We start from the raw sequence: 72,089 nt of genomic DNA on the forward strand, positions 1-72,089 counted from the left end.
CCAATCACTAAAACCCAAACAACATAATCAAAACTAAACCAATCAAATGGAATAGTTAGATCACTGTAACCAGTGCATAGAACATAACTCAGAATGTTGCATCAACACATAGAATCAACTACAACCCTGATCATTCACTTGCCAAACTATATACTCTACTTCACTTAAGGCAACCCACATGCATATGCTCTTTTTAGGAGAGAAACCCGCATATAGATCTTAAGATATTGAAAACTGAAAACTTGACTACTGCAATTCTGAAAGGAATACTGAGTCATACTAAGCTCTAATTCAACACTCTGAACCAATCACAAAACTGAACCTGATCTTCAATCATAATCAACAAGTAATATTGACACTATTTATAACCACATTCAACTTCATCATTCTATTATATCCTCTTGATAAATTATCATTTAACCCAGATCAAACATGAGGACATCATTGATAGACATCAGAGAACCAACAACACTGATCAAATTGATCAGTCATTTATGAACATAAAACTCCTTATTTTATATACGTGACTTTGCAGAAGTGAACTTGCATGTATACGCGCTTTTCCCAAAACCAATGCGTGTATAGATCTGCAAATTTTGACCTAAAATTGCGTAGCTCTTCAGAAATTTAGAAAGACCCAGATCATAATAATCAAAGATAAAAACATGCGTTAGTACTTAGATCTAGTCAATCCTTGAATAGATCATATAATGAATAGTCATTTTAGGTCTCATGATCCCGATCCATCATTGTATCCATCGGTGCATAATTATTTCAGATCAACGTGATAATTATGGCCCTTACAATGCAAATATACTTTAGATTGAATTATTCATCAAAAAATTCTTTCTCTTGCACTCTTAGCCCTTTGATATTCACTTCTTTATATAGTTTATCCTTCATCCAATACCACGGTTAAAAACAACATTAGTGCCGGTGGTAATCTTTGACAGGATCAATATTTGTTATCACACTCATTACTATGGGCCAATACCATGATAAGGACCCCTAGTATTTAGAATACCATGGTAAAATAACCATACGCTACTTTTCTTCATTGAACTCGTGTGCATATGCGATTTGGCTTAAAAAACCTGTGTATAGTTCTTGAACTTCCAACTTTCCCATTCTTCTGAACTGATTCCTTTGAATTGTCATGCATTTTCATTCATTTTTTCACCTTTGAACTGATTTGTGAATTCTGTTATAAATGAGTTTCCATCAAGGACAACACATGTATCATAATGCCAACAATCTCCCCCTTTGGACTTGATGGCAACCATTTGGTGTTTGGTCACCACAACTTGTAAATAACATTGAGTCAAGCATCAATCTACTCTCCAAACATCAAGCTACTCTCCCCCTTTGACATCAAGGGAAAAGGGCTGACCAATGTTGAATGAAGAATTCCATATCTGAACTGTTGAATATGTTGAAATACTAAATTTCTCCCCGTGAGCACATGTTGAATTCTCTGATGGATTGAAAATGACTCTATGACTATGACCTTCCTATCACCAAGGACCCATGCTTACATCAATCACCTAACCAAGTGGGATTACATTTTGGACATGATATCAAAAGTCTATACATGAATGAATATGACAATTGTTGGCATTAAGGTCTTTTGGTTTTTAAATATCATGTATATCATTTAATGTAAAGGTCATGTAAAAGACCCTTTTAATTCAGCAACTAGAATGCAAACAATGCATTATATTCTGTAAGATTACTGCTCCCCCTGAACTTATGCTACCTGATCATATTCAATAACTCATTCATCAAATCATCTTCATCATTCAGAGAATATTAATGAGAAAAACATAACTCAATACCATATCAGCAAACTGTACCCATCATCATTAGACTAAGAGAAATCAAATCATAGTTGTCAAAAGCATGTTAGAGGTTGATCTTGAGTCTGTCCCACTGTTTTTTTGTCAGAGAAAAAGATACGCGACTTTTTGTAAAGAAAAGCGCGTATATGCGCGACCATACCTCATGAAACTTGTGTATAGCTAGAAACCTTCTGAATTTTCACATGTAGACTGAGAAAAACTGAGTTAACAACAAAGTGAGATAGAGACAACTCCCAGTTTCTGTCTGAGATATTCAAATTCTTCTCTAGGAAGGGGTTTATTAAATATATTAGCAAATTTCTTTGGAGGGAAAATACTCCAATTTAACCTTTTCTCAAGCACTTGTTCTCGTAGATAGTGATACTTAATAGGAATATGATTGGTCTTGGAGTGCATAATAGGATTTTTCAAAATACTAATAGCAGTTGTATTATCACATAGGATGGAGATGTGTGGAGAACATTTGATTTGTATATCCTATAATGTTTGCATCATCCAAAGAAGTTCTGTGCAACAAGATGTAGTAGCTACATATTCTGCTTCTGCTATAGATAAGGAAATGGAACTTTGTTTCTTGTTGAACCAAGATACCAATCGAGGCCCCATGTAAAATGCACCTCCACTAGTGCTTTTCTTGTCATCAACATTTCCAACCCAATCTGCATCTGTGTATGAATGGAGGGTAAGATATGCATCTTTAGGATACCATAGACCAAATTCTTGGGTTCCCTGGAGATATTTGAATATTCTCTTTACTGCTGAAGATGTGATTCTTTTGGATTGGCTTGGAAACATCCAACAATCCCAACAACATGCATGATGTCTTGTCTAGTACTTTTTAGATAAAGTAGACTACTAATCATAGATATGTACTCTAGTTGGTTTACTGCAGGAGAATATTGATTAGAATTGAGGCTACATACTGTCATCATGGGAGTACATACAAGTTTGCATTCTTCCATCCCATACTTCTTTAGGATTTTCTTGAGATATTTTGTTTGTGAGAGAAAGATGCCATCTTTTCCTTGTTGTACTTGAAGACCAAGAAAATAGGTTAGTTCCCCAAGCATAGACATTTCAAATTCTTGCTGCATAACAGAAGCAAATTTTTGACTCATATATTCTTCATTGCTACCAAAAATGATATCATCAACATAAACCACAATAATTAGCAGTTTATCACCCTCAATTTTTGTGTACAAGTTTCTATATGTGGATCCTTTTGTGAAACCTTGTTGTTGAAAATATTTTTCAAGACGATAATGCAATGCCCGTGGAGCTTGTTTTAGCCCATATAAAGCGTTTTTAAGGTCACACACAAGGTTTTCATCATTCCCCAAAATGAATCCTTCTCGTTGTTTAATATATACTTCTTCTTCTAGATCTCCATTAAGGACGACATATTTTACATCCATTTGATAAACTTTGAAATTATGAAAACTTGAAAATGCAAGAAACATTCTTATGGTTTCAAATTTGGTTATAGGTGAAAATTTTTCTTCAAAGTATATACCTTCTTGTTGAGAAGAACCTTTACAAACAAGTCTAGCTTTGTACCTAATAACTTCTCCATTTTATGTATTTTTGAATATTCATTTTGTACCTATAATATTTTTATCATGAGGCCTTGGAACCAATTCCCAAGTATCATTCTTTTCAATTTGATCAAGTTCTTCATTCATGGCCTTAACCTAACATTCATCTTTACTAGCATGATTCACATTTTGTGGTTCAATGGTCGATAATAAAGCTAGATAAATAGAAGATCCTACAAGAGTTCTTCTTGTTTGTACCCCAGATTCATTTTCTCCTAGAATATGAGTTTCTAGATGATTCTTTTGAACATACATGGATGGAGCCTTTTATTTGTCTGATGTATCTTCTTTTGTTGCTTCATTGGTTTCTTATTCTATATCATTTCTACTTGTTGTGGGAAAACATTCATCATCATCATCCTCTTTTGTTGGTGTTACCTGTTTGGGCCCTATGCATGTTTCATCAAACACAACATCAATGCATTCAAAAAATTTCCGAAGTCTCTTATTGTAACATTTATATCCTTTACTTCTAGATGAGTAACCAAGAAGTATTCCTTCATCTGCTCTAACTTTGAACTTACCAGGTTTTTCATCATTATTTTTTATGAAACATTTTCTTCCAAAGACTCTAAAATGTTTTACAGTGGGAGGCTTACCATACCAAAGTTCATATGGAGTTTTATCACTATTCACACAAACATGAGCCTTGTTGAGAATATTTACTGTAGTATGTGCAACTTCACCGCAGAAGGTGTCAAGAGTTCTAGACTTATCAAGAATAGCACGAGCCATTTATTGAAAAATTCTACTCATTCTTTCTACCACACCATTTTTTTGAGGAATTTTAGCTACAAAAAATTGTCTTTTTATGCCGTGTTATTCACAGAAGTCAAAGAACTCATCTGATATGCACTCTCCTCGATCAAATCTGAGACATTTTATTTTTATATCTACTTCATTTTCAACTAATTCCATGAAGACATTAAATTTATCAAATGCTTCATCTTTTTGTTTCAAAATACCGATCCAACACATTATAGAAAAGTCATCAATGAATAATATATAGTATTTTTATCCACAAGGTGACTTTTTCTTTACTGGTCCACACAAATAAGTATGTATAAGTTCACGAGGCTTACTTGGTGATCCTTCTTTGGCATTGAATTGAACTCTGATTTTCTTATCGAATTGGCATGACTTGCATATGGTACTTTCTGGTACGGTGATGTAGGGTAGATCATGAACAACTTTGAGTTTGATTGATTTGCTTATTTGAGAAAAGCTTAGACATCCCAATCTTCTGTGCCATAACCAATTTTCTTCTGCCTTGCCTAGGTAACATTGTTCTTGGCCACCTTTCAATATATACAGACTGCTTGGGGTTCTTGTTCATTTTATTATGGTATTTCCTGTATCAAGTTCACGAACCACACATTCTTTTGATCAGAATACCACCTCATTTCCTTGATCACACATTTTGCTACTCAACAAGTTATGATTTAATCCATCAACATACATTACATTACCAAATTTAACTTTTTTATTATTATAGAAAAACAGAACCTTTATCCTTAATGACAATAGGTGAGTCATTTCCAAAAGTAACATTCTTTTCTTTCTCTAAAGAATTGTATTAAATAAGTTTATCTTTATAACCTTTCATGTGTTTTGAGCATTTCCTATCAATGTACCATTGATTTTCTTGTCCTTATGCAAACAATGCTATGCTACAACTTTCATATTTTACCTCCTTCCTTTTCCATACATCGGAATTTTTTGGTAGTTCTTCCTTTTGAGATGTTGGCTTTAATTTTCTCCTGCATTCAGATTATTAATGACCAAATTTATTGCAAACTAAGCATTCGATTTCATCTATAAGAGGTGAGAAGATATTATAGGGGTTCTTATTGACTCCTGTCTCATTCCTTTGTTTTCTTACTTCTCTAGTCATGATAGTTTTGCATGCAACACATTGAGAAACCTTATGACCAAAATTATGACATGAGAAACATTGTCCATTAAAGAAGAAACTTTTGTGACCATAGAATCTTCTGGTGTTGTTTACCTTTTGACTGGAGCTTCTGTTGTTATTCATCCTTGGATTGGAGTGAGCATGATTTACCTATGGAATGCTTTTAATCTTTTGCTGAGGATTGTAGTTTTGTTGGCTAGGTTTTGCTGCATTACTGAAGCTTTGTTGGCTGATTTTTGTTGTATTACCAAATCTTTGTTGACTAGTTTTTGTTACATTTAGATTTTTGTTGGGCGTGTGATCCCCCAAGGGAAGTTTTGGGGCTTAGAGCCCAGATTTTGGTCCAAGTTTTGTAAATCCAATGTAAAGACTCCACATTTTGTGGGCGCGGAGGACGTAGTTGTAAAAGAATCATAGGGTTGTCTTCCCTAATTTTGATAATGTAATGTCAGATGTAGAAGATATACCCATGGCATGTGGACCATAGAATTGTATAAATAGAGTGAAGCTCTAAGTAGTTAAGACATCACTAAATGTATAAGGAATGATGATGAATGTGAGCTAGTTTTGAAGTGTAAAGTCTAGTTTTGGGTCGTAGCATAGGAAGAGGCTCTGTAGCTGAGTGCACAAAGGCCTAGTAGTCCACAAATGAGTGTGCAAACCCCTGTGGCTGAGTGCGCAAGGTGAGTCGAGTCTGTAAGAATCTGGAAGTATTAATAAAGAGAAGTTTCTATCAATTCCGCGTCTTTATTTCTTGTTTTGTGCACTGTTATATTGGGTATGAATTTCACTTCTAATGCTTGTATGATGCGCAAATGTGTATAACTGTATTGATTAAGTGAACATAAGTAGGAAGACATGTTTACGTGAAGATAACTAAGATTTGATAATAAGGTAGGTAAGATATTCAGTCTAGGTTGGGAAATAGCGTAGCTCGTTGCCTTAGCAACGTGAAAGGACTTCAGCCCCTAGTTAGGGCTGTGCGAAAGCCGATGATAACAGATCGCGAAGGTACTAAAGGCTAGAACAGAGCGCAAAGCAACCTGCGCAAAGGCATGATATAGTTGGACTAAACCGACATCACATCCACCTTAAGGGTGCGAAAACTTGGTTCCAACATCTCCCCATATTGCTTCAGATGAGACTTCAGTCCGCGCCCCGTGGGTTGATGCTGAAAGGGCCAGTAGTGTAGGGATTTGTTTAGCTAAATAACTCTGAACCTGGGTCAGGCCCCCATAAGCCAACAAATGGTTCTGTTGCCGAGACTAGAATCTACATGAGAGATGTGTGATGTTGTATCATTGGAATCCAACTAAGAAAGAAATTGAAGGCTGGTTGGACAGAAGAATTCACGAGTTCACAGCGCAGGAGAACAGAAACCCGTGACTGTCAAAAGAAGAGTGGCTAGACAACTACCTATATACAGAGATCCATGAAATATTTTTTGCGTCCTTCCCTACTGAGCTATATGAGTGGATCGTGAAGCTAGTATATAACCAAGGAAGGTGGAAATCTGATGGTCCTATTATGTGGACCCTAGAGCTAGTGCGAAGGTTGCAAGCATCAGAGGATAAGACCGAATGCATTGTCGATCATTGGCTTGATCGCATTATAGGAGGATTTGTTATTGAGTTCGCGGTCGACACCTTAGTAAGCTACAACGAGGCAGAGCGATGATTTCTCAAAGGACCACAAGGTAATTATGTAAAGTCTTTGAATACTTGGATTAAAATGTTGATATGCGAAAAGAAGATTATGCAGTTACCTTGATGTTCAAAGCTACGTGAAGCGAAAAGGTTTACAGGAATGAGGGAAATAAGGGTCAATAAAATAGCCCCTTGATTTCACCTTCGCAAGGGGACGAGGAAGAGCTCGCGAAGGTCTCTCCGCGAAGTGCTATTCAACTGATAAGAAAAAGAATTCTGCGAATGCCACCTCCACCCACACCACCATTGGCTTCACTGACATCACCTCCATCTTCACCCATACCAACTCCATGACCACTGCGATTCAGCATGGAAAACACAATGAAGTTTCCTGTGTTCAAAGGTTTGGGGAATGAGGATCCGGACCAATTCTAGTTCATTGTAAGGGTTGTATGGGAAGCGCAAGGTGTTACAGATGACCATATAAAGAAAGTGACATTGGTTAGCATCGTACAAGATTGCGCGCTGACCTAGTATATTAAGTACTCCAAGGATAACCCAAATGCGAGGGTCGCGGATATCTAAACAACACTAAATATAGAATTTAGCAAGCTTAAGTATGAAGCACGGACGATTGTGGGATTTATAGAGATCACGATGCTACTAGGCGAGACTCCTTGGGATCTAGATCAGAGGCTGAAATATATGATTCGTGAAGCCAATATGAATATGACAGATGGACAACATCGCGAGTGGTTTGCAGCTTCGCTACTACCACATTTAAGGAGTGCTATCACAACAAAAGATAACAACTCAGGCAGAAGCTTTTGAGATTTCCATGAGGCTACATGAGACCCCAATGCAGGATCCTAACCTAGGACTTCAGCAGATCCACGTACAATTGAAGAATCTATGCCTTGATATGCAGAGTTTGAAATAGGACAGGATGGTTCGACCATAAGTGCGCGAAGAAGTATGGTGTGTAAAATGCAAGAGTAAGGGCCATGACAAGACCACTCCCCATTTTTTTTATGAATTATCTCGCAGGAGGTGGACCAATGCCTTTAAGGTTGGAATCTCAAGCAGGACCTAGCACGACACTTGTTTTGTGGTGCACTATCTTTTAAATAGCCGGAAAACATGCCACAGACAATTGTCACTTGTTACAAAAGTATACACAAACTTCACAACAGTTGTTCTGCAATTTTTGTAGGTTGGTGGGACATGATGAGCGTACTTGCAAAAGCTACGAGTTGATGATGGATATAACTCCCACCTATAGAGTTTAGGCCAAAACGTGTCCCCTTGACCAGAATGTAGGGATGGTGTGGAGAGGATTTCAGGGGCGCAGATAAGTCTGAGGCGGAGGAGGACCTGGTAGAGGACACAGACAATTGATTTGCTACAATTTCGGAGGGCCAGGATACTATGCCCACGATTGCACTAATCCAATGCACCCATCGTGCAAGTATTGCACACTGTTTGATCATGAGATAGAAGATTTTCCTACGTTAATAGCTAGGATACATGCCAAAGGAGCGCTACTACCTACCTCGACTTAGAATCTACAAATGATGAGGTTTGAGCCGCACGAGGAAGACCTGAATGTAAACATTGTGCTCTGAAGTGGAATCACGACGAAATATGACAAAGGAAAACAACCAGAAGAGAGTCCTTGGGTTTGCAAAGCTCCGACGAAAGAAGCACAGTTTGATTTGGAGCACGCTCAGGAAACTTTCATGGAAGCTAAGAAGAGCTTCACTGATGCCTCCACTTCAGGAAGCAAAGATAAACAGAAGCCGGAATTGGACCCATCTATGCTCACAACATTCCTGGAAACCTATATGAAGTTACTGTGCGACAGTAAGGTTGTGAGAGGGTTACAGGAGCTCATCAACATATGCACTGGGACCACGCCAAGAGAACCACGTGTAGTCCACAAGATTGGAAAGCATAAGACAAGGACAGGCCTTGAGATGAGACTAACCACATAGATCAGAGAATATGAAATGGATCAAGTCATTCTAGATTTGGGATCAGATGCGAATATTCTACTGAAACAGACATGGGAGTGAATGGGAAGACCTATGCTACAATGGTCTCCAATTCAGCGAAGGATGGCGAACCAACAGAAAATAATACCCATGGGGCGATTGTAGGGAATAACTGTGGATATTGAGGGAGCGAGCGCGTTGGCAGATTTCGAAGTGATAGAGATTGTTGATATTGTTGGCATTATGATACAGGTGTTGTCCTTGATGGAAACTCACCTAGATGAAAGATCACAGTGCAACAGGTCAACAACAAAGAATTACAGATCAGACTGCAAAGAATGAAGAAAGAGAGGTATACACAAGTTCACCTTGTCCAAGTTGTGTATACACGCAGGTTTAATGAACAAAAGGAGCGTATACATACACATGCATGTTCACAGAAGGAAAAGCGTGTATATCTTGGAAAAGCAAAAGTTTTTTGATCCAAGGTATTTCTTGGTCCAGGGTATTTGATCCAAGGTAATTGGTCCGAGGTATTTGGTCCAAGGTATTGGTCCTAAGTAGTTTTGGTCCATGGTATTGAGAAAGGCCTAAAACTATATAAGGAGAAGAAGATCATTAGACCAGAAGTGTGCAAGGATTTGAATATCTTATGAAGCATTGGATCATATATAAATGCAGCTTAATGAGCTTTTGATGGTTTTCTTGATCTGATCTAAGGATGCACCTATATGGCTGATGAAGGTTGATGGACCAGGATCATAAAGGCTTAAAAGTATTATCATTATGTGGTTTGATCTTGAACAATCTAGATCTAAATACTGACGCATGTTTTATTCTATAAATGTGATGATATGGGTATGACTGAAGTCTGGAATAGTTGTGATGTTTTAAGTTAGCATTTACAGATCTGTACGTAGGTTCACTTTAGTAAAAGAGCATATACACACTAGTTCAGCATATCAAAGTAGCGTATACATCATAAATTTGAATTGCAGATATGTACGCTAGTTCCTTTTGGTAAAAGTGTGTATACACACTGGTTCGACACATGGAAGTAGCGTATACCTTATGAAGTATGATGTTTAAAGTTTCAGTTGTTTCTGTTTGCTGTTGTGGAGTTTTGGTTTCTGCTTTGGGTTCTAGTAACTATATTCTGGTGACAATGTTATGAATGATCATATTTCTTGATTGTGATTTGCTTCAGTGATGATGGATTTTCAAGTGATTGATTGATTTAGTTGTGGTTGATTCAAAAAGTGATGATTGAGTTTCAGTAATTGGTTGATGCCGATGTATTTGATGGTTGTATTGCAGTTATGATTTTCTAAGTTTCAATGTTGTTGATGGGTCCAGTATGAAAATTGGATGAAACGTGGCCTTCGGATTGTGGTGTTGTGTTCCAGGAGTATCCAGTCTAAAAATTCATGAAACATGGTCCCTAGTGGAAGAGTGGAGTTTTCTGTAGGCTGAAACCTACGTACTAATAAACATATTGGCTAGTACAAGAGCTAGGGGGTTTGTAGCTCCCTTCCAGTAGTAGCTGGAGAACAAGAGAAGGTTGTAGCTTTCTGCAGGTGGTGCTTGCATACTAGTATGATTCTGCACTAGTACAAGATTGTAAACAAATTTTGTTATTATTAAAAGAAGACAAAGACAATAGCAGCAGGTGGTTTTTACCCACATTGGGTTTCCTCCTTATATCTTGGTGTTCATGTGTGATGCTTATGTGTGATACTTTATTCTGCTTTTACTGCACTGTCTAATAAATCTTTGATATACTGGTTTAAGCTCAATACATGATAAATTGTCTAAATCGAAAGTTCTATGTATATACGCTGGTTTCTTTAAGTACATTCGCATGTACACGCTAGTTCACTTCACTGAAGTAGCGTATATAAATCTATTTGGGAAATAAAATCATAAAACTAATAAAACTGATTCACCTCCTTCTCAGTATTATTTCCAACAATTGGTATCAGAGTAAGTCCTTCAAAAGAAGCTTGATTGCTTGAAGGGAAATCCATCATCATGAATAATGAAGAAAGTGTGGGATCCATCAGACCACTAATCTTTTATGGGAGCAACTTTGTTTATTGGAAAATAAGAACCACACCCTATCTACAATCACTTGGAATGGATGTCTGGGAAATTGTAGAGGGAGGATATACATTTCCAACAATAATTCCTACAGATACGGTAGGTAAAAAGCAATATGAAACCAATGCCAGAGCTGTCAATACTTTTTTGGTAAGTCTGTCACAATCAGGGTTTATCAAAGTCATGCAGCTCAAATCAGCCAAAGAAATATGGGACAAAATCTTTCTGAGCTATGAATGAGACTCTCAGGTAAAACATGCTAAGCTTCAAACTCTCAGAATTCAGTATGAAACTCTTAAGATGCATAGTGATGAAAGTATAGCTATTTACTTCTTACGTATAGATGAGGTTGTTAATTGTATGAAGAATCTAGGTGAAGAAATAAAGGAAGTTACCTTAGTTGAGAAACTTTTGAGATCCTTGTCTGCTAAATTTGAATCAAAAGTGTCTGCCATAGAAGAAAAATAGGATCTGCATACTATCACTATGACACAACTTCATGGAATCTTAATTGCCTTTGAGATGAGAAAAGGAGGACGATCAGATATGAGAGAAGACACATTTAAAGCTTCAACAAAAGGAAAGGAAGAACACAATGAAACATGACATATTTAAGAAGAAGAAGATGAGGTAAACTTTGTCAAGAAGTTTCAACGGGGTTCCAGAAGATTTAGAGGTAAGCCACCCTTCAAATGCTTTGCCTGTGGCAGAGTCGGTCATTATGCTGCCAAATGTCCTCATAAAGATAAATATGAAAAAGGAAAGGAATATGAAAAATGGAATAGAAAACAAGTTGTAAATAAAAGGAGTTACTATGCTCATGAAGATAGTGATGGTTTATCAAATAGTGATGAAGATGAAAATAGTAATGACTATAGAATACTAATGGCTTATGACGATGATAATTTTTGGGATGCTTTAGAAGAGGATGACCTTCATGAAGAAATCTCTAAACTCAAAATCTGTTTAGAAGAAAATAATATGATTATAGATACCTTGACATACCAACTTGCTAAAAAAGAAAAACACAATGAAAAACTAGAATGTGAAATTGTGGGTCTAAGAAAGGATCTTGAGAAAACGAAATCTCTCAATCTTAGATTTGCTAAAGGATCAGAAACTTTAAATGAAATTATCAAAGTGCAGCGTTCTCCTCTGATAAACACAGGTCTTGGATATACTAAAGAAGCATCTCAATCACAGAAGCCAACAACCTCCACTAAAAGCTATCTTAATGTAGTGAGGACCAATGAACAATACGACAATCATCAAAAAAGGCATAAAGTTGATCATCAGGTAAATCATGCTCACTTTACTCAAGGATGAATAGAAGCCACAACTAACTGCAGGAAAATCATACTCAATTTTCTTCAAAGATAAATATCAATCACCAGGTTAATAGATTTGATAGTCGCAGGAACTTCTTTAATGGGCAATGTTTTTCATGTCATAATTTTGGGCACAAAGATGCTCAATGCATTGCTTACAAAACCATCATGACTAGAGAAGCATGAAATCACAGGAATGTAACAGGGATCAAGGGAAGTTCCTATAATAACTTTTCTCCTCTTGAAAATGTAATAGAATGCTCAATCTGTAACAACTTTGGTCATGAAGAATCTGAATGCAGGAGAAAAATACGACAAACATCTCAAAAGAAGCAAATGCCATTAAATCCCGAGATATGGAGAAGGAAAGAATCTAAAACAAAATGATGTGGTATAGCCTTGTATGCAGAAGGACAAGAAAATCAGTGGTACATCGGTAGTGGATGCTCCAAACACATGACAGGTGACAAAGAAAAACTTCACTCATATAATGCCTTAGAAAAGGAAAAGAATGTATCATTTGGAAATGACACTCCTTCTATCATAAAAGGTAAAGGTTCTGTTTTCTTGAAAGAAAAGGTTAAAGTTGGAAATGTTATGTATGTAGACGGTTTAAAGCATAACTTGTTGAGTGTCAGTCAAATGTGTGATCAAGGAAATGAAATGGTGTTTCGATCAAACGGATGTGTTGTTTGTGAACTTGATACAGGAGAGACCATGATGAAAGGTACAAGAACTCCAAACAATTTATACATACTCAAGGGACGACAACGACAATGCTATCTAAGCAAAAATGATGAAAACTGGTTGTGGCATAGAAGATTGGGACATCTAAGTTTTTTCTCAAATAAGAAAAGAATGTAGATTCAGGGTTGTTCATGATCTTCTAGATATCAGCATCCTTGAAAATACAATATGCAAACCATGTCCAATCAGTAAGAAAACCAGAGCTCACTTCATGGAAAAAGAAGGGTCAGCTAGAGAGCCTCTTGAACTTGTCCATACTGATTTATGTGGACCATCAAGTAAAAAGTCACCTTGTGGAGAAGAATACTTTATTTTTTTCATTGATGATTTTTCCAGAATGTGTTGGATAGGTCTTCTAAAGCATAAAGATGAAGCATTTGAAAAGTTCCAAGCCTTCAAAGCTTTGGTTGAAAATGAATCAGATTGAAAAATCAAATTCCTCAGATCTAATCGAGGAGGGGAATTTACCTCGGATGAATTCTTTGACTTTTGTGAACAGGATGGAATAAAAAGGCAATTCTACACTGCAAGGACTCCTTAGAAAAATGGAGTTGTAGAAAGAATGAACAAAACTGTTCAACAAATGGCTTGAGCTATGCTAGATGAGTCTAGAACTCCTGCAACCTTTTGGGGTGAAGCTGCATTCGCTGTTGTAACTATTCTCAACCAAGAAAATGTTCAGGTAAATAGTACTCAAACTCCACATGAACTTTGGTATGGTAAGACTCCTACTGTAAAATACTTTAAAGTTTTTGGAAGCAAATGTTATATCAAAAGGACTGATGAAAAACTTGGTAAGTTTGAGCCCAGAGCAGATGAAGGTATTCTTCTTGGTTACTCTTCCCAAAGTAAAGGATATAAATGTTATAATAAAAGACTTGGGAAAATTGTTGAAAGGGTTGATGTTGTAGTTGATGAAGCATGCAAAAATCCAAAATAGATAAAAACAGAAGATTATAACAATGAAGAATATGGGGATTATTTTCCCATATCAAATCACAATGATATTGAAGAAGAAACCAATGAAGCACCAAAAGAAGAGATAACGATAGAAGAAAAGACTTTGTCCAGGTATGTTAAGAAAAATCATCCAAAAACTCAAATTTTATTGGAAAAAGAGGCAGGTGTGTAGACAAGAAGAACTATTATAGAAGCTTCAAGCTATCTAGCATTGCTTTCCTCCACCGAACCTCAAAATGTAAATGAATCATGCAAAGATGAATGTTGGGTCAAGGCCATGAATGAAGAACTTGAGAAAATTGAAAAGAATGATACTTGGGAATTAGTTCCTAGACCTCATGATAAAAATATTATAGGAACTAAATGGATATTCAAAAAAAGTTCAATGAAAATGGAGAAGTCATTAGAAACAACGCCATACTTGTTTGTAAAGGGTATGCTAAAAAAGAAGGCATAGATTTTGAAGAAACTTTTGCACCTGTTTGTAGACTTGAAGCCATAAGGATGTTTCTTTCTCTTTCTAGCTTTCAGAAATTCAAAGTATACCAAATGGATGTAAAATCTTCTTTCCTTAATGGAGATTTAGAAGAAGTATATATTGAACAACTAGAATGATTCATTCTTGGAAATGATGCAAAACTTGTATGTAGACTCAAAAAGGCTCTCTATGGTCTGAAACAGGCTATAAGGGCCTAGTATTACCACCTTGAAAAATATCTACGCCAACAAGGTTTTCCAAAAGGTTCAGTAGATAACAATCTATATACAAATATTGAAACTGATAAATTTATAATTATTATTGTTTATGTTGATGATATCATTTTTGGTAGCAATGAAGAATCCATGAGTCAGAATTTTGCTTCAGTAATGCAGCAAGAATTTGAAATGTCCTTACTTGGTGAACTTACCTATTTTCTTGGTCTACAAGTTCAACAAAATAAAGATGGTATTTTTCTTTCACAAACCAAATATCTCAAACATATCTTGAAAAGGTATGGCATGGAAGATTCTAAACCTGTATGTACCCCAATGGTATCAGGATGCAGTCTCATCTCAAATGATGAATCAACAACAGTACATCAACCAACTTACAGATCCATGATTGGTAGTCAGTTTTATCTAACAGGTACCCAACCTAACATCATGCATGCAATAGGAATAGTTGGAAGATTCCAAGAAAATCCAAAGGAATCACACCTTCAGCCAGTCAAAATAATTTTCAAATATCTTCAAGGAACTTAGAACTTTGGTTTATGGTATCCTAGAGATACATATCTCACTCTTCATGCATATACAGATGTTGCAAATTGGGCAGGAAGTGTTGATGACAGAAAAAGCACTAGTGGGGGTGCATTCTATATGGGTTCCAGGTTAGTGTATTGGTTCAGCAAGAAACAAAGTTCAATTGCGTTATCTACAGCTGAAGCAGAATATGTGTCTGCTGCATCTTGTTGCACACAACTACTTTGGATGATGCAAACCTTGCAAGACATTCAGATCACATGTACTCCACCCATCTCCATTCTATGTGATAATACAAGTGCCATCAGTATTTCAAAGAATCCAGTCATGCACTCCAAGACCAAGCACATACCCATCAAATACCATTTTCTACATGAACAAGTGCTTGAAAAAAAGATCAAATTGGAGTATGTTCCCTCCAAAGAACAGGTTGCTGATATATTCACTAAACCACTGCCCAGAGAGAAATTTGAATATATCAGACAAAGGCTAGGAGTAGTTGTTGCATCATCCTATTGTTAAATCCATTTTTCAGAGAAAGGTTATTATATGCATGTTTAATGAAGTATAGTCATGTACACATGCGGGTTCCTGTGGGTCAAGGAGCGTATATGTTTTTCATACAAGAAAATCATTGGGGCAATCTCTGATATGGGTGCTTTGACTGATATTGATGATTAATGTCTATCGATATGCTTTGCTTATTAATTTTTATCTGACTGACAAAGATGCCTTGATCATTGACATGTTAACAATGCACAGGTAGCACAGGTTCAGGAGGAGCATTAGCCTTCACGTACATTCAACATTGTTAGCATTATGGTTGATGAGTCCAACTATGGCTTCAGATATTTATACCATTTGTTGCTTAAGTCATGTAAAAGTCTAGGGTGTGATATGTCTTCTCATATAGTTGAATGAGTCCTCTTGGACAAATGATGTAATTTGTATCCCCACTTTACGTGGGATGGATGATGTAATATTTATTGTTTCTGTCATGTATAAACAATTGGTATATCCCCACTTGATTGGGTGGATGGGTCAAATTTGGTATATCCCCACTTGGTTGGGAGATGGATGTATGTATGAGTCATTGGTTATAGGAAGGTCATCCTCACATAGTTGAGTTATAGAGTCATGTTATTATTTTAGAAAATGTTTTTGCAGACTTTGCTTGTGCTCAAGGGGAGCATTGATGGTTTTAGTACATCTCAGCATGTACAAAAGGGAAGCTCAATCAGAGAATTCAGCATGTACTCAGGGGGAGCATGAACAACATAATGTATTTCAAAGGGAGAAAATATCTTGTTCCACCCTTTGCCCTTGATGTCAAAGGGGGAGAGTGACTTGGTGTTGTTGTTGCCATCAAGTCCAAAGGGGTAGATGGTTGGCATTATGATATAGGTGTTGTCCTTGATGGCAACTCACTCAAATGAATGATCACAGTGCAGCAGGTCAACAACAAATAATTACAGACCAGACTGCAAAGAATGAACAAAGAGAGGTAAACACAGGTTCACCTTGTCCAAGCTGCGTATACATGGAGGTTTACTGAACAAAAGGAGCGTATACGTACACACACACGTTCACAGAAGGAAAAGCGCGTATATATTGGAAAACCAAAAGTTTTTTGGTCCAAGGTATTTCTTGGTCCATGGTATTTGACCCAAGGTAATTGGTCGAAGGTGTTGGTACTAAGTAGTTTTGGTCCATGGTATTGAGAAAGGCCTAATACTATATAAGGAGGAGAAGATCACTAGGCTAGAAGTGTGCAAGGATTTGAATATCTTATGAAGCGTTGGATCATATATGCAAGTTAATGAGCTTCTGGTGGTTTTCTTGATCTGATCTAAGGATGCACTTATATGGCTGATGAAGGTTGATGGACTGGGATCATACAGGCTTAGAAGTATTATCATTATGTGGTTTGATCTTTAACAATCTAGATCTAAATATTGACACATGTTTTATCCTGTAAATGTGATGATCTAGGTATGACTAAAGTCTGGAATAGTAGTGATGTTTTAAGTTATCATTTATAGATATGTACGTAGGTTCACTTTAGTAAAAGAGTGTATACACGCTGGTTCAACATATCAAAGTAGCGTATACATCATAAATTTGAATTTGCAGATCTGTACGCTAGTTCCTTTTGGTAAAAGTGCATATACACGTTGGTTCAACACATGGAAGTAGCGTATACCTTATGAAGTATGATGTTTAAAGTTTCAGTTGTTTCTGTTTGCTGTTGCAGAGTTCTGGGTTCTACTTTGGGTTCTGGTGACTGTATTTTGGTGACAGTGTTTTAAATGATCAGATTGATTGATTGTGATTTGCTTCAGTGATGATGGGTTGTCAAGTGATTGATTGATTTAGTTGTGGTTGATTCATAAAGTGATGATTGAGTTTCAGTAATTAGTTGATGCAGATGTATTTGATGGTTGTATTGCAATTATGATTTTCCGAGTTTCAATGTTTTTGATGGGTCTAGTATGAAAATTGGATGAAACGTGGCTTTTAGATTGTGGTGTTGTGTTCCAGGAGTATCCAGTCTGAAAATTCATGAAATGTGGTCCCTGGTGGAAGAGTGGAGTTTTCTGTAGGCTGGCACCTACGCACTAGTAAACATATTGGCTAGTACAAGAGCTAGGGGGTTGTAGCTCCCTTCTAGTAGTAGGTTGAGAACGAGAGAAGGTTGTAGCCTTCTGCAAGTGGGTGCCTACGTATTGGTATGAGTCTGCACCAGTACAAGATTATAAACAAATTTTGTTATTATTAAAAAAAGACAGAGACGACAACAGGTTTTTACCCACATTGGGTTTCCACTTTATATCTTGGTGTTCATGTGTGATGCTTTATTCTACTTTTATTGCACTGTCTAATAAATATCTGATATACTGGTTTAAGCTCAATACATGATAAATTATCTAAATCAAAATTTCTCTACATATACATTGGTTGCTTTAAGTATAGTCGCGTGTACATGCTAGTTCACTTCACTGAAGTAGCCTATATAAATCTGTTTGGGAAATAAAATTATAAATATGATAATACTGATTCACCCCCTTCTCAGTATTATTTCCAACACATGACAACAATCCCTACCCTGCGCTCCTGGGAATTGACTCGGCCACTGATATGAACGGGGTAATTAATCTGAAGAAGCAAAAAATGATTTTTGAGAAAAAATCATTGCACGTAATAGTACCCATGGACCCTGCTGAAGGATCGCGCTATACGGAGCCGGTCCGTGACTATGAGAGCAATGATGATCTGGACTGTATCTATAAGATAACAACATGTTGTGGCCAGCAACAACCCCCCTTCTTATTGAGTGTTATTCCTAATACTAAATAAGTGGGAACCCTTAGTTAAAAATCTAAAAAATCAAAGTAGTGTTTAAATTTCCTTTTCTGAATAAACTTACCATCATAAGCTTAGGAAACCTCCCTTTGAAAACCTAAAAAAATCCAAGTTTTATGACAAGGTAAGATAAAATCTTTCCTTAAGAAAATCGCATCGCAAAAGGATAGCGGGATGCCTCCTTACAAGCCGAAGTTCAAATATTGCGAGATCCCGATACGCAATAGTATCGCATCGCACCCAGCAAATACAACTTACATGAAACACTTTAAAATTTGCCAATATGTGATGACGTAGATCGCAAGATCGCATTTCGCAGAAAATAGGTTAACAAAGATTGGCATACATAACATTCCTGCGATCTGCGATATTGCGATTTCGCGATACAGCGATACAACGATAATGCGATGTCACGAGTGATCAATTTTGCAATGTTATGATTTTGCGATTTTGCGATGTTGCGAAGCAAATCGCAAAATCGCTTCATCGCAGATCTTTCGGGCACGTTATTCAAGAAAAGTATTTTCCCTAAGCAGACACCTGGTTATGCACTTTAATGCTAATAAATGAGGTAGTTGCCAGTTATAATGGGATATGGGTTTGTGCTTATCGAAAGAATCATTTCACGTAAGGTGGTATACTTGATGTGTCTGCGACATTTAAAACTTTCCATCACCCTTCCTTGTCATTCATTTTCGCTTCACTTGTGAATTGCAGGTACGGAGAACAGAAGCCAATACAAAGCAATACGCAGGATAAAATGGGAAAGAAAAGCAAAGCCCCGAGCTTAGAAGAAAAGGAAATGGTGCCCTTATATACAGACACGGCTTGTAACAGAGACGCGGGAACAGCTACGTGGGAAGGCATGTATAATCTGCTTGAAGAGGAGAATCCCAGAGTAATGGAAGTTACTGCTACTGCGGGCTCAAATGGTTCTTCAAAAGCATCCCTTATAGAGTTAGCTTGCTCATTCTTACACCGGATAGTAGCAAGACCCAAAATTCTCCTATACACCGACATGGTCAAGTGGGTACTGGACAGTGTTGATATCAGAAACAGGCAGTTTAAAATTCAGGGTCAAGAGCTTTCACAAGTATTATTTTTACAAATTTTGAAATTTATATCTGCTAAAAAGAAAAGGCACAAAAGGCGAAAAATGCATCAAGGAAACCCGGATCAAGGAACGGAGGCAGTTTCCGATGCGCGATTAGCGCCTAGCACTAATCGCGCATTGCTGAGAAAAATTTCTCGAAAAGGCAAGCTGCTAATTGCCCAGTCACCTGTAAGCCCCGAAAATTGCAAGAAAGCAACTAGAGACAGATTGGAAGCAGAGAGCCCAAGAGAAGGCAAAAGCAATCCAAGGGTTAACCAAGTTGAACTGGGATTATTACTGGGCATCTTGGTAAAGCCACATAGCCAGTGGATGACTGTTAAGTGTATCATCAATTCGGCCGAAAAAATAGCGCCAACTCTTGTCGATTCTATTTTCTCAGCTCAGCTAAAAGCGGAAGTCAACCAGCTGACTCTTCTCAAACAGATGCTGCATGCGTGCGATTTCAAGGACCAAATACAGAAGTAGTTTAATGTTAGATTTAATTTTAGCTTTAATTTTGTTTTATTTTCCTGAAAAGAGGACAGTCATTTAAACCACATCCTACATTTTTGTAATAATTTATTTTTAGATTTAGTTATTAGTATTTAAACCCTTCTCATGCATTTAAAGAAGGGTCCTGAAATTTATCAAAAACTTATCCCCAGAACATGCACTTCTGTACCCTCTAAGGAGGTTTTGATTGATGAATGAATGGAACATGATTTATTGATGTTTGCATTTGATATCTGCTACTGATGTTGCACTTTTGTACTCTTAGTGGATATTTGATCAAGGAGAAATAAACCGTTATCGCTTGAAGCTCATGAGTAGGACTAGTTATAAATGGTATTTCTATCTCTTAACTATTTCTGCCTTGTGTTAGAGTGATTTTCAGTTCAGTTATTTATATATTAATGTATGAATGATTGAGTTATCATTTGGCACTTTTGTACGGTGATAGCTATTTATTTATGCTTAGTGTATGAATAACTCATTATGCGATATGTTTTTCACAACTGTTTCGTCTAAATTTTTATACGAAGTGGTTCATCTTTATTGAATTCTTTTCTCATGGCAGATGAATGATCTTTATTACCAGTTGTTGTTTGAAATCATTTTAGATCGCATAGAGGAAAGGTCACACCCTGGGTTAGTGTAGATTTACATATTTCTGTCTATTAGAATATATTTTCCTTATTATTAGATTAGAATTAGAGTAGAAGTATTCCATTTAGAAACTGTTAGTAACAGAAATATCAATCTTTCTCACACACACTGAAATTGGGAAACTGGTCCCATATCCCCTGTCGGACCCGCTATACCAAACGGAAAAGGAGCTACCAACCAAGGTCCGGACCGGGTGGGTATCCCCCTTGTTGTAGACCCGATTTTCGGGGCTTCAACATATTTGGCGCTAGAAGGAGGGCCTGAACTATGAATGGCAAGCAAATCCAAATCTAAATACCATTCTGAGAGTAAATCGCCCTCACCATCTCCTCTGACTTCTCCATTGCATTCAGAAACTTTAAATCCAAAGTTAGAAGTTGCTGGAGCAACAGCCACTGCTACAAACCCTAAAATTTCAGAACAATCTACTATTGAACCTCCTGAAGTTGAATCTTTGATTCACAAACTTCAACGATTTTCTATATCTCCTTAGAAATCTGATAAATCTCAAGGTAGCGTGACTTCGCAATACAACCCTGCTCATCCTCTCACCAGATTAAAGAGCGAAAAGTTTGGTGTTCAGCCAACCGAATTACCTCTACCTTCTAGGAAGAGAGCAAGGAAGTCTCCTAAAGGATCCGATAGTGAGACTCTTTCATCATCATCATCCATCTCAACCTCTTTGCCGCGAAGTCAACCATCCACTCCTCCACTTCAGATCATCATCCATCAGCCTATTGCAACTTCCTCAACTCCTTCTCAAACATCTGGAGTTATAATATCCTCATCTTCTCAACCGCAGGGATCATCTTCTGCACTTTCTTCTGTTAGTAGTTTAGCAATGGCCCAATCTCCATGGAATAACCCAGGGGCAGTCTTAATTCCTGCACCCTTGAGTCAGATACCGACCCATCCTAAAAAATGGCTGCCTAAGTTTAACCCTGAGGCAGGCATGCTAGCAGAAGAACATATAAATAACTTTATGCTATCCATAAATCTCAATGGAGTTGTTAATGAGGATGTTGTTGTTTGACTTTTCCCTTATATTTTGCAAGGGACAGTCGGATCGTGGTATTTATCGTTATCATCTGGATCTATTACTAGTTGGGACATCTTCCAAGAACAATTCTTGACCAAGTTTGGTGATGACAGGTCTACAACGACACTGATCAATGACTTGTCTAACCTTAGGGCCGAATCAAGAGAACCTATCAAATATTTCAATTTACGTTTCAATAAAATCTTAAACAAAATACCTACTGCTTCTCAGCCTAGTGAAGAAGTGCGAAGTGAATGGTACATTACCGCTTTACCATCAAACTTAGCAATCTTTGTTGATAGGGCTAACAAAACAACCTTAGTTGAAAACATGAAGGAAGCAATAACAATAGAGAAACGTATTACGGTATTAGAAAAGAAAAACGCGATGGAAGAACGAAAATCTAAGAAGGTCTCTTTCAAAGAAGATCCCAAGAAAAAACAACCCAAAGATCCATTCGATTTAGAAGGATTACAAAAAGTTTTAAATACCATGTCTAACGAAATGGTCGACATTAAGAAACAAGTGGTAGAAACTTCTTCTAAAAATTCATACAGGCCTTTTAAAAGAAATCCTTCAATTGATTCCAAGCCCCCTAACGCTATTTCAAATGCTAAATCAAAAGAAGAAGAAGAGGAAAATGCCATTGAAGAGCATACCGATGAAGAAAAAGTTGTAGAATTACAAGGTATGTGGGATTTCATCCTCCCAAATGAAGAAGATCAAGAGGTATTCCCGTTTAGTACTCGTAGCAGAAATCAACTTGATCCTCCTCAGCCTACACCTAAGCCAAAGAGCGCAAGCTCAATGACTAAGGATAAAGTCACAGCCAAGAAAACATCACCTAAAGCGACTCAAACTAGCCCAGTCGAAACAGACACATCTACTCCATCTAAAATGTTAATCGTTTCGGATGAAATGGAGTATAACGTCGTTGAAGACATGAAAAATACTAGGGCCAATATTACTCTTTTTGAATTGAGCAAGTTAAAACACCAGCAGAAAGTACTTTTGAAAGAATTACATGCTGTGCCAGTTGCACCTTTACCAGCTGCTGTAATCTCTCAAGCTTCCCATGATATGGGAAGACCTCCAACTAATATGATAAATAAAGTTGATCCAAACGATATCGCATTAATTGGAGGAAGATTGAGATCGCATACCCCCCCATTTATCCTTACTTATGAAATCTTCAATAAAAATGTGCATAATTTCTTAGTGGATTCTGGAGCTTCATCAAATATTTTGCCAAGATCAATTTGTGCAAAATTGAATGTTCAACCACAGAAATCCGTTGTGCGCATAGTTCAGCTAGATCGATCGCAAGTTGAAGTGATTGGTGAGTTAAATCAGGTTACCATAAGGCTGTCATCCAATCCAAAGGTATGTCAAGTTATCGACATTTTAGTTGCTGATATTCCTGAATTTTATGGCTTAATTCTTAACAGAGATTGGTCAGAAAAACTTCATGGATACTTTGCAACTGATTGGTCACATATGTGGCTGCCTTATAATGGTAAACCAAACCAAATAAAAGTTGAACATGAATGACATCAGAAATACATAGTAACAGAACTCGAGGGAGAAAATGAACCAGTAGCATATAATTCTAACATCATCGGCAACTATTCAGTAGATTCTTTCTTAGGAAATTTTAATGCTCATACATCACCTTACTTAGAACATTCTGTTTTGCCTCAAGTAGAAATTTTTCTCAAACAGATAGTTCTAAATGCATTAATTTTATATATAGTCCTATAAATAAATCTTTGTTTTGGAAACTATTTTTTGATGGTTCTAAGTCTAACGAAGGAGCAGGAGCAGGATGTGTGTTAGTAAGCCCAGAGGGAGATAAAACCATGTTAACTTGCAGACTTGAATTCGAGTGCACCAACAATACCGCAGAATACGAAGCTCTAGTCCAAGGCTTGTACAAGGCAATCAGATTAGGCATCGAATACCTGCAAGTTTTCGGAGATTCTGAAATTATAATTAGATAGGTACGCAATACTATACACTGTTTATCAGGTCATTTAAAGCATTACCAATCTTTAGTTCAAGATCTGACTGAACATTTTAGAGCATTCAATATTTCATCAATTCCCAGACTCTAGAATGCTAGCGCAGACCTGTTAGCCAACATAGCTTCCAAGCTCATTCCTTCAGAAGATTTTAGCCCTAATTGATTTTCAATTGAGTTAATTTTTAGACCATCTATCCTTGATAACATTACCAATTGGAGGATTTTCAATGACGATCCTGATATCGTGATTTTTCTCACGTCTGAAGGATCCTACACCAATCAAATAATTGATGAGGACAAACATAACCAACAATTGCAACAGGATAGTACTAACAATGCTATACCTAAATCAGTAGTCAAATTAGAAGACCTTTATGATTTGAAAGATCGATTTAAAAGATCTACCAATTCAAAACTCCAAAGTTCAACTTTGAATTATGAATTAGTAAATCTAGGAACTGATGCCAAACCGCAAAATATCAACCTAGGCCTTGGCCTAGCCCCTGAAGAGAAATTAGCATATATCCGTCTCTTGAAACAATACAAAAGTGTCTTTACTTGGAATTACGATGAACTCAAAATGTACGACACCTTCATCATCCAGCATACTATCCCAATGATCGATAATGAAAAACCTGTCCAACAAAAGTTGAGAAAGATCCATCCGAATTTAGAAAATCAGATCAAAACTGAACTCAATAAGTTATTGAAAGCCAAAATAATTTTTCCCGTTAGACATTCTAAATGGGTCTCCAATATGGTACCTGTTAGAAAGAAAAACGGAGATATCAAAATCTGCATTGACTTTCGAAACCTTAACAAGGCCTGCCAAAAGGATAATTTTCCTTTACCTCCCATGGAACAAATACTGCAGGCAGTTGCGAGCTTAGAACTAATGTCATTCTTGGATGGATTCTCAGGATACAACCAAGTGCTGGTACATCCTGACGATCAATTGAAAACTACATTCAGAACTAAATGGGGCACATACACATATCAAAAGATGCCATTTGGTTTGATTAACGCGGGCGCCACATTTCAGAGAGCCATGGACATTGCATTCAAAGGGTTAGTTAATAAGTCAGTGGTAATCTATTTGGATGATATTACTGTTTATTCCAAGAAACGAAACAACCATCTCAGGGATTTAAAACAAATCTTCCAACGTTGCTTAAGGTATGGAATTTCGCTTAACCCGAAAAAATCCTTTTTCACATTAAGTGAAGGAAAGCTTCTAGGATTCATAGTGTCAAAATCTGGAATTCACATTGATCCTGACAGAATCAAAGAAATTTCCACAGTTCCCCTACCTCACAATAAGAAAGCCATGCAATCTTTCCTTGGCCAGATCAACTTTGTAAAGAGATTCGTCCCAGATTTTTCAAGAATTGTGTCTCCTTTATAAGATATGATTAAAAAGAACGCAAACTTTAAATGGGGCCAAGATGAGCATGAGGCTTTCAATCTGATCAAACAAGCCATTATCAATGCTCCATCGTTAGCAACTCCAAATTTTTCCGATCCTTTTATTTTGTATACCTTTGCCTCAGATAGATCATATGCTGCGATACTCACTCAAGCAAATCAAGAGAAGGCGGAAGCCCCAATTGCTTTTTTCAGTTCCAATTTACAAGGTGCTGAATTGAATTATTCAGATGTGGAGAAACAAACCTATGTTGTTTTTAAAGCAATTAAATACTTCAGACCTTTCTTACTCAAAACACATACCAAGATTATAGTACCGTTTCCAGCGGTAAGAAGTCTTCTAGTACAGAAGGATGTGGGTGAGAAAAGAGCAAATTGGGTTACTGCCTTACAAGAATATGACGTAGAAATCAAACCAGCAAACATTGTAAAATGTCAAGGCTTTTGCAAACTGCTGGCAGGAGCATCGCTAATGCCCGAAAATCCATCTGAAAAGGTACAAGTGTACGAGGTAAGCCTAAACGATGTTGAGTCCTTATATGCTGATATTATTTATTATTTAAAGAATGGATATGCTCCTCCAAATCTTGATCACACCAAGAAAAGAACCTTAAGGCTAAAAGCCAAACAATATCAACTTGTAAATGACGTTCTTTTCAGAATAAATTATGATTCTGTTCTACTTAGATGTCTTGAGAAAACTAAAGCTGAAAATGTCTTGCAGGAACTCCATGATGGGCCAGCAGGCAGACACTACGCTGGAGATGCAACTGCTCATAAGATCTTACGCGCAGGCTATTACTGGCCCACATTATTCAAGGACGCACATAACTACGTAAGAAAATGCCAAGTCTGTCAAACTGCTGCTGGAAGACAAAAGAAACCATCCTTGCCACTGCAACCAGTTACCATCGAACAACCTTTCAATCAGTGGGGATTAGACATAATAGGTGAGATCGTTCCTCACCCTTCTAAATAGCATAGATACATCCTCACAGTGACAAATTACTTTACTAAATGGGTAGAAGCAGTTCCACTCAAGATGGCTAATGCTGAAAATATCATTGAATTCATAGAACAGTTCATAATCACCAGGTTTGGATTACCTTCCGCTTTTATGTTTGATAATGCATCATACTTTTCTGGTCATACAATGACTGAATTCACACTCAAAAGGGGTTTCAAACTTAAATACTCGGCCAATGATTATCCACAAGGGAATGGGTTAGCTGAATCCACAAATAAGAACTTAATTAGAATCATTAAGTGAACCATTGACCAAAATCATAAAAATTGGCATAAGTCTTTAATATATGCTTTATGGGCAGACCGAATAACACATAAAGCCTCTATCGACACTTCTCCCTTTAATTTAGTTTATGGGAAAGAAGTGGTTCTTCCAACACATCTGGCAATTCCCTCTTTAGCCTTGGTTCAATATATTGATGAAGTACCAACTTCCTCTTTACAACTTAGGCAACTGGAATTAATTAAATTAGAAGAACAACGAAAATGGGCTAAGGTAAATCACGCTCATCATCAAGAATTGGTGAAGGCCTCTTTTGATTCCAATATGATATCTAGAAAATATTTTCAGATGGGAGATTTAGTTTTAAAATGGGACAAGGCTCATGAGGAAAAGGGAAAACATACAAAATTTCAAAGAATATGGCTTGGTCCTTTTCAAATTGTAGAAATCATAGGTCCATCGACCTTCATGTTACAAGATTTAGTAGGGAAAAGAGATTCTCTACCTGTTAATGGTCAAATTCTCAAAAAATATTTTCCATAGAAGAACATTCTTCTATTTTTGTAGGGTAGTTGTTTTTGCTTTTCATAATAAAACCGGTTGTGAATGGTTATAATAGGAATTTACGGATAAGACACCAATTCTTTTTTAAATTTTGATCTTTCGCTTGTATAAATAGCAAATCTTTTGGAAAATTGATCTTTATTATTGAAAGATACAGTTAAAAACTCTAGCCTAGATATGATACTAGTTTCAACTTCATAAAATTTGATGAAAACAACCTTTAGTGAGAAATTGTTTTATATCAGTGCAATGAAAAGTATCAATAAAAAAATAAAGATTCTCTGTAGAGCAGCTATTTCCAAAAACTCTACTATTGTCGTCTAGAGCTATCTTAAGGAAACAATGAGTTCCTTCCTACTAAGGGAATCACAATTTTAGAGGAACAATCCAAGGATACACTTTATCTTAAAGAGTGAGAGGTCTCATCACGAGCCGACTTATCATAATCACAGATATTATAAATTGCTCACTTTGCCAATACTGCATACCACAACAGGGCAAAGACTCAAGATTGTTGCAATCAAAAGGCAAGGGGTCTCATCACGAGCTAGCTTGTTCAGCAAAGTTATAAATCAGTGAATGATTGTGTCATAAATTGGCTATCAAACCAAGACATTGCTCTTTAAGAATAAAAAAAAAATGAAAGTAGAAAGTGTGGATATGGATTCTTCTTTTGGAATTGTGGGTTTCTTTAAGTAGGATACAGGATCATTGCTGGGTAACAGGTAACCTTTTCGAGGCTATAAATGCCTGCTGGCAGCAGAGGCTCTACCTACAACAAATGAGCATATTTAAAACTGGTTTACAGAGAAGACTTTGTTTTATCTTTACAAACCAAGTAATGACTGATCTAAATACAAGGACTAGCTTGAGGCAGCAAATAATCAAAGTTGAAAATAGTTGAAACAAAATGTCATTGACAGGTTAGAATATAATGTACTTTATCTTTCTATAATAAAGTTTAACTTTCTGGAAAATTTTCTGTTTTGGAAGTTTTGAAAATTTAAAAAGCAGCAGAGATAACTGGTTCTTCCAAGTGAATCACCAATTGTTGTGGCCAACAACAACCCCCCTTCTTATTGAGTATTATTCCTAATACTAAATAAGTGGGGACCCTTAGTTAAAAATCTAAAAAATCAAAGTAGTGTTTAAATTTGTTTTTTTGAATAAACTTACCATCATAAGCTTAGGAAACCTCCCTTTGAAAACCTAAAAAAATCCAAGTTTTATGATAAGGTAAGATAAAATATTTCCTTAAGAAAATCGCATCGCAAAAAGATAGCAGGATTCCTCCTTACAAGCCGAACTTCCAATATTGCAATATCGCGATACGCAATAGTATCGCATCGCACCCAGCAAATACAACTTACATGAAACACTTTAAAATTTGCTGATATGCGATGACGTCGATCACAAGATCACATTTTGTAGAAAATAGGTTAACAAAGATTGGCATACATAACATTCCTGCGATCTACGATATTGCGATTGCGCGATACAGCGATAATACGATGTCATGAGTGATCAATTTTGTGATGTTATGATTTTGCAATTTTGCGATGTTGCGAAGCAAATCACAAAATCACTTCATCGCAGATCTTTTCGGCACGTTATTCAAGAAAAGTATTTTCTCTAAGCTGACACCTGGTTATGTGCTTTAATGCTAATAAATGAGGTAGTTGCCAGTTATAATGGGATATGGGTTCGTGCTTATCGAAAGAATCATTTCATGTAAGGTGGTATACTTGATGTGTCTGCGGCATTTAAAACTTTCCCATCACCCTTCCTTGTCATTCATTTTCGCTTCACTTGTGAATTGCAGGAACAGAGAATAGAAGCCGATACAAAGCAATATGCATGATAAAATGGGAAAGAAAAGCAAAGCCCCGAGCTCAGAAGAAAAGGAAATGGCGCCCTTATATACAGACATGACCTGTAACAGAGACGTGGGAATAGCTACGTGGGAAGGCATGTATAATCTGCTCAAAGAGGAGAATCCCAGAGTAATGGAAGTTATTGCTACCGCGAGCTCAAATGGTTCTTTAGAAGCATCCCTTACAGAGTTAGCTTGCTCATTCTTACACCGAATAGTAGCAAGACCCAAAATTCTCCCATACACCGACATGGTCAAGTGGGTACTGGACAACGTTGATATCAGAAACAGGCAGTTTAAAATTCAGGGTCAAGAGCTTTCGCAAGTATTATTTTTACAAATTTTGAACTTTATATATGCTAAAAAGAAAAAGCGCAAAAGGCGAAAAACACATCAAGGAAACCCGGATCAAGGAACGGAGGCAGTTTCCGATGTGCGATTAGCGCCTAGCGCTAATCGCGCATCGCTGAGAAAAATTTCTCGTAAAGGCAAGCTGATAATTGCCCAGTCACCTGTAAGCCTCAAAAATTGCAAGAAAGCAACTAGAGACAAATTGGAAGCAGAGAGCCCAAGAGAAGGCAAAAGAAATCTAAGGGTTAACCAAGTTGAACCGGGATTATTACTGGGCATACTTGGTAAAGCCACATAGCTAGTGGATGACTGCTAAGTGTATCATCAATTTGGCCGAAAAAATGGCGCCAGATCTTGCCGATTTTGTTTTCTCAGCTCAGCTAAAAGCGGAAGTCAGCCAACCGACTCTTCTCAAACAGATGTTGCATGCGTGCGATTTCAAGGACCAAATACAAAATTAGTTTAATGTTAGATATAATTTTAGCTTTAATTTTGTTTTATTTTCCTGAAAAGAGGATAGTCATTTAAACCGCATCCTACATTTTTGTAATAATTTATTTTTGGATTTAGTTATTAGTATTTAAACCCTTCTCATGCATTTAGAGAAGGGTCCTGAAATTTATCAAAAAATTATCCCCAGAACATGCACTTCTGTACCCTCTGAGGAGGTTTTGATGAATGAATGGAACATGATTTATTGATGTTTGCATTTGATATCTGCTACTAATGTTGCACTTTTGTACTCTTAGTGGATATTTGATCAAGGAGGAATAAATCGTTATCACTTGAAGCTCATGAGTAGGACTAGTTATAAATGGTATTTCTATCTCTTAACTATTTCTGCCTTGTGTTAGAGTGATTTTCGGTTCAGTTATTTATATATTAATATATGAATGCCTGAGTTATCATTTGGCACTTTTGTACGGTGATAGCTATTTATTTATGCTTAGTGTATGAATAGCTCATTATGCGATATGTTTTTCACAACTGTTTCGTCTAACTTTTTATACGAAGTGGTTCATCGTTATTGAATTCTTTTCTCATGGCAGCTGAATGATCTTTATTACCAGTTGTTGTTTGAAATCATTTTAGATCGCATAGAGGAAAGGTCACACCCCGGGTTAGTGTAGATTTACATATTTCTGTCTATTAGAATATATTTTCCTTATTATTAGAGTAGAAGTATTCCATTTAGAAACTGTTAGAAACATAAATATCATCTTTCTCACACACACACTAAAATTGGGAAACTGGTCCCATATCCCCAGTTGGACCCGCTATACCAAACGGAAAAGGAGCTGCCAACCAAGGTCCGGACTGGGCGGGTATCCCCCTTGTTGTAGACCCAATTTTTGGGGCTTCAACACAACGTGAGATCAAGACTGGGTAAATCCCACCGTGGAGGGGCAGATTACATGGGAGCGCGAGAGCTCTTGCACTTTGGATTCTGATGAAGAAATAGAATGATTGCATAATCAGTTACACGAAGTAACTACGTTGAATTGCAATATGATGATGGTCTAAATGAGGTAGATACCTTCTTGGATGCTTTTGAAAGGGAGGTGCTAGAAAAGCAATGCTTCCAGGTTGGATTGGGTACTACGCACGATGCCTGTGAGATGGTGGGGTATGCACAAAGGAAGATTTGATGATTGGCGTGAATGTAGGAGAATGATGTGCACATGATTTGGGAAGCCTAAGATATGACTGAAAGACAAGTATGATGGATAGGATGACCCATGTGTGCATCTGGCCAAGTGGACGCACGCATATGGAGAAAAGCCACAACCTGAGTGGGTGCACCTGTTCTTTCATACCCTAGATGTTATACCGATGAACTGGTATATAGAAACAGAGCTCCACCATGGGATAGGTGAATGGGATATCCTACGCGAAGGGTTCATGATGACATTTAGTTTTGAAGATGGGTTTGACGGTATTGAAGAAGTGCTACAAGAAGTAAAAGTAGCCATCTTTAGGATTCCACAGGATCCTTTAGACCTGGCGCAGCCTGAATGGGATACTCAACTGAGTTGCACACTGGAAAGTTATAGTGTAACTGCTGAAGAAGAGGATGAAGATCCATGGAAAATTAACATTCCAGAGACGGAAGGCCACCACGAGGTTCAGGACCATAGATTCAGAACCCTGACATAACCACATCGGTGAAGACTAAGCAGGTGAATATTGGTACAGAGGTGGAGCCCAAATTCACTAAGATCAGAGACTAATGGGACGATGCGACGATGGATAAGGTCACTAAATTACTCTGAGAATATAAGGACTTATTCCCAACCAAATTTACAGATTTGGAAGGAATAATTAGAGATTTAGGGTAATGAAGATCACGTTAAAGCCCGACGCAAAGCCAATTAAGCAAAGGCTGTACCGTTTAAATCCGAAATACAAGGAGAAGGTTTGCATAGAGCTAGACAAAATGCTTGCAACATGCATCATTGAGCCTGTGGAAGAATCCGATTGGGTAAGCCCAATGGTGGTACAAGATAAGAAGGAGAAGGACGAGATAAGAATATGCGTGGATCTCAGAAAATTGAATGATGCTTGTGTGCATGATCCATTCCCAACTCTGTTCACAGATGAAGTGTTAGGAAACCAGCTCAAGAAAAGATAGAAAAGATAGATCAACGCCTTAGAATTCAGCCTCTTCGAGGGGGCAACCTCCTTTACATTACATAAATGAAAAATTCTTGGATGATACAAATGAAAAGACCTCCTTTCTATATATAGGAGTCTAAGGGGTCATAACATAATCAGATCCGACATAAAAATAATAATGTAAGGGCACAACAATAACAATAGTGGGCTTCTATGGGGCACAATAGTAACAATATGGGCACTACATGGGTACATCAATATAATAAGTGGGTTATACTAATAACAATAAGGGGTTACACTAGTAGTATAGGGGCCTAACATGCCCCTCTCCTTCAAAAAGTGTTGTCCTCAACGCTTGAGTAGTTCTTGATGCTTCTGTATAAAATTCTTGTCCTCCCATGTGGAATAATCAGCGGGTAAGTTCTTCCACTTGATGAGATACTCTGAAATTGATCGATTTCGTAGCTGTCGGGTTCTTGTTTCTATGACTGCTCCAGGTTTCAATATGATTTTTCCTTCCTCTTCAATTTCTGGTAATATTGTTTGAATTGGGATCTTTTGCAACTTTTGAATAAGTGGCCATACTTCTTCGTCCTTCTTCCATTCATCCCTTGCTTCGTTTATCCAATCTAGTTGGATAATATAAATAACACAAAACAATGCTTCCACATCCTCATCCTTGAAGAGTCTTCCCATTCGGTAAGGTTGGAATTTTTTAAGTGCAAGTAATATTGCCAACATTTCCTTCTCATAAATAGCTTGCTTGAGATGTAGTAGTAAAAATACCCAATCACCTACATCAAAACATTTTTCACTACGATGTTGATCTACCTGTTGTTTCATTTGATTTTGCACCGAAGTGGCGTTATCCTTTAAAAGTTGGAGAACTTGTTGTTGATGCTCGATGTGATCTTTCACTGCTTGAACCTTTTTCTTCTTGATATGTCCTTCTATCTCTAGAGTTTGAGGAGTGGTAATTTCTTCCAATCCTTTACAAGATTTGGTCGGATTCATTTCTTGATGCTTGATGTGATCTTTCACTTCTTGAACATTTTTCTTCTTGATATGTCCTTCTATCTTGATAGTTTGAGGAGTGGTAATTCGAACAATGAATTAAAAGATATGGTTGGATTCATTTCTTCTTTCTCGATGTGATCTTTCACTTGCACTTTTTTCTTCTTGATACATCCTTCTATCTTGAGAGTTTGAGGAGTGGTAATTCTTGCCAATGCTTTACAAGATATGGTCTGATTCATTTCTTCTTTCTCTGGGGTGGGGTCCTGGCATATATCTTCTTCTTTTGATGTTTCTTGATCCTTTTCTTCCTCCTCTTAATATTCTATGTAAAATGATTTCTTCTCAGCACACTTATGACCTTTAGTGAATTTTCTATCACAATTGTAACAAAGCCCTTTTTCTCTTTTTTCTTCCAATTGTTGTGGTGTAACCCGTGTAGGTTGTGGAAGGCTAGGAGAAACAACACTTCCATCTTTATAGTTGTGAGGGGTACGCTTCCTGGTTTCCATAATTTTTCTTTTCACTATGTCACAAAGCCCTTTTACTCTTTCCAATTGTTGTGGTGTTGCTCTAAAGAAGGTGTTGCTCTTTGTATCCTCATAATGTGCTATCATTTCTTTCGTGAAAATTGACCACGTAACAAGTTGTTTACGAGAACAAAGCCCTTTGTACCATAAAAATTGATATGGTTCTAAATATGAAGATGCAATACATACCTTTTGTAACAGTTGTACACCATGTAGATCAAAATATTGCTCCATCTTAAGTATCCAATTTACCAGATCCTTTCCATCAAACTTCCTCATCTTGCTTTTTCTTGATTTTAGGAGCTCGAACTTGAAACGACTATAACTCTGTACTTTTGGATCTTTAAGTTTTGAAATTGTGATCTATAGTGGCCCTCTATGTCCTCTTTCCAATTCCACCAGTCTGATCCAAATTGGATTCTCTAAGAAAGGGTTATGCACAATCTCCCAAGATGACTTGATTATAGACCTTTCCAGAAGAGCAAACTTGTATGAAGTGCCACGTGTCACTGTTTTAACCTTTGGATCTGAAAAATATCTACAAGAAACTAAAGTCCATCCTCTTTCTGTTCCTCCTTACGAAATTTCAATCCGATGCTCAGAGAGAAAGTTATGACAATTTTCCCCAGGTCACCTGTTTGGAATGTAATTTAGGAGTCTGCAAAAAGACCAACTTCCTCAGATCATATCTTCGTAAATATAGCGCGAAAATATCTGAAATTCAGACCCGAGCTTCAGCGCGATGTCTTCTCAAATGGGTTTTTTTTTCAACTTCTGAAACAACGTAGAAAAAACGTTATAGCGAAAATGCCACGATGACCTGTTTGGAGCAACGAAACCCTAGAATCCAAACCTCTGATACCAAATGTTAGGAAACCAGCTCAAGAAAAGATAGATCAACGCCTTAGAATTCAGCCTCTTCGAGGGGGAAACCACCTTTACATTACATAAATGAACAATTCTTGGATGATACAAATGAAAGGACCTCCTTTCTATATATAGGAGTCTAAGGGGTCATAACATAATCAGAGCCGACATAACAATAATAATGTAAGGGCACAATAATAACAATAGTGGGCTTCTATGGGGCACAATAGTAACAATATGGGCACTACATGGGTACATCAATATAATAAGTGGGTTATACTAATAACAATAAGGGGTTACACTAGTAGTATAGGGGCCTAACATGAAGTGTTGGACAATGTAGGTGGTCAGGAAGCATATTCTTTCACTAATGGGTTGTCAGGGTACCACCAAATCAAAATCGTGCCAGAGGATAGGAGCAAGACAACCTTCGTGACTGAATGGAGTTGCTTCAAATATACTGTCATGCCTTTTGGATTGAAAAATTCATCGTCTATCTTTTCATGTGTGGTTGTTGCAGAATTTTAGGAATATATTCATAAGTTCTTGGAGGTCTATTTTGATGACTTGACTGTATTAGGGCTCGTTAAGCGCTATGTAGCGAGCTTGTGCTTGATGTTAAATACATGCCAAAGATACCAAATCGTGCTCAACCTCAAGAAGTGTGTGTTTCTTGTTCCTTTTAGGAACCTATTAAGCACGTGGTTGTTAGACAAGCGCTGATGGTAGACCCCGCGAAGATCGTGGTGATTCTGAACTTGGAAGCACCAAGAAGTGTGAAATAGTTGCACGCTACTTTGGGAAATACGGGATATTGCAGAAAGTTTATCAAATGCTATGCCTAGATCACCACATCGATGAAAAAATTGTTGAAGAAGGATGTCACGTTCTGCTGGAAAGATGACTATAAGAAAATCCTAGATATATTGAAAGAAAATATGGTTACTGCACCAATTCTTGTCTTCCCGAACTGGAAGAAAGAGTTTCATGTCCATGTTGACACGTCGTGTATAGCTCTGGGGGTAGTACTAACACAGGATGACAGAGAAGGCTTGGATCACCCTATCACGTTCACGAGTCACAAATTATCTAAAGCAGAGAAGAACTATTCCACCACTAAGTGTGAGGGACTAGCTACGGTGTATGCGCTCGAGAAGTATTGACACTACTTGCTAGGAGGTCACTTTAAGATGTATATTGATCATTCTGTGCTAAAATACTTGGTCAATAAGCCTGTGTTGGGGGGGTGCATCTGTAGATGGCTTTTATTGTTCCAAGAATACGATTTTGAAGTTGTTGTGAAGCTTGAACGATTGAATGTGGGACCAAATCACTTGTCACGCAAAGAGACAAGGGAAGAACCTACTAGTTTGGAGGAAGGATTACCATACGTACAACTCTTTGTTGTGCACATAGAAGATGGAAATTTTGAAGATATAATTCACTTTCTAACAATTGGAACTGCGCCGGAAGGATACTCTATCTAGAAAAAGAAGGAATTAGTGGTGCATGCGGCATATTTCTCTATCATTGCTGGGAATCTATACAAGATGGGGAATGATGAAATACTGCGAAGGTATGTAACTAAATTTGAACGAAGTAGCATCCTCGTGGACACTCATGGGGGTGCCACGGGAGGACATTATGTAGGAAGAGCAACTACGTAGAAAATTCTACGCACAAGGTTGTGGTGGCCAACCCTTCATCAGGATTCAAAAGCATATTACAAGGCATGTGATGTATGTCAAAGAACAGGTAAGCCATTGCAAAGAGACGAAATGCCTTTGAATCCACAAATGACGTTGCAACCTTTTGAAAACTGGGCAACAGATTTTGTAGGACCTATTCAGCCTCAAGGAAAGACATGCGCAAGGTATATTATCACTGCGGTGGAGTACTTGATTCATTGGGCAGAAGCGCAACCGGTGAAGGATTGCATGGGCACGACTGCCATGAATTTTGTGTTTGAACATGTACTGGTGCCATTTGGATGTCTGGAGATCTTGATGAGCAATTGCAACACACACTTCCTGAACAAAACGATTAGCGCGCTGACAGAAGAGTTTCAGGTGTATCATCAGAAGAGCACACCGTATCACCCAAAAGCTAACGGGATAGTAGAAGCATTCAACAAAGTACTGGAAATTTCGTTGACCAAGGTATGCAATGTGTAGTGAAGTGATTGGGACCTATGCATACCTACAATATTATGGGCTTATCAGACGACATGTAAGAAATTGACGGGACATACACCTTTTAGGCTTGTCTATGAGTGGAAGTCATAATGCCTATGGAATACATCGTGCCTAGTCTACGCATAACAGCACCCACTGGTATGACAGATCATGGAGCCCTGGAGGAGAGGCTCGCGTAGTTGGTTGAACTCGAAGAAGAAATATTTTTGGTTGGATTTCACCAGCAGGTCCAAAAGCAACGCTAAAAGTCATGGCACGATTGACATATTAATTTGTGCACCTTTAAGGTGAATGATTTGGTGTTATTGTATGATAGTAAGTTTGATAAATTTCCAAGGAAACTCAAAATGCATTGGTTGGGGCCATATGTTATTAAGGATAATACTGACAGTGGCACGATGTAGTTGGTAAAGTTAAATGGAGAACCCTTCCTAGGAAAAGTGAATGGCAGTCATTTGAAGCCATACACAGGTGGCCTGACCATCTGACTAGCTGATAGAAGCATAGTCTTAGCGCTCTAGGCAGCTGAAAGGAGGTGCGAGACTATAAACTACTATGCCCGGGAACTACGCAATGTCAGGATTGCGCACATTAGTGAAGTGTCATAGGGTCCCCGACAGCTTGAGGATAGCTGCATTGCCACGCAAATCGGCTGGAAAGTGACCATTAAAGTCACTATTCACGATGTGATGCTTGGTTTGAGGCCAAATGGAGTGGGCAACAGGCATTTAAGGCAAACTTTATGGGCTAGATTCTTGAAAATCTACCGCCAATCTAGCATTAATGGACCAAATGTGGGGGAAAGGTTGAATTCAAATTCAAAAGGTGCTATAAATTACAAATGGCTGTCCAGCAAACAACACTTGGAAATTTGAGAACTGAGTTGTTGCGTGCTCAGATATTCATGAAGCGAGACTTATTCGATATTCTAAAAGTGAATTCGTTGCTTGAGCAATTACCAGAGACACTGAGAGAACTGCGGAATCACACTATGTTAGCACCCAAAGAAGCCATGGACACAGGTGTAGTGATAGCCGAGCAAGCCGTGCAGGAAATTGCGGAAGTGGAAGCCCAAGAGAGTGTCAGGATAGTCGCTGAGATCCCTAAATCATCATGCACACCGAGACCTAAGAAGGACAAGCATGTGATGATACCAGTGTGCATCTCACCTAGAAATCGGTTGAGGACCAAGCTCACCATGGAGGACAAGTGGAAGGCCATCAATTTGGAGGTCGATGAGGAGGAAGTGTTTGAAGAGATCCTGGTGGAGGAGGAGGACATAGAGATGGAAGTCGAAAGGTAGGGTGTGGACCCTCTCACCAAGCTGCCCGCATATGTTCCTCCGCAAAAGGGTAAAGCCAAGGTGCCCAAGGATATAGATGAGAGCAAGAGCTCTCTACAAACTCTGCTCCTCCCAAATGATATTGTGTTTGAAGGAGCGTACTTGGGATGGGTGCCCATGCCGAAATTTGAAGATTGGGACCTCGTGGACCGTGAAAAGTTCCCGCATTTAGCGACCGCGCAGCTAATGCGACAGAAGACAGACATGTTGACTGGAGTGATAGAGTTGGAGCCACGCAAATGGTTGAGAGGTGTAGAGAAAGTAGGGTTTCTAAACCTTCTCTGGGTGCCACATTACCACCATGCCCCAGTGACCATTTTCATCATCAAGAAGCTGCTCTGCTTGGTGCATGATGGGTGCTTGTGGCTGGAGGAGCCCATCCCCATCAAAGACCATATGATTCAATGGATTACATGGCTCCCTTGTGTAGGGGAGGATCTAACAAACATCTCAGAGGGAAAAAATGATGACTTGGCCATCGTGGAGGCCATGAAAAGAAATTTAAGTTGGAGAAGAAAAAGTGAGGGTATGCCATCTCCAACATCAACAACCTTGTAGTCAAAGTCGCGACACAGATATTGGTAGGAAAGGTGATGCGAAAGTGCCGCATGGAGGAGGTGCCTGCACCAGTAGTTGCACTAGCGGTGTAGTGCGTAAAAGGGGTCCAGTTCAACTGGGCAAACTATCTATGCAATGAGTTCCTTACGAATTGTCACGAGGCACAGGAGCAAAGTAAAACATTTCATTATTCATGGGTCCTATTTTCAATAGTACTGGTGGCATGGGAGTTTCCTGAAGATAGCCAGTTCTCGTTGATCATGTAGGACCTTCTAGAGGCAGTGAAGTACCCTTCGCTTTGGGAAACCAGGGACGCACAAAGGATAAGGGAGAGAAAGATATTTTGGGTGCTCATGGGGATGAACATAGGGATGGGGATTAATTGCAAGCTGCTGTTATCACCCACTGTATACAATAGTTTGCAGAGCTTTGCAGAGTTCAAAGCCGATTTCCACCATGTCTTCATCAGGGCACAGAAGGACCCTACGAAAAAATGGCATGAGCTACCTTAAGTAGTGACCGACGATGTAATTTTTGCGGTCCTTGAGTCTTGGCCACTGGAGTGGCCTACTCCAGTTGGCTCTGTAGTGGAAGCAGAGAAGTCCACTGTGCAGCGAAAGAAGTAGGAGACGAAACTATGGATGGCACAGCTAGCGGAAAAGTGCAAGAAAGAAGAAGCAGTGGCTAAGGCCCAGGCGGCGTGCGATGCTGCAATATTGGTAGAACAATAACAGAAAATAGACAGATAGTGCAGGTGGTGGAGGAAGCCTACCAAATGGTCCCAGAGTTGGCCATTTGAGCAGAGGAACTGGTGGAGGCATGCGTCCAAAAGTTAGCAACAGGGGTGCACGACACAAGAGTAGAAATGGCCAGGGTTCATCTAGAGTTGAACCTTCAGATAGCAGAACTATAGTTGAAGGCCCAACCTTCAACTCCGCTAGAGGTTAGAGAACAATGCACCGCCGCAGTCACAACAACAATGGTGGAATTTGACAGTGCAGTGACAGACTGCATGAAGCTATTCAAGCAATCATTCGAGGTCCTCACTACCCTATAGGAGGACCCGAACATAGAGCACCTAGAGACAGAGGTGCGCGAGCTGTAGTAGAGATACGATGAGGTAAAAGGGACTGCACAGATGGTTTCCCTTACATAGAGGCTTGTAAGGATGCAACAGGAAAAGGCGCTCAAGGAGCAGGTGGATACTACTCGGCATAAGGAAGCAGTTTTGAAGGTGCGCCTATAGCCATGGATCGATGAGGCGTATACAATTACAACATTTCACGATACAATTATAATTAAAGAGTAGCTCAAAGGTGAGTCACGATGTTTGTGCTGGGGGCTTGTTGCGGGTGGGATCCCCTAAGGGCAGTTTTGGGGCTTAGAGCCCAGATTTTGGTCCAAGTTTTGTAATTCCAATGTAAAGACTCTGCATTTTGTGGGCACGAAGTGCGTAGTTGTAAAAGAGTCATAGGGTTTTCCGCCCTAATTTTGATAATGTAATCTTGGCTGTAGAAGATCTACCCATGGTTTGCAGACCATGGGATTGTATAAATAGAGTGAAGCTCTATGTAGTTAAGACATCACAAAATGTCTAAGGAATGATGATGTATGCGAGCTAGTTCTGAAGTGTAAAGTCTAGTTTTGGGTCATAGCATAGGAAGAGGCTCTGCAGCTAAGTGCGTAGAGGCCTAGTAGTCCGTAGCTTAGTGCGTAGGGCGAGTCAATTCTATAAGAATCTGGAAGTATTAATAAAGAGAAGTTTCTATCAATTCCATGTCTTTATTTCTTGTTTTATGCATCTGTTATATTGGGTATGAATTTCACTTCTAATGCTTGTATGATGCATGAATGTGTATAACTGTATTGATTAAGTGAACTCAAGTAGGAAGATATGTTTATGTGAAGATAACTAAGATCTGATAATAAGATAGGTAAGATATTCAGTCTAGGTTGGGAAATAGCATAGCTCGTTACCTTAGTAGCACGAAAGGACTTCAGCCCCTAGTTAGGGCTGTGTGAAAGCCAATTATAACAGATCACGAAGGTACTGAAGGTTATAATAGAGCGCGAGGTGACCTGCATGAAGGCAAGGTCTAGTTGGACTAAATCGACATCACATCCATCAAAAGGGTGTGGAAACTTGGTTCCAACATCCCCCCATACTGCTTCAGGTGAAACTTCATTTTGCGCTCCATGGGATGATGTAGAAAGGGCCAGTAGTGTAGGGATTTGTTTGGCTAAATAACTCTGAACCAGGGTTAGGCCCCCATAAGCCAACAATAGCTTTTGGTGGTGGCTGAAGACTTTTCTAGTTGAGATGGTTCTCCAGTGTATCCAAGACCTGTCTTCATAAGAGGAGTACATTGTACCTTGATAATTTCATCTAAGGTTCCCAGTCCTTTAGCAAATATAAGATTCAAGGTTTTTATTTTCTCAAGTTCCTTTCTTAGACTTACTACTTCACATTCTAACTTCTCATTATGCTTTTCCTTTTCTATGAGTTGATGCTTCAAAGTATCTATGACTACTTTGTTTTCTTCCAAGCAAATTTTGAGTTGAGTAATTTCTTCAAAGAAATATTTTTCTTCTAATGCATCCACAAATTTATCATTAGACTCAAAAGCCATGAGTAATTTAAGATCTTGATCAGATTCACCTTCTTCACTATTTGACAAGCCATCACTATCTTCATGAGTATAATACATTTTTCTACTGTCAAATCGTCTCCTATTAATTTTTGCAGATCCTTTCCCTTTGTCATGGTTGTCTTTATGAGGACATTTAGCAGCATAATGATCAAACTCTACCATAAACAAAACATTTGAAGGGAAGCTTACCTCTAAACCTTTTGGTACCTAGTTGAAGTTTCTTTACAAAGTTCACCTCATCTTCTTCTGATATGCATCCTAATTCCTTGTGTTCCTCCTTTTATTTTCCCTTTGCAAATGCTTTAAATATGACTTCTTTGAATTTTGAGGGACCTGATTTCCTCATTTCAAAAGCAGTCAGGATCCCATGAAGTTGAACAACAGTAAGAGTCTGCACATCCTGCTTCTCTTCAATGGCAGACACTTTTGACTCAAATTTAGGAGTTAGAGATCTTAATATTTTCTCTACTAAAGTAGTGTCCTTTATTTCTTCACCCAGATTTTTCATGTGATTTAAAATCTCATCTATACAAAGAAATAAACTGGAAATACTTTCATCATTATGCATTATGAGAGTTTCATATTGAATTATAAGAGTTTTGAGTTTAGCACTTTTTACCTTGGTATCACCTTCATAGATTTGAATGATTTTGTCCCATATTTCTTGCATTGTGTTTAGATGCATAACTTTGACAAATTATGATTCTATCAGACTTCCTAATAGAGCATTGATTTCTGTGGCATTGGTTTCATACGTCTTCTTTTCTATTGCATCTATGGGAACTGTCGTTGGATATTGGTAACCTCCTTCCACAATTGCCCAAAAATCTGCTCCAAGAGACTGAAGATAGGCTTTGGTTCTTGTTTTCCAATATATAATATTATTTCCATTGAAAATTCATGGTCTGATAGATGTCAATCCTTCTTGATTTCTCATCTTGTGGGATATTCCTTCAAGCAATCAAGATTCTTTTGAAGGAACTACTCTGATACCAATTGTTGGGAAAAATACTGGGGGTGAATTAGTATTTTAAAAACTAATAATAATTTTTCTTTTCTGAAATGTATACACGACTTTACTGAACCCAACTAGCATATATACGTGATTGTTGTAACAGAAACTAGCATATGCCAAGTAAACATTGTAAAACAACTAATTCTTTAGTTGTTAACTTTGAACCAGAATGTAAGAGATTAATCAAGCATTTGATGAGCAATGAACAAGTGTAGTAAGAACAAAATAAAGTATCACACATAGAACACACATGAACACCAGGATTTAAGGTGGAATACAATGTGAGAGAAAACCACCACTGCTGTCGTGTTGGGATAGGTCCCCCAGGGTCAAATTTTGGTACTTACTTTTTGTATAATTGTAAAGTCTCTACAATTTGTGGAAGCAAAGCGTGAAGGTAATAAGAGTCAAAGGGGCTTTCCCTTAGGTTATTAGGATATAAGAAGTTTTGAGACCCGCCCATGGTCCATGGACCATGGTATTGTAAAAGCAAAGGATATATATAGAAGGGTCATAGGGAGTCTATGAGGTAATTCATTGATAGAAGACCATCGTTTGGGCAAGTAAGCTAAGGTAGGAAAGTTTGTTTCATGTACTGAGGTGAAGGGGAAGGCTCCTATAGCCGAGTTCACGGAGACCTTGGTAAGTTCGCAGGCTGAGTGCGTGGGTCCCTACAGCTGAGTTCGCAGGGAAGAAGAGTCTGTACTTGAAAGAATACATCTAATAAAGACAATTTTGATCCATAAATTGTGCCTATGTGTATTTGTATTTACTTCTGTAGTTTTTGTATTTTCACTCTGTATCTGAAATTATATGAATGAATGCTTATCTTATGCATGAAAGTAGTAGATTAGTATGATTTATTGATGTTATGAATGTTTAAAGACCTTCGTGAAGGTATAGATGTTGTTTATGTGAATTACTGTAATTATCTATGTCGGAAGGGTTAGGGTTCACGAAGACAGAACTAAGCCCTAGAAGTCGCAGGAACCCATCACACAGACCTTTGGATGCAAAAACCTGGTTCTGTCATCCCCCAATACTGCTTCGGGTGAGACTGTAGCTTGCGCTATGCGGGTTGTTTCCGAAAGGGCAAAAAATTTAGGGTTTTTTTGGTTGGTGCAACTAACTTTGAACTTGGTTCAGGGCCTGTCAATCAAACAAAATGAGCACAACTATAGGAGCTATGAATTGATGATGGAGACGACCCCTATGTATAGGATGCAGGCAGAAAATTGGCCTCAAGATGAGGGCATGGGTGCAATGCACGGAGGATTCCAAGGTCAAGGAAGAGGAGGAGGAGGAGGAGGGGCTGGAAGGGGTCACGAACAGGTTATTTGTTAAAATTATGGGGAGGCAAGTAATTTTGCATGCAACTGTCAAAATCTGACGTACCCCTCTTGTCAGTATTACAAGTAGTTTGAACATGTTATACAAGATTTCCTTGTACTAATAGCGAATATACAGGAAAATAAAGCTCAAATACCTACGCAGAATATCCAAATTATGAGAGCAGAGCCTCGCGAAGAGGAGCCTAGCATTAATATCGTGACGCGAAGCAGTATAGCCACTAGAGAAGATAAAGGGAAGCAACCGAAGGCTGAAGGATGGGTATGCAAGGCTACTGAGAAGGAAGTTGGATTTGATCTAAGTCACACAAAGGAAACCTTTATGGAAGCTAAAAAGAGCTTCGCTGAAGCCTCTACATCAGGAAGTCAGGAGAAGTCTGGCGGAAACAATGGTGCACAGGATGTAGATCCTTCATTGCTAGCAACCTTTCTGAAGACTTGCATGAAGCTTTTATGGGATAGAAAGGTGGTAGAAGGGCTACAAGAACTAATTGATAATTGTACGGGTAAAATTAAAACTCCTCTAGAACAACACATAGTGCGTAAAGTGGGAAAAAGCAAGAAGCGAATAGGTCGTGAAATGAGACTAACTGCACAAATTGGAGAGTATGAAATGGATCAGGTAATTCTCGATCTAGGGTCTAATGCAAATGTTCTACCAAAGAAAAAATGGGAAATAATGGGAATACATATGCTGCAATGGTATCCTATGCAGCTATGGATGGAAAACAAGCAAAAGATCATTCCTATGGGGCGCCTGTATGGGGTCATGGTAGATATTGAAGGAGAAAGCACCCTAGCTGACTTTGAAGTGATTGAGATAGTTGATGATAGTAACCCTTACCCTGCGCTACTAGGAATTGATTGGGATTTTGATATGGATGTGATTATTAATATTAAGAAGCACATAATGACATTCGAAAGAAAGGAGCTCTGAGTCATTGTTCCATTGGATCCAATTGAAGGTGTGTGATATACGAAACCGGTTGGTGATTATGAAGAAGAGGGCGATCTTGATCAAATCTATAAGATCATTGTGTGTGATGAATACTGGATTAATACTATAGTTGATGGATGGATCACATGGGATAGGGATAGCTCCTACACTTCAAATTCTGATGAGGAGTTGGAGCACTAGCAAAACCAATTACATGAAGTCTCCTCGCTGCACTGTAACATGTTGACGAAATCACTTTGTTGCATATCTACTGAGGTATGAAAATTTCCTTATTATGATGGTTTAAAAGATGTAAATTTATTTTTGGACAAATTTGAGAGGGATGTTCCAAAAGATCATCAATTCCAAGCGCTAGATTTGGCACTTTGAGCTATGCCTGATTATTGGTGGGGTATGCATAAGTACAAATTTTCTAATTGGAAGAAATACAGGTGAATGATGAAGCTGAGGTTTAGGTATGCTAATACCTATATGACAAAGAAATACACCAGGAATGATAATCTACATGAACATCTGGCGCAATGGACTAAGGCATGGGGAGAGGAACCATAGTCGGAATGGGTTCACATCTTTTGTCACACTTTGGATACCATCCCAATGAACTGGTATCTAGAAACTAAGTTGTGACATGGGACAACCGAATGGGATATCTTGAAGGAAAGTTTCCTGTTGACGTTCAGATTTGAAGATGGCTTTGAGTGTATTGATGAGGCGCTCCAAGAAATAAAAGTTTTGATCTTTAAAATACCTGAGGAACTGGTAGCATGGGTTCAGCCAGATTGGAATATCCAGCTGCGCCATGCACTAGAATGTTATAATGTAACTGCAGAAGAAGGCAAAGGCATCCCTAGAAACATCAATATTCTTGAGTTTGAAGAACAATGCGAGGTCGAGGGACCCAAAGCAACAATCCCTGACATATCAGAGCCTTTAAAGACTAAGTACGTAAATATTGGGTCAGACGCACAATTGAAGTTTGCTAAGATAGGCAACTATTGGGATGAATATACAATTGATAAGGTCACCGAAATGTTGCGTGAATACCAGGACTTGTTTCACACCACGTTCTTGGTTCTGAAGGGGATACTAGGGGATTTAGGCGTTATGAAGATTACTTTGAAGCCAGATGTGAAGCCTGTAAAGCAATTCCCCTACCCATTAAATCCCAAATATAAGGAAAAGGTGTACAAGGAGATTGTTATGAAACCAACTCACAAAAATATATAAAAGATAGATCAACACCTTAGAAATAAGCCTCTTCGAGGGGGAAACCTCCTTTACATTACACAAATGAACAATTCTTAGATGATACAAATGACAAGACCTCCTTTCTATATATAGGATTCTAAGGGGTCATAATATAATCAGAGACGACATAACAATAATAATTTAAGGGAACAATAATAACAATAGTGGGCTTCTATGGGGCACAATAATAACAATATTGGGGCTACATGGGCACAACAATATAATAAGGGGGTTGTACTAATAACAATAAGGGGTTACACTAGTAATATAGGGACCTAACATGCCCCTCTCCTTCAAAAAGTGTTGTCCTCAATGCTTGAGTAGTTCTTGATGCTTCTGTATAAAATTCTTATCCTCCCATGTGGAATCTTCAGTGGGTAAGTTCTTCCACTTGATGAGATACTATGAAATTGATCGGTTTCGTAGCTGTCGGGTTCTTGTTTATGTGACTGCTCCAGGTTCCAATATGGTTTTTTTCCTTCCTCATCAAGTTCTAGAAATATTGTTTGAACTGGGATCTTCTGCAACTTTTGAATGAGTGGCCACACTTCTTCGTCCTTCTTCCATTCATCCCTTGTTTTGTTGATCCAATTTGGTTTGATCATAGAAATAGCAAAAAACGATGCTTCCACATCCTCATCCTTTCTTGAGAGTGAATTTGCAACAACATTTTTATTCCATTTTTTGTAGATGATTTCAAAGTCATAACCCAACATATTTGTGATCACCTGTTCTTCTAAAGATAATATTTTTTCTAAAAAGTATTTAAGACTATCATGATCCATTTTTACCTTGAAGTGTCTACCCATTAGGTAAGGTTGCCATATCTTAAGTGCATGTAGTATTGCCAACATTTCCTTCTCATAAGTGACTATTGGAAGCATTGTAAATGATCATCCTATATCATTTTCGAGTAGGAAATTTTCAAAGGTGGAGAAGAACTACTCGACTACAGAGTGTGAAGGGCTAGCAATGGTGTATGCACTATAGAAATTTCGACACTATTTGTTAGGCGCACACTTCAAAATGTATACAGACCATTCTGATCTAAAATACTTGGTCAATAAGCCTGTGTTGGGGGGGAAGATTTGTAGATGGTTGTTGTTATTCCAAGAGTATGATTTTGAGGTGATCGTGTAGCCTGGATGCTTGAATGCCAGTCCTAATCACCTATCCAGGATTAAGAAGGGTGAGGAGCCTACATGTTTGGAAGAAGGGTTGCCTAATGCACGACTCTTTGTTGTCAATGTCGTAGATGATCACTTTGTTGATATAATTTAATTTTTGTCTACAAGAACAGCTCCGAAAGGATACTCGACACAGTAGAAGAAGGAATTGGTGGTCCATGCGACTGACTTCTTTGTGATCACTGTACACTTATACAAAGTGGGCTCCCATGAGATACTGCTCAGATATATCCTAGATTATGAACGACCAAGAATTTTGGGAGAATAACATGCAAGAGTAGTAGGAGGACACTATGCCGACAGAGCAAATGCGCAGAAGATCTTGTGTGGAGGACTTTGGTGGCCAACAGTGCATAAGGACTCAAAGGTGTATTGTAGGGTGTGCGATGCTTGTCAGAGGATATGGAGGCCATTGTGAAGGGACGAGTTTCCCTTAAATTCACAAATAACCTTGCAAGTGTTCGATAAATGGGCAATCGACTTTGTGGGTCTGATTCAACCTCTAGGGAAAAAGGCCAGGGCATGATACATTATTACCGCAACTGAATACTTGATACGATGGGTAGAGGTACAATAGATAAAATAATGTAGCTCAAATACCACTGCGAAGTTCATCTTTGAGTTTATTTATCCTGGTTTGGCTACCCTAAAATCTTAATGAGTGATAGGGGCACACACTTCCTAAATGAAACAATTGTTGCGATGCTTGAGGAATTCCAGGTATATCATCAAAAGAGTATGCCCTATCACCCTCAAGCTAATGGTATGGTAGAAGCCTTCAACAAATCTTGGAGAGCGATTTGACAAAGGTTTGCAATGTGAAACAGAATGAGTGGGATGCACGCATACCAATATGTTGGAAATAATACTGAGAGGGGGGGTGAATCAATATTATCAAGTCAATAATATTTCATTTCCATAATTAGATTCATATACGCTACTTCAGCTAATTAAACTTGCATGTATACGCAACTGTATGTAAGGCAACTAGCGTATACTCTTCAAACTTATAACTTAGTTAATTCATCAAATGTTGATCTTTAATTTGTGCATCAGAACAATATAAACAGTAACCAAGTGAAGTAAAATAGAATAGAAAATCACACACATGAACACAAGATATAAGGTGGAAACCCAATGTGGTTGAAAACCACCTGTTGCAATCGTCTCTATCTTCTTTTAATAAGAAACTTCTTTTTACAATTTTTGTACTAGTGCAGACTTGTACCAGTACGCAGGCTTCTACCTGCAGAAGGCTACAACCTTCTCTCATTCTCCAGCTTCTCCTAGAAGGGAGCTACAACCCCCTAGCTCTTGTACTAGCTGTTGTGTTTACTAGTACGTAGGTGCAGGCCTACAGAAAGCTACAACCTTCTCTTTTCTTCCAGGGATCACGTTTCATAAATTATCAGAATGAATCCATCAATAAAATCAATCAACCATCAATTATATCTGCATCAACCAATCTCCTTTCCACCAACCAAAACTGAATCAATAAATCACTTCTTAGAATGTTATAACTAGAATACAGTAACAGTAATTAGAACCCAAGCCAGAACCCAGAACACTGCAACAACAAACAGAAGTAGCTAAAGCATATTTTATTAGGTATATACTACTTCAATGTGTCGAACCTGTGTAGATACGCCAATATCTCAAGGCGAACCTGCATATACACTATTTTGATTTTCAGAACCAGCGTGTATACGCACCTTTGCTAAAGTGAACCTGCGTATAGATCTATAAATGATGATTTAAACTTTACAATAATTCCAGTCGTCAGTTATACCCAGATCATCATATTTACAAATTACAACATGCACCAATTATTAAGATAAAAGAGCAAAACCACACAAAGATACTTCTCTTTAAGCCTTAAGATCTTGCCCCATCAATAGAACTTATCCTTCATCAAGAGCTCAGGTTCATCCTTGATTTAGATCTAGCTGTGCACCATAACCTAATGCCCTGTATTTTAGATATTTCTCTTCATTAGATATTCAATGCTTGAGTACCTTTGCCTAATGATCTTCTCCTCCTTTTATAGTCTTAGGCCTTAATCAATACCATGGTACAAAACCACTTAGAATCAATACCTTGGACTAAATACCTGGGGTCAACACTTCGGACAAGATACCTTGGACCAATACCATGGATCAAATACCATGGACCAAATACCACGAACCAAAACTAAGTTTTCCAACATGTGCGTGCATTTCCTTTCGTGAAAGTGTGTGTGTACGCTATATGCACCTTTTGGTTTGCGAACCCACATGTACACATGGCTTGGTCAATGGGGAACCTGTGTATACCTCTCTTTCTTCATTCTATGAGCCTGAACTATGATCTATCATCTGTGTGAGTTGCCATCAAGGACAACACCTATGTCATAGTGCCAAATGTATATCATAATGCCAACAATCTCCCCCTTTGGACTTGATGGCAACCCCAAGTCACTCTCCCCCTTTGTCATCAAGGGCAAAGGGTTATGCTTCCCCTGAGTACATGTTGAATTCTCTGATATGTTGAAGTGTGTTGTTCATGCTCCCCCTGAATATAAGCAACGTCTGCAAAAACATGACTCTATACATACATCATAAATGACCTTCCTATCACTAATGACTCATACATACATCCATCTCCCAACCAAGTGGGGATATACCAAGTTTGACTCATCCACCTAACCAAGTGGGTATACACCAAATGATTATACATGTCAGAACAAGAACATTACATCATCCCATGCATAGTGGGGAAACAACATAGGTTGTTTCATGACCTTGACAATAAAAGATATACATGACAGACACCAAATATCTAAAACAAGACTATGATAGTTTCAACAACTATCATCAACAGCATCTGTCAATCACCATCTAGACCAACAACCATTATCTCCCCCTAAACCTGTTCCACTTGTATCAAAAACAATTGTGAATTTGTACCAAGATCATATAAGATAATGCCAACAATGCATTACTATAAGTATATGCTCCCCCTGAACCTGTGCTAGATGATCACTGTCAGACCCATATCAGACTCCTTTCATCCATTGATTTTCTTCAAACCAACATATACGCGACTGTATCCATAGCAACCAGTGTATGTACGTCGATATGCTTCATGAAACTTGCGTACAACCACTTTTATCTGAAATAGATAAGTTTTAACAGCAAGATGATGAATCAACTACTCCCAGCTTCTGTTTGAGATATTCAAATGTCTCTCTAGGAAATGGTTTGGTGAATATATCAGCAACCTGTTCTTCGTAGGGAACATACTCCAATTTGACCTTTTGTTCAAGCACTTATTCACGTAGAAAATGATATTTGATGGCTATGTGCTTGGTCTTGGAATGCATGACTGGATTCTTTGAAATACTTATTGCACTTGTATTATCACATAGAATGGAGATGGGTGGAGTGCATGTGATCTGAATGTCTTGCAATGTTTGCATCATCCAAAGGAGTTGTGTGCAGCAAGATGCAGCAGCCACATATTCTGCTTCAGTTGTAGATAATGCAATTGAACTTTGTTTCTTGTTGAACCAAGACACTAATCTGGAACCCATATAGAATGCACCACCACTAGTGCTTTTTCTGTCATCCATGCTTCCTGCCCAATCTGCATCTGTATATGCATGAAGTGTAAGATCTGTATCCCTAGGATACCATAAACCAAAATTTTGAGTTCCTTGAAGATATTTGAAGATCATTTTGACTACCTGAAGGTGTGATTCCTTTGGATTTGCTTGGAATCTTCCAACGATTCCCATTGCATGCATGATGTTTGGTCGGGTACTTGTTAGATAAAGCAAACTGCCAATCATGGATCTGTAGGTTAGTTGATGTATTGCTGTTGATTCATCATTTGAGCTGAGACTGCATCTTGTTACCATGGGGGTACATACTGGTTTAGAATCTTCCATGCTGTATTTTTTCAAGATCTGCTTGAGATACTTGGTTTGTGATAGAAAAATAACATCTTTATTTTGTTGAACTTGTAGGCCGAGAAAATATGTGAGCTCACCAAGCAAGGACATTTCAAATTCTTGTCGCATTACCAAAGCAAAGTTTTGACTCATGGCTTCTTCATTGCTACCAAAAATGATATCATCAACATACCCAACAAGTATTAGAAATTTCTCATTATCAATCTTTGTATATAGATTGCTATCAACTGATCCTTTTGAAAAACCTTGTTGATGGAGGTATTTGTCAAGACGGTAATACCAGGCCCTTGGAGCTTGTTTTAGACCATAGAGAGCCTTTATGAGTTGGCATACAAGTTTTGGATCATTGCCAAGGATGAATCCATCTGGTTGTTCAATATATACTTCTTCTTCTAAGTCTCCATTAAGAAAGGCATATTTTACATCCATTTGGTATACATTGAATTTCTGAAAGCTAGAAAGAGCAAGGAACATTCTTATGGCTCCAAGTCTAGCAATAGGTGCAAAAGTTTCTTCAAAATCTATACCTTCTTGTTGAGCATATCCTTTACAAACAAGTCTGGACTTGTTTTTGATAACTTCACCATTTTCATTCAACTTGTTTTAAAATATCCATTTGGTTCCTATGATATTCTTATCATGAGGTATATGAACTAATTCCCAAGTATTATTCTTTTCAATTTGCTCAAGTTCTTCACTCATGGCCTTGACCCAACATTCATCTTTGCATGCTTCATTTACATTTTGAGGTTCGATGGAAGAAAGCAATGCTAGATAGCTTGAAGCTTCTATAATAGTTCTTCTTGTCTACACACCTGCCTCTTTCTGTCCCAAAATTTGAGTCTCTGGATGATTTTTCTGAACATACCTGGATGGAGTCTTTTCTTCTGCCATTATATGTTCTTCTAGTGCTTCATTGGTTTCTTCTTCTTCAGAATTAGTATAATTTGATGTGGGAGGATAATCCTCATCTTCTTCACACTCTTCTATTTTTACCTGCTTCATCAACCACAACATCAATACTTTCAATAATTTTCCCAAGTATTTTATTATAAAACTTATATCCTTTACTTTGGGAAGCGTAACCAAGGAGAATTTCGTCATCTGCTCTAGGTTCAAATTTGCCAAGTTTTTCATCAGTCCTTTTGATGTAACATTTTCTTCCAAAAACCTTGAAGTATTTTACAGTAGGAGTCTTACCATACCAAAGTTCATGTGGAGTTTGAGTGTTGTTTACCCGAACATTTGCTTTTTTGAGGATAGTGACGGCAGCAAATGCAGCTTCACCCCAGAAGGTTGCAAGAGTTCCAGACTCATCTAGCATGGCACGAGCCATTTGTTGAACAGTTTTGTTCATCCTTTCTACCACTCCATTTTGCTGAGGAGTCCTTGCTACGGAGAATTCTCTTTTTATTCCATGTTCTTCACAGAAGTCAAAGAATTCATCCGAGGTAAATCCCCCTCCTCGATTAGATCTAAGGCATTTGATTTTGCGATCTGATTCATTTTCAACCAAAGCTTTGAAGGCTTTGAACTTTTCAAATGCTTCATCTTTATGCTTTAGAAGTCCTATCCAACACATTCTGGAAAAATCGTCAATGAACAATATAAAGTATTCTTCTCCACGAGGTGACTTTTTCCTTGATGGACCACATAAATCAGTATGAACAAGTTCAAGAGGCTTATTAGCTGATCCTTCCTTCTCAGGGAAATGTGCTCTGGTTTGCTTACCAAATTGACATGATTTGCATATTGTATTTTCTGGAATGTTGATATCAGGAAGATCACGAACAGCCTGGACTTTGCATGCTTTCCTTATTTGAGGGAAGCTTAGATGCCTGAATATTCTGTGCCATAGCCAGTGTTCATAATTTTTGCTCAAATAGAACTATTGTTTTCCTCCCTTGAGTATGTATAAATTATTTGGAGTTCTTATGCCTTTGATCGCGGTTTCTCCTATATCAAGCTCACGAACAACACATCCATTTGATTGAAATACTACTTCGTTTCCTTGATCACACATTTGACTGACACTCAATAGGTTATGATTTAGACCATCAACATACATAACATTCCCAGCTTTAACCTTTTCTTTTAAGAGAACTGAACCTTTACCTTTTATGATGGCAGGAGTGTCATTTCCAAATGAGACCTTCTTTTCCTTTTCTAAGGCATTGTATGATTGAAGTTTTTCTTTATCACTTGTCATGTGTTTCGAGCATCCACTGTCGATGTACCACTATTTTTCTTGTCCTTCTACATACAAGGCTATACCACATCTTTCTGTTTGCAGTTCTTTTTTTCTCCATATTTTGGGACTCAATGAAGTTTGGTCCTTCTGAGATGTTTGCCAAAATTTACTCCTGCATTCAGAATCTTCATGACCAAAGTTGTTACAGATAGAGAATTCTATTTCATTTTCAAGAAGCAAAAAGTTATTGTAGGTCCTTCTCATGATCCCTGTCACATTCCTTTGATTTCGTGCTTCTCTAGTGATGATGGTCTCGCAAGAAACACATTGAGCAGCTTTGTGTCCAAATTTATGACATGAAAAACATTGGCCATTAAAGAAGTTCCTATGATTATCGAATTTACTGACCTGGTGATTCATTCTTGAAGCAAATTGAGTATGATTTACCTGAGGTTGGTTGTAACTTCTGTTCATCCTTGAAGTATATTGAACTCGATTTACTTGGTGAACTGCTTTATGCCTTTGCTAACGATTGTCAAACTATTCACTGCTCTTTGCTGCGTCAAGATAGCTTTTAGTGGAGGTTGACAACTTCTGTGCTTGAGATGCTTCTTTAGGATATCCAAGACATGTCTTTATTAGAGGAGAATGTTGTACTTTGATAATTTCATCTAAAGTTTCTGATCCTTTAGCAAATCTAAGATTGAGAGCTTTTGTTTTCTCAATATCTTTTCTTAGACCCACAATTTCACATTCTAGTTTTTCATTGTGTTTTTCTCTTTTAGCAAGTTGGAATGTCAGAGTATCTATAATCATACTCTTTTCTTCTAAACAGATTTTGAGTTTAGAGATTTCTTCATAAATATTATCTTCATCTAAAGCATCCAAGAAATCATCATCTTCAAAAGCCATCAGTAGTCTATAGTCATTATTATCTTCATCACTGTTTGATAAACCATCACTATCTTCATGCTTATAGTAGCTCTTCTTACTTACACTTTGTTTTAAATTCCATTTTGATGATTCCTTACCTTTATCAAGCTTATCTTTATGTAGACATTTGGCAGCATAGTGACCGACTCTTCCACAAGCAAAACATTTGAAAGGTAGTTTACCTCTGAATCTTCCAGAACCCCGTTGAAGGTTTTTGACAAAGTTTGCTTCTTCCTCTTCTTTTGAAATATGTCCTGATTCATTGAGTTCTTCTCTTCCTGAAGCTTTGAATGCGGCTTCTCTCATGTCTGATGGACCTCCTTTTCTCATTTCAAAAGCAGTTAAGATTTTGTGCAGCTGTGTCATAGTGATACTCTGAAGATCCTACTTTTCTTCTATGGCAGAAACTTTTGATTCAAACTTAGTACACAAGGATCTTAAAACATTTTCAACTAAAATAACTTCCTTTATCTCTTCACCGAAGCTCTTCATGAAATTAACACTCTCATCTATACGTAAGAAGTAATTAGCTATACTTTCATCATTGTGCATATTGAGAGTTTCATATTGAATTTTGAGAGATTGCAGTTTTGCACATTTTACCTGATTGTCTCCTTCATAGCTTAGAATGATCTTGTCCCATATTTCTTTGGCGGTTTTGAGTTGCATAACTTTGACAAATTTTGATTGTGACAGACTCCCCAATAATGTATTGACAGCCATGGCATTGGTTTCATATTGCTTTTTACCTAGCGTATATGTGGGAATTGCTGATGGAAATGTATATCCTCCTTCCACGATTTCCCAAACATCTGTTCCAAGAGATTGAAGATAGGTTGCAATTCTTACCTTCAAATAAACGAAGTTGCTCCCATCAAATATTGGTGGTCTAATGGATCCCTCTCTTTCATAGGTACTCATGATGATAGATCTTCCTTCAAGCGATCAAGCTTCTTTTGAAGGACCTGCTCTGATACCAATTGTTGGAAATAATATTGAGAGGGGGGGTGAATCAGTATTAGCAAGTCAATAATATTTCATTTCCATAATCAGATTCATATATGCTACTTCAGATAATTAAACTTGCATGTATACGCAGTTGTATGTAAGGCAACTAGCATATACTCTTCAAACTTATAACTTAGTTAATTCATCAAATGTTGATCTTTAATCTGTGCATCAGAACCATATAAATAGTAACCAGGTGTAGTAAAACAGAATAGACAATCACACACATGAACACAAGATATAAGGTGGAAACCCAATGTGGGTGAAAACCACCTGCTGTAATCGTCTCTATCTTCTTTTAATAAGAAACTTATTTTTACAATTTTTGTACTGGTGCAGACTTATACCAGTATGTAGGCTTCTACCTGCAGAAGGCTACAACCTTCTCTCATTCTCCAGCTTCTCTTGGAAGGGAGCTACAACCCCCTAGCTCTTGTACTAGCTGTTGTGTTTACTAGTACGTAGGTGCAGGCCTACAGAAGGCTACAACCTTCTCTTTTCTTCTAGGGACCACGTTTCATAAATTTTCAGACTGGATCCATCAATAACATCAATCAACCATCAATTATATCTGCATCAACCAATATCCTTTGCACCAACCCAAACTAAATCAATCAATCACTTCTCAAAATGTTGTAACCAGAATACAGTAACAGTAACCAAAACCCAAGCCAGAACCCAGAGCACTACAATAGAAAACAAAAGTAGCTAAAGCACATTTTATTAGGTATACGCTACTTCAATGTGTTGAACCTGCGTAGATACACCATTATCTCAAGGCGAACCTATGTATACGCTATTTTGATATGCAGAACCAGCGTGTATATGCACCTTTGCTAAAGTGAACCTACGTACAGATCTATAAATGATGATTTAAACTTTACAACAATTCCAGATGTTAGTTATACCTAGATCATCATATTTACAGATTACAACATGCGCCAGTTATTCAGATAAAAGATCAAAACCACACAAAGATACTTCTCTTCAAGCCTTAAGATCTTGCCCCATCAATAGAACTTATCCTTCATCAAGTTCTTAGGTTCATCCTTGATTTAGATCCAGTTGTGCACCATAACCCAATGACTTGTATTCTAGATCTTGCTCTTCATTAGATATTCAATGCTTGAGTACCTTTTCCTGATGATCTTCTCCTCCTTTTATAGTCTTAGGCCTTAGTTAATACCATGGTCCAAAGCCACTTAGAATCAATACCTTGGACTAAATACCTGGGGTAAACACTTCGGACAAGATACCTTGGACCAATCCCATGGATCAAAATACCATGGACCAAATACCACGGACCAAAACTAAGTTTTCCAACATGTACGGGCTTTTCCTTATGTGAAAGTGCGTGTGTACACTATATGCGCCTTTTGGTCTGCAAACCCGCGTGTACACGCGGCTTGGTCAATGGGGAACCTGTGTATACCTCTCTTTCTTCATTTTGTGAGCTTGAATTATGATCTATCATCTATGTGAGTTGCCATCAAGGACAACACCTGTGTCATGGTGCCAAATCTATATCATAATGCCAACACAGTAGTCCTTTGTGTGTATAGGACCACTTGTAAAAAGTTGACAGGCCAAACCCCTTTCCGGCTAGTCTATGGGTAGGAGGTTGTAATGCCAATGGAATATATTGTGCCAAGTCTATAGATTGCAGCATTAACAAATATGGTTGATCACGATACTATGGAGAAGCATCTTGTGCAGCTGGTAGAATTGGAAGAAGATAGTTTTCTATCAGGATTTCATCAACAGGTGAAAAAGGATCATGGAAAGGCATGGCATGATCGCCATATAAAGCAACACGCCTTCCAAATTAATGATCTAGTATTGCTATATGACAAGAAATTTAAAAAATTCCCAAGGAAGTTTTAAATGCATTGGCTGGGACCCTATGTCGTAAAAGAAATTACAGATGGTGGCACAATTCAACTCATGAAGCTGAACGAGGAATTGTTTCTAAGAAATGTCAATGGCAGTCAATTGAAGTTGTACAGGGGTGATCCTGCCCTATGCAATGACTATATGATGGCGGGATAGTATTATTACTTCAAGTAGCTACAAGGAAGTATGGGACTATAAACTACCCTGCCTAAAAGTGGGAAAGACGAGGCAAGAGGGTTGCGCGATGGATGAAAGTGTTGAGTCTTGAAAATGTCATTCATTTCCATTACACTTTCACTATTATGTCCATTATATCACCTCCATTTCACCTCCATTTCACTACTATGTCACCACATTCATCCCACTTTCATTGTCATTGGGCTACCTTTATGTTTTTCCAATATTTATTATTTCTAAGCCTTTTAAGTGAATTTGTGGTTAAACATTAGAAAATAATGTGCATATGCTTATACCTAACAAATGGGTTGAGTTTGTTGACATGTGTAGGTTGAAAGGAGACTTCTAGAAGACCCTTATGTGGCACTCTAAGGCCAAATTCGAATTTGGTTGGAAAGAATCATGGGATCATGAGGATATGTGTCACATCTCCTAATTGTATTGTAACTCTAAAAGACATGTGTATTATCAGTTCCTATTTTGATTAGGACTCTAGAGGTAGAGGGAGAGATTCATGGATTATCATTAATGAGAAGGCTCTCATCTTTTTGTATAAATAGAAGGTCTCTCTCCTTCATTAGTTAGTCTCTTTTTAGTCTCTCTTTAGTCTTTTCTTAGTCCTTTTAGTTTGTTAGTCCCATGGCTTTTGAAAGCTTTGGAGAGCTTTGTTGTACTTTGCACTTTTGAAGAAATTAAATAAAGCTTTGATGTTCTCAACATGGAAGGAAATGTGAAGTAGATGTCATGGAGCATATTAGGATGTAAGTAGATTAGATTTCATTTTGTAAATATTGCTTTGTAGAATGTAAGGTAGATTAGATTTTCATTCATGCAATTTTAAGTATGCTTTGATTTCATAAGTAGAAGGGGGGCCCTGCCTTGTACAGTTTGAATTATTGCATTTTATTTTCTCCCGGGATTGTGTGTGTTGTATTTGCTTTAATGTCTAATGGTAGTTGCAGTTGTCTTATTCATAGTGCTGCCCTTTTTACTTTGTTTTTATAGCTGATTTTTAGTCTTATTTCTCAAAGTTCTGCTAACACATGAATGATCTTTTATCATAAATTGTTATCTTTTAAGGATCAGAATACCACTAACTTGCAGTTGGCTTTGAGTGCTTTTTAGACTATTCTTTCACTACTTTCTAATCATACTTTGCATAGTACATATGGCAGAAGTAGAGAGTTAGAAAGAGCAAAACGTTATCACTAGTCTTTAAAGTAGATTTTTCTCATTTTTAATCACTTTTCTAATTCAACTTGAGCTACTTCCTAATCATGCTTTACACAACACATGTGTTTGAAGCAGGGAGTTAGGGAGAGATAACCATTATCTTTGGTTTTAAAAGTGATTTTCTTATTTTCTTTTATTTGCAGCAATATGAATAGAGACTAATGCCATTAGAATGTGGTCATTTACTTTCAAGTCATTTCAAGTTCTTTGCTTTCAGTTTCATTTCAAGTTATTTCTTTCAAGCTCTTTCTTTGCAAGTTTAAAGTTTGATTACTTTCTAGACTTATTTCTAACTACTTCTTAATCGTGTTTAACATAGTACTATATGTTGAAGCAGGGAGTTAGGAAGAGTTGAACATTATAACTGGTCTTTAAAGTGGTTTTTCTTACTTGTCACCTTAGAGCTTGATTACTTTTTGGACTTATTTCTGACTACTTCTTAATCGTGCTTAACATAGTACTATATGTTGAAAGCAGAGAATTAGGAAGAGTTGAACATAAACTATAAAACAACGAAGTAAGAAATAGGTTAACTAAGCACATATAGTGCACCACACTTCATCAGTTTACGATACCCGGATTGATAATTTATGTAGAGAAATTTAAGACATTAAATTGACTAAACATTTTGGCGCCGTTGCCGGGGAAGTGTAATTAGGAGACCTTATTTCTTACATCTGGAAAAAAAAAATTAATAATCTATGAGTATGCTCTCCTCTTGCACTTTGTGTGATCTGGAGGATCAGAAAAAAGATTGTTAAGTAAAAAAAGACAAAATAATAATTCTTGAGTATGCTCTCCTCCTGCACTCTGTGTGATCTGGAGGATCAGAAAAAGAATTGTTAAAAAAAAAAATAAAAAAAATAGGAGACAAAATAAACTTCATCACTTCAATTGATTCAATAAAAAAAAAAAATGAAAAAAAAAATGAAAAAATAAAACTCAAGTGCTTTGATAGGTTCAAATTGTCCAAAATTGTCTGGTTATGCTTTGTAGTGGTCTTCAAAACATTGTATCTTGTTCAAATAAGGTTTTGCAACTTAGTTGCAGAAACTGCCCTGATCCCGCAGCTATCTGACAATCCCGCAGCTGTTTCAAGGTTTAACAAGTTACAGGCATCTAATAAAAAAACCGACCACATGGGCATCTCCAGATTTGTCCCGACATGGATCCTATCCTAGTCACCCAGCTCAGATCAATGAAAAACCAGCCTAGGACCTTAGTCAAAGTCTTGTTTTTAACATGTTTTTCTTGAAGTATTTGCTGCCTGAAATTGAAAATCATTAATCCTTTTTATAAAAATTTTACAATTTCAGAGAAGAAAAAAGAGAGAAAAACAATCTATGGCTATCTCCATTCTTAGTTTTCACTGTGGCTTAAATAAAAAAAAAAAAAAATAATATGCCTCCCTGTTCAAGCTTTGACCTGTTGATTCCTGTAGGAGGCATTCATCATTTAGTGGCAGATTTCTGAGTTGATTTCACCTTTGGATAGCCACCTTATCAATTAGAGCATATGGAAGAGATAGTTGAGCATCTGGTTGTGAAACTTCCCATTGCTTTACTAAATCATCCTTTATTTTCTCAACTGAGACCCTCAACCAAATTGAAGTACTGCAATAATCCCTGTAATCCATTTGGAGAACCGTTTGATGTTAAAGCTTCTGAATGCACAGTGGTCACATCTATCCTTAGAGGGCTAAAGATGCGGACAGCTGCGAGACTGTTTGCATTCTTGAGAAAGTGGAATTTGTGAGAGTCCTTATCAAAGGGGGCGTACAGGAAAACGTCTGTATTATTATACATATTCAGTACATATTTCAGCAGAGAAGGCCCTGTAAGCTCAAACTTCCTCGCTCCACCTACTAAACATACGGCAAAACAATAGATCAGATAAGAAAAACGAATGCAAAAAGTGCAGAACAGAAAAAATTAACTCAGAGAAAAAACGCAAACAACAGAAAAACGTCAAACTTTACACGCTCGATTTGCCCAAATGGTAGCGAATTTCAAAAAAATAAAACATGGGTTTTTTTTCCAGGTGGGTTAATTAGATAACCCAGAAACCGTTTGGGAAAATTCGTGGTGGTCTGGGAGAAATGTTCGGTTCTTTGGAGCCCGTTTTTGACTGCCGCGCGTGAAAAATTGAGTTATTAACTGGTTGTTTGAATAACTCCGCGTGCCTGAGGGAAAGAGTTCTAATAGGGATTAATTACATGCTGGCATAAACAATAAATTACACGACTTTACACCTGTTAGAGACGTGTTTCAATTAAACACGACTCTCTGTCATTAATCGTTGCCGGTTAAATGTTGGGTATCCAAAACACTAACCCTCCTACGCTCATAACACTCCATTTCACGCTGTTCCATTCTCTCATTTCCTTCATTCCGTTCCATTCACTACGTTGCCCCCATAAACCATACTCTGTTTTCTCCTCTCTGCTAATTCTGAGAAACAGTGAATACATATAACCAGTGAAAGTATGCTACGGTTGTATTACGACTGCTAAGCCACCGTTCCACTGTGTTAAAGCTGTTAATCCACCTTTTCACTATGTTCAAGCCGTGAATTCACTGTGTCCAAGGCTATTGCTGAAACCATACAACCTCTTTTCCACAAAATTCTGAACAGAGCTGAGAATTTACTGTGTAAAGCCACCATTGAAGTAGTGTTTTAGAACAGAGCCGTAGAGTCAATGAGGAAACTTTTAAGGGCTGAACCAGAAGGTTCAAAATTCCTGGAAGCATATCCTCAAGTTGAGGAGGCATTGCAGAAAGCCAACTGGCTACAGTGCATCAAGAAATTTAAAGGCTACCACAAGGAGGTTACAAAAGCCTTTGCAAGGTCATTCAGAGATAAAGACAGTCAAGTGGAGGTGGAGGTTATTAAACCCCGCAGCTCTATTTCAAACTCCACAGTTCCATTTTTCAGCCGAAGTTTGAGATGGAGAAATTGCTTAGTTTGTTCGCACACAGCCACTCCATTTCACAGTATTTTTTACACTCTGCAATCCCGCAGCCATTTAGTGATCCCGCAGCTGTTTTGTTAAACTCTAGGTTGTAGGTGTCATCAGGCAAAACAGGTCACATGGGTAGCTAGGGAAATGTCAGTACATGGATGGTGTCCTATTCATTCGGTCAAATTTGATGAAAAAGACCCCGGTCAAAGGGAAGTCAAATTGGGTGTTATCATAAAGTCGCCACACTGAGTCGCCACATTAAGTCGCTGCATGTCAAGAAAAAAATAATAATTTTGAATCAATGAAATGAACAAGTTATTTTCTCACTTTTCTGAAGGTATTGATTAATTTTGGACTGATAATGAAAATTGAATGGCTAACTTTTTATTCAAGATTTTTAGCTACAGAGCTGTTCCTCAATTCCGCAGCCAGAAAAACCTCATTGTTCAAATCAACCTATCTTTCTCATACAGAATCAGATTTTGATGATTTAAGTACCATTGGAAAGATCTCAACAAGATCTATACAATGAGAAATATATCATTAGAGTTTGAAATGGCAAATAATGAAATAAATTGCTGAAAAGAAGCAACATCAAATTGAGGCACTAATTCCAAAGCAGGTATAAATTCCTTTGATTTTTCCTTTGAGAACTTGTTTCATTAATACAAATTCTTAGTTTTGTGTGTAAATATCATAACTAGAGAGATTGATCACCTCTCTCCTTTGATAATCTTACATTCCATTGCAGAAGAAGTATTAGTTTTTTTTGCAGGTTCCAAGAGGAAGGACAAATGACTACAAGGGAATGATGTCTCTCTAAGAGACCATTTTGTTTCATAAGAGGATGATCAGCAACAAAGAGGAAATATGTTGATGCAAAATCAGATCCAAATACTTGAAAAACTTTCAGATACTATTGTCTCCATCACATCCATACTCCATAATAAACCATTCACCTCATTCCACTCCATATTTTCCATTTTCATTCACATACACTTTCCATCTCTTTTTGTCCATTCATAACCCACCAATAAAAGCAAAAGGCTCATTCACATGCTTATTGCCCATTGTCATTTCTGTTCTCCATTGCCATTTTCCATTTTCACTTTCCACTCCTTGTCATTTTCATTCCGCAAATAAGCCCTGCTTCAATGCAAATTATTGAGTCCATAGTCCTTTGAGTCTAAGTTCTTTGTAAAAACACCTTGAGACTTGCATGCCTTAATGGCAAGTCCTCATGATGACAAACAAGGGAATACATTAATGTCCCTTGTTCGTTAGATCTTCTAGGTGACTCGACATCAGCAAATTCATTCGTACCTAGCAAGATGTGTTTGGGCATCTTGACTCTCATTGACATCAATGGTGAGAGTACTTGTGTTGACTAGTGGCATCCATTAATGGCCACTAAGCCAACAATTTCCTACTATGTTCGACATCAGAACATCTTTTCACATAGTAGGAATTGTGCCAATGAGTTTTGAAGACATGAAGACTATTATTTTCAGCATTTTGGAGCAGATTCAGCAAGTTTTAGTAGAAGCAATAAAAAGCCATCTTATCTCTCTATCCATGACTCCTCTTGTTCAGCCACTTGAAGAAGAATATGATCAGAAGTTTTCAGCCACCACACACATACAACTCATCCATTCCAAAGGGTAAGTAAAGGTACGGCATTTTCTAACTTTTAACCATAGAATTCCATAAAAAGCTAGAATGATACTTGTTGGAAAAACATTTCTCTTCCTCATTGCATAAAATTGCCAATACCATCAGTTGGGGGGGGGGAAATACATTCATATTCATATCTTTCCATGTCCATAACATATTCAAGAGCTCACATACTTCCAACATATATTAATTATTACATTGCTATTATGAGCATACAATGGCTTTTGAAAAAGTGCTTAAAGGATAAATTGGATACAAACAAAATCATGGTTGTCACACAAGAACCAACCATCATGCAATCCAATAAAGATATACTTTGCAACAATAATCAAAATATCATTATGCAAAGTTCAAAGATCAAAATAGAAGGCAACAAAAATAAAATAAAATAAAAAATATGGTTGTAACACAAGAACCAACCATGTTGCAATTCAAGTAAAACACTTTGCAGAAATATGAAGTTATCAAATGATATCATGCAAAGTTAAGCCAAAGCTCAAGGATCAAAAGAGTCAATGTAATATATGTTGCATGAGGACATGCAATAGCTTCAGTTGGGGGGTATGTTGAGTCTTGAAAATGTCATTCATTTCCATTACACTTTCACTATTATGTCCATTATATCACCTCCATTTCACCTCCATTTCACTACTATGTCACCACATTCATCCCACTTTCATTGTCATTGGGCTACCTTTATGTTTTTCCAATATTTATTATTTCTAAGCCTTTTAAGTGAATTTGTGGTTAAACATTAGAAAATAATGTGCATATGCTTATACCTAACAAATGGGTTGAGTTTGTTGACATGTGTAGGTTGAAAGGAGACTTCTAGAAGACCCTTATGTGGCACTCTAAGGCCAAATTCGAATTTGGTTGGAAAGAATCATGGGATCATGAGGATATGTGTCACATCTCCTAATTGTATTGTAACTCTAAAAGACATGTGTATTATCAGTTCCTATTTTGATTAGGACTCTAGAGGTAGAGGGAGAGATTCATGGATTATCATTAATGAGAAGGCTCTCATCTTTTTGTATAAATAGGAGGTCTCTCTCCTTCATTAGTTAGTCTCTTTTTAGTCTCTCTTTAGTCTTTTCTTAGTCCTTTTAGTTTGTTAGTCCCATGGCTTTTGAAAGCTTTGGAGAGCTTTGTTGTACTTTGCACTTTTGAAGAAATTAAATAAAGCTTTGATGTTCTCAACATGGAAGGAGATGTGAAGTAGATGTCATGGAGCATATTAGGATGTAAGTAGATTAGATTTCATTTTGTAAATATTGCTTTGTAGAATGTAAGGTAGATTAGATTTTCATTCATGCAATTTTAAGTATGCTTTGATTTCATAGGTAGAAGGGGGCCCCTGCCTTGTACAGTTTGAATTATTGCATTTTATTTTCTCCCGGGATTGTGTGTGTTGTATTTGCTTTAATATCTAATGGTAGTTGCAGTTGTCTTATTCATAGTGCTGCCCTTTTTACTTTGTTTTTATAGCTGATTTTTAGTCTTATTTCTCAAAGTTCTGCTAACACATGAATGATCTTTTATCATAAATTGTTATCTTTTAAGGATCAGAATACCACTAACTTGCAGTTGGCTTTGAGTGCTTTTTAGACTATTCTTTCACTACTTTCTAATCATACTTTGCATAGTACATATGGCAGAAGTAGAGAGTTAGAAAGAGCAAAACGTTATCACTAGTCTTTAAAGTAGATTTTTCTCATTTTTAATCACTTTTCTAATTCAACTTGAGCTACTTCCTAATCATGCTTTACACAGCACATGTGTTTGAAGCAGGGAGTTAGGGAGAGATAACCATTATCTTTGGTTTTAAAAGTGAATTTCTTATTTTCTTTTATTTGCAGCAATATGAATAGAGACTAATGCCATTAGAATGTGGTCATTTACTTTCAAGTCATTTCAAGTTCTTTGCTTTCAGTTTCATTTCAAGTTATTTCTTTCAAGCTTTTTCTTTGCAAGTTTAAAGTTTGATTACTTTCTAGACTTATTTCTAACTACTTCTTAATCGTGTTTAACATAGTACTATATGTTGAAGCAGGGAGTTAGGAAGAGTTGAACATTATAACTGGTCTTTAAAGTGGTTTTTCTTACTTGTCACCTTAGAGCTTGATTACTTTTTGGACTTATTTCTGACTACTTCTTAATCGTGCTTAACATAGTACTATATGTTGAAAGCAGAGAATTAGGAAGAGTTGAACATAAACTATAAAACAACGAAGTAAGAAAGAGGTTAACTAAGCACATATAGTGCACCACACTTCATCAGTTTACGATACCCGGATTGATAATTTATGTAGAGCAATTTAAGACATTAAATTGACTAAACAGAAAGTAAGGCGCGGAGGGGAGCTGCATTGAAGAAGATGTGCCACAAGGCTTGGTGTTGCAAGGCCTGGTCAAAATGTGATCATTGGAAGCATTGTAAATGATTGGATGGCAAAATTTCCATTAGAAGGAGCGGGGAAGTAATATTTATGGGGTATATCTTTGGAAATGTGCCACCAAAGATGTGTTAATGATAGGAAATTGGAGGGAACAGCTGGATTCAAATTTGAATTCACCTATAAATATGGCATGATACCTCGCATTCAAACACTTTACTTCTTGAGAGTTGTTATTGAGATTTTTCGCTTGTTTTGTGCTAAGAGTTGAACTGTATGTCCGAGCTAGATTGGGAGGATCTCTTCTCACGACCGGGGTTGGCTAACGTGCTTGAGGATTTTCATAAGGCATTTCTGGAAGGAATGACTGCAAGTCCCCCTGAGATGGAAGCAACGCCCTTTGTCCCTGCAGGATTTCTGACCAAGGTGCCTAGGTCTCCTAGACCTACGCCTTATGTTCCTAGGCCTTATATGGCTGATAAGAAGCAAAAGAAACTGTAACAGATCACGGTGAGGCAGTCACCGTGAAAAACCCCATGAAAATCCACCAGAAGGGGAAGATGGATTGATCTCAGTAGCTGACTGAGCCACTGGATTTGGAGGAGGAAGAACTATGTAAAGGTGTAGAGGAGATAGATGCTGAGGAGGGTGAGCCAATGACTCAGCTCTTGAAGTACACCCCCCAGCGTAAGGCCACAACTAAGGTGCTTAAAGATCCTGACCATGCCAAATTCATGGTGACAGTCTACACCACTGTTTCGGAGAAGGTGGTGTTGGAAGGTGCATTGTTGGCCTACATTCCGATGCTAAAATTGGAGGATTGGGACTCAGGGGATCATGAGAAGTTACCTTAGCTTGCGCCAGCTAAATACCTATCCAAGGTACACTATGAAAAAACAAGGGTTACGCGGTTGGAGCCAATGAAGTGTGTAGTTGGTGTTGAGGCTGCAGGGCTCTTGAACATGCTCTGGGTGTCGCATTTCAATCGCACCATCATAAACATCATTTATTTCCGATAATTGCTTACATTAGTGCACGATGGGTGTCTCTAGATGGGACAACCCATCTCAATCACAGACATGTTGATCCACCGGATCACCTTGCTACCATATCAAGGCGTGGATCTGACATAAGTGATTGGAGGAGAAACACAGGAGAAGAAACTCGCAGACTAGATGAAGAGTTAGTTTAGGCTAATAAAGAAGTCACGTGGATATTCGATCTGCTCTATTTCGAATCCCGCGGTGTAGTTCGCCATATAGATATTTGCGATCAAGAACATGCGTAAGTGTTGCGCAGACAAAGTTCAATACCCAACATTTCTTGGCTGTGGAATGCGCCAAAGGAGTCCAGTATAACTCGGCTCAATACTTCCGCAAAGAATTTTTGGAGATCTGTAGGGAGGCCCATTGTGAGGGCAAGGCATTTCATTACGCTTGGTTCCTATTTCTAATAACATTAGTGGCATGGAGGACTTCGGAAGACATTCAATTTCCTCCCCAAGATCAGACCTTCTAGAGGCAGCGAATTTCACTTCGCTCTGGGCTACAAAGGACCCTGCGCGAGTCATGCAGATAAATATATTATGGGTCCTAGCTGATATGGATCTGCGCATGGTGATTAGCCAAAGGCCTAGGCTTTCACTCACACAATACGACCAGTACAATCCATTCACGGATTTCAAAGCAGACTTCCACAAATTGTATGTTCGCACAAGGAGGGATCCTAAGAAGACATGGCACAAGTTGCCTTACTTGGTGGCTGAGGAAAACATAGCAGAGATCATGGGAAAGTGGCATGGTGAATTGATTTACCCTTCATATGTAGTTGTAGGTATGAGTAATGTTGTGGAGGATACCACCGCATAGACAACAGTAGCAGAAAACATAAGGAAGCACAGAAGGCTGCCACCCGGGAGAAAGTTGCACAATAGAAAGAGGTTGCTGCTAGACAAAAGGAAGCGACAAACAAAGAATGAGTAGCTTAGGAAATGCCAATGTCCTAGGTCACCATATATGTTGAAGAGTCTGATACAAAACACACACTAAACCAAGAAGAGACAGATGTAGAAGAAGGAGGGGGCCTGGAGTTGGAAAATCCCTTCAAGGTAAAGAAGTGAAAGAAGTAGACATCCACGAGGCCATAGAAGAAACAGAAGTCTGACCGATCAGCCAACATGACCCCTTTAGTCCTTACTAAAGGAGACTTGGATGAGATCGGTGACATGGTCTGGGATACCACGTTTGATCTGTGGAGCCATTTTGAATACCATTACTAGCAGGCGCTAGGAAATGTTCAAAAGGATTTGTGCGAGCTGGAGATCTAGAAAGGCAAGGTACAGGCGAGCGTGGGTCAAGCGAGCAGTGTCCAAGCAAGCATGCATGAAGCCAGCATGACAGGCTTGGACATGGACATAACCTTGGATCTCCATGTCATTCAGTTACCAGATGGAGATTTGTGCACCGAGACACAAGAGGCCAACGTATAACTATTGCAGATCAAGAATTTGGCCCTAAACTGTAGAAAATCTGTGTAGGTTAACCCGATAATGTAATATAAATCAAAGTATAATACTATAACCTACTTCCACTATCAATTTTCGGAAGCTTAAAGATCAAGCTGAAAAATATAATCAAAAGAAGAAGAAACAATCGCACAATACACATGAAAATACTTTGGGGAAAGCCTCAGCTAAAAACCCCACACTATTGTATTATCATACATGGTGGAAATACATAGGAATTATACAAAACCTTAGCTCTCACAACTAGCCAGTTCTTAGTATAGTCCTCATGGATGCTCACAAGCAATCTTGGTTTCTCTCCAACCTTGCTATCTGCCCTCCAAGCTCCTATTTCCTTGCGTTGTTCCTTGTGGATGATTCCTTGTTACCAAGTGGAAAACCCCCCTTCAAAATTGTGCAATCCTCAAGGATAAATACTTGACTGCATGCATGAGCTTTCTCCATGAGAAAACACATGCAACAGATAGTACAATATCCATGAACATTAATCTTAACTGGGTCTTTCTCAGAATAGACATTCAGGAGTTTTTGATGAGGGAATCTTTAGTTAACTGGAGTAGCACTAGTTGAGTGCATTAATGCATCAACTGACTATTAACTCACTATTATTTCCTCAAACATTTTGGAACTAATTTAACTGGAATTAACTCAATAAACTGAGTTAATTAATTACAACTCAAATATAACTCAATCTTATCTCCTTAATTTAAGGGATAACTCTTGCATGACTTCAGAAAGACTTCTAACTTGAATTTCTACAACTAATTAATTTAAAATAAATAAATAAATTATTTCCAAGTAGTTGTGAATACTAAATTCGATTTTAATTCACAATTTAATTCAAGGACATATTAAATTGGAATATTCTTATTGCCATATTTCAACACTCCCTCTCAACAAGAAAGGGATTATCTGCCACCCCATTTCTGTCTCTATGGAACTCGAATTTACACTTTGACAATGCCTTTGTCAAAATGTTAGCATCTTGCTCCTCTGTCGAAAGATACTGTAGCAACATGATCCTCTCGACCTGTGAAAAGCCATGGGAAACAAATCTTGCCTTATGCTTCTCCACACTACCATCAGCAACTTTCTTTACCTTGTAAAGCCAACAGGAACTCACAATTGACTTGTTCTCTGGTCTCGGACCCACATCGCAAACATTGTTACGAACTATGGAGTCATACTCCTCCACCATAGCATCAACCCAAATCGGCTGTTGCGCTGCTTCCTCAAAGGAAGATGGCTCAGTCTCAACACATTCCCTAGCAAGGGCCATGTATCTAGTGTACTTCTCAGGTGACCTCCTCTTTATATGTTGAGAAGATGGTGCTCCCACATTCTCTCTCGCATCCTCCAATAATTTGTCAGCTTCTCTTGTCTGCTTCCATCCATCTCTGGACGACTCTGCTTGAGTGGATGTCTACACTCTTGGAAACTCTACATGGGCTGCTCCACATCAGTATGAGGCCCCTCCTCCTTAGGAACGAACAATTCCTCCATAGTGTGTAGTTGGAGCTGCCTCTCAAGGGAAACTCGCATGGCCTTATGCTCATTAAACTTGAGATCTCTGTGAAGCATTGTCCTCCAACTGGTAGGCAAGTACACCCAATATTTGTGAGGTGTATCAGTGTACCCCACAAGTATCCCCAACTCTACTGTCGGCTCAAGCTTCTTCCGTGCATCCTTTGTCACATGGCAATATATCGATGAGCCAAAGATCCTGAAGTGAATCACATTTGGTCTCTTACCGGAGAAAGATTCCTCTGGTGTCTTCATCCCAAGTATGCGACGTGGGCTTCTATTCTGCAAATAGACTGCTATATTGCATGCCTTAGCCCACAAGTGAAATGGTAGGCCTTGGTCATGCAGCATTGCCTGTGTTGCCCCTACAATAGTTTTGTTCTTCCTCTTTCCCACCGCATTCTGCTGTGGGTTATGAGGTGCCATCAACTCTTGTTTAATCCCTTCCACTGCACAGAAGTCCTTAAACTATTGAGAGAAATATTATCCACCATTTTCGCTTCTCAAGGCCTTGATCTTCTTCCCTGACTCTTTCTCGACCAAAGCTTTGAACTCACAAAACTTTGTGAAAGTTTGGTCCTTATTTTGCATGAAATAAATCCAGCATTTACAAGAATAGTCATCAATGAAAATCACATAATACCTTTGCTTCGCTGTGGATGCCGTCGAGAATGGTACACACAAATTAGTATGAACTCGCTCTAAGATAGCCTCTGCTCGACTGTCTCGATCATGAAAGGAACACTTGATGTACTTACCCAAGGTACAAACTTTTCATGTGTCAACTTGCTCAAGTTTACCTTTGGGAAGTCCTATAAAAATCTGCTGCATTATCTTCAAAGCCCCATGATGCAAATGGCCCAAGCGCCTGTGCCACAACTTGCCAATGTCTTGGCTTTGCACCAATTTTTCTTTCGTACTCAATGTTGCACAATCATATACCTCTAGTTTATAGAGATTCTTCACCTGAATCCCTATCCTCTTAGTCTGACCCATGGCTATGTGTCTAAGGAATGCCCTTCCTTTACTGAAGACAGCATCATAGCCTTTGTCCTCCAACATCACGATTGATACCAAGTTCTTCTTTAGTCCAGGCACATACATCACATCTGTCAATGTGAGAGGAGCTCCATGCTCCCTTTGAAAAGCAACTGTGCCCACTCCTGAAACACTATACCTTTCGTTGTCACCTATATTTATGCACATCTTAAGGTCTTTCTCCTCCAAGGCACAAAATAAATTTTTATCACTGGTCATGTGGAATGAGGCTCTACTGTCAAGATACCAGACATAACCCATCATTGATAACACCATGCATGCAATGAGGGTACAGTCCATTTTGAACTGAGAGGCTAATTCCTCACCTTTCGATCCTTCTGAGGATCCCTTCTTGGACTTCTTCGATGGGAAATTAGTCGCATAATGTCCCATCTTGTGATAATTATAGCATCTGACTTTAGACATGTCACCCTTCTTCCCTCCATGAGAAGAATTCGATTTGAAATGGGAAGCCTTCCCCTTCCCTTTCCTTGCCTTACTAGCTAAGGCCATATTTTCTTCATCATCATCCTTAGATGAAGAACCATCTCGCGTGCTCCTCTTGATCTCCTCCTGTATAAGATCTTACAACAATCGTTCCCAATCTGACAATTTCTCCTTTCCATTCACAAAGTCCTGGTAGCTATTCTAACTCTTTGGAAGGCCAAGGAGAGTGAGGCTCACCATATCATCATCGGCAATAGTTATTCCCACACTTCCAAGCTCATTTTTGTAGGTGGTGAGCTAGTTCAGATATGTTGAAATAGTATCACCCTTCTCCTTCTTGATTCTTCAAAGTTTATCCTTGAGCACCAATTTCCTCTGGTCACTACTATTCTGGTAGAGGTCCTTCAATGTCTTCCACATTGAAAATGGAGTATCCTTCCCATGGAGACTCGAGAGAATATGGTCTCGAACTCCCTCAAGGATGATCCGTCTCACCTTCGCCACACACTTCTTCCACTCATCCAACTCTTATGCATTAGTTGAAGCTGGCTTTGGGATTTCTTGATCAATGAATTCCTTCAAGCCATTGTCTTATAATACATCCTCCATTATATCTTTCCATGCTATGTAATTTGAGCTACCTTCCAAGGCATACTAGAGTCTCAAGCCATAAAATGCCATTGGCCAACCTTGAAGTATGATATGAATTCGATTTTCACTTGCAACCTCAAACTTCAAACTTCAAATTCTCTTCTCAGTATACTGTTCACAACTCCGATACCATGTAGATAATTTCTACAAATCTAGCTTTGATCCCATGTAGAAAATATGTGCAGGTTAACCCGATAATGAAATATAAATCAAAGCAGAGTAACCTACTTCTACTATCACTTTACGGAAGCTTAAATATCAAGCTGAACAATATAACCAGAAGAAGAAGAATCAATCACACAATACAAATGAAAATACTTTGAGGAAAGCCTCAGCTAAAAAGCCAACACTATTGTATTATCATACATGGTGGAAATACATAGGAATTATACAAAGCCTTAGCTCTCACAGCTAGCCAAC

Source organism: Pinus tabuliformis, chromosome Q (genome assembly GCF_031772625.1).
Source record: "Pinus tabuliformis cultivar Carrire ecotype Pingquan chromosome Q, CPIR1, whole genome shotgun sequence".
Lineage (NCBI taxonomy): Eukaryota > Viridiplantae > Streptophyta > Pinopsida > Pinales > Pinaceae > Pinus > Pinus tabuliformis.